Source organism: Leucopleurus acutus, assembly GCF_964270905.1.
Source record: "Leucopleurus acutus genome assembly, chromosome: 15".
NCBI classification, from domain to species: Eukaryota; Metazoa; Chordata; class Mammalia; order Artiodactyla; family Delphinidae; genus Leucopleurus; species Leucopleurus acutus.
Genome location: NC_139157.1, coordinates 47,774,527 through 47,846,419, shown reverse-complemented (window position 1 = coordinate 47,846,419; position 71,893 = coordinate 47,774,527). Strand labels below are relative to the sequence as shown.

The following is a 71,893-nucleotide window of genomic DNA, read 5'->3' as shown; positions in this document are numbered from 1 at the left end:
TGGAGGTCAGAATAATTCTGTTAGTTGAATTGCTCATTGCAATCATCTCAATTCTCTAAACATGTTGGTAAGAACATGTCTCAATAGAACTAAGTGCTTTGCCACTACCATATATAAAAGGATAACTAGTAAGAACCTACTGTACAGCACAGGGAACTCTAGTCAGTACTGTATAATGACCTATATGGAAAAGAATCTAAAAAGTAGTGGACATATGTATATGTATAATTGATTCACTTTGCTGTACCACAGAAACTAACAACATTGTAAATCAACTATACTCCAATAAATAAAAAAAGAACTAAGTGCTTTGCATTCAGTGGCATGTTTGTTATCCTTAAGGCTGCTCAGACTACAACATACACTGTGGACCGCTGGCCCATCAGATTTGTGTCGTGCCTAATTGAGCTGGGGGATCATGCACCTGTTAGCCGTAGGCCTCCATAGACTGAGGCCTGGCGGGAGGCCTTGGAGCAAACTCACGTGGTTTCTAAGTGCCCTGCTGGAGTTGGGAGGAGGGTGCCACTGCCCCGCAAAGGCATATAGCCTCAGAAATGACTTCAACTTTTTTGAATCAATGAAATACACATTCTCTGTCTGCATTTTATAACCCTTCAGAAGGGAGAGCTCTAGGGAGCTCTGGGACGCCCCACCCACTCACCGCCGCGCCATGCTGTCTTGTAGTAGAAAGTTTTAGAGTCTCACAGACCTTTGACTTCTGACCCTCCTGTGTGACGTTACACAAGTTTACTAAAGTTTTTGAGCCTGTTATATTTTTTAAATCTGTAAAACAGCCCAGTAACTATGCAGTTACTGTTCACTCTCTTCCTTTTTTGTGACTTCTCTCAGTTGCTGACATTTTTGAAGAACATCTTTTTCTAATCATAAATGCTCTCTGCTATCAAGGAGGCGAAAACCTTACCATTTAGGAGGCCTATGGCTCCTGAAGGAAATATGGGGGTGGGTAGAGTTGGCCTGCCCCTCCCCCCCTCCCCAATCATGTATTTATCTCCTCAGGCTAGGATTTCAAGTCAACCAGAGCCACTCCTCAGGATAGCACAGAGCTCAATAGGGTCCAGAGTTCTTGGAAATCATGTCAGAGTAGAGGGATCAACTACCCTTATTCGTATTGTGTTTAAAAGAAGAAAGAATGGCTTAAAGCCAGTATGTGGCCTAAAGCATATAAAAATTAAGGTTACATGTGACAAAGCATTTTACGAGTTCAGAAACAGTTGGGCAAGGCCATAAACTATCATATTACTAAATTGCTACCATTTCTAATGTTCAAGGCTCCAACTACAAGTTTGTCCTTAGAAATTGCAATGTGCTCTCAGTAACTTGGCGCAACCCAGTTGCGCTTCCAGCTAAGAAGCACATAGGGTTTGCTGGTTCGTATTTTGCCTATATTTGAATCCTAAAAATAACCACCTCATGAGAACAAGATGAGCTTTGTGAAGACTGTATTCCAGTTGGTTAGAAATGGAAGATACATTTTTCCCATGGCCTCTTGCCTTTCATTTCTAAACACATTTGTCTCTACTCTGAAGCAGAGGAGACTATTAGAGCAGCTGCAGTGAGCAGCTGTAGAATCTTCTGTCATCTGCTCTCTGGCTTTGCAGACTTTGTCCCATCCTCTGCTCCCAGTTGTCCTTTTCTTTCTCTTTAAAATCACCTGCCCTCCTCAGGTCCTGGCTCTGTCCCTGCAGTGATTTTAGGGGATTTTGCCTGGTGTCCCCCCCCACCCCGCACTTTTACCATTCTTTACAGTAAACAAACAAAAAATCAATAGGGAAAACATTTTTATCTTATGAGCAACAGCTGGAAGGGGGAAAAAGTCTATCAGCCAATATAGAGCTGCTTGCTGCTGCCCCTGCAAGTTCTGTTTGTCATTTTTGGTGGTGCTCTTTTCCATGTGCTGCCATTTCAGTACAACAGAATGCTCTACTTTTACATTTGCATGCAGAGGCCAGATGATTACGACTCTTTGAGGGGAAGCCCGCCACAGATTACCTTGAGAGAAATGATTTATTCATCCTGCGCACAGTCAACAGCTCTCCCAGAGGCCCTAACCCACAACTTCGCACCGAGTGCTTAGGGACTGTCTGAGCCGCTCCCAGCATCGCTCTCAGTGCACAATAAGCTGTTACGAACCAGCAGCTGTGGAACGCTTCTTTTTCCTAATGTGTAGTTGAGCATAAACCTCTCTCTAAGGCAGCTTATGGGAGCTAGTGCAGGACAAGTTCCTTTGCAGAGTATGTTAAAGTAATTTATGTTCCATGGCTTTTAGGGAAGAGCCAGCTCATTTTGACAGGTCCTTTTAATGTTGTTTGATTTTGAACACTTAGAAAATAAGCTTGCATTCTTTTTCTCCTTTTGAAAAGCTATTATGTGGTTTTGAAACACACATATTTTAGATCCCACATAATATATTATCCAAATACTAATTTAAAACAAGGTATTATTTAATATATCTGATTTATAACACATTACATGCACCAAGCATAGAAATCAGGTAAAAACATATTATAACTCTTATTCTACTATGTTGGCAACAGAGAATTCTGCCTTAAAAAACAATATAAGTCACCTTTTGCCACTGCTCTCTGAAAATAATTTGTGGTTAACAAAATCAAAATTGCACCTGCAAGAACTGCCAGTAATATCTTCAATTTTCACTGACTGCACTCTCCCTTCTCTCCCCCCGCATCTTTAGACTCAGGGAACAGCAGCACAGTGTCCACAATAAAAAACAAAAGTGAAAGAAAGGAAAGGAAGAGTTTGTAAAATTTCTTTGGGTGTGAAAGAGGATGGATCCTAGCATGAACAGCATATAAGTACACAGACAAAGCATACCTAAAATAAGGCAGTACACACACACCAGACTACATATGTGGTTATGTGTGCACGTGTGCGTGTGCCACTGCCCATTTTCTCACAGAAGTATAGCAGCTTCACTACCTAGAGGTAAATATCGATATATCAATGCTATATGTGAAAAAGAAAACCCAACACTAAATTGCCTTTTTAAATATTACAAAAAAACAATGAGTATCTTTGCTTAGAAATGTAAAAATAATGTGCTTGCAAATGCTAATTAATTAGAACTGAGAGTAAATACTTTGTGAAGAGTAGATAAGAAACTAGAACAGTTAGACCTCAGTTGGCCTGGGCCAAGTGTGAAAATATAGAATCACAGAAGCTTGGAGCCAGAAGGATTTGATTAGACTTCTATAAATCACATCTTAGAGGCATGAATCCCCTTGGTAACATCCGAGTCAAGTGGTCATTCTGCCCTGGTTTTAAATACTTCTGCTGTAAAGATACTCATTACTTCCAATGCAACCAGCCTCAAGTTCTTATTTAGGGAAGATAAACTTATCTGTACGTATGTACATCCATTTGGTTCTTCTTCCCCTTCAACCCACAAAGACTAGATCTAACCCCTCCTTCAACCCTTCAAATATTTGAAGACAACCATGATGCCTTATAACTGTCCTGTAACTGAGCTGTCACTAACCTGGATTGTCTCCTAAACCAGTCAGCCAGGCTCTTTATCCATCCACACCACTCAGCAGCTGAAAGATCTTCATTCCTGGAGTAGACTGGTTGTGGTGCTTCTCAGGTGATGGGCCTGTGATGTGACTGTACTGTGTTGATGAGTTACTGCTGAAGACACTGGAGCCAGAGAGGGGAGATCCTAAATGGAGAGAGACCAGGGAAGAGCTTGAGTCTTAATTAAGGTGATGGCAACAAAGGCAGGCACTGTGATGTTTCACCTGTGCCGAAAAAACAAAAACAAAAACTATTACTTCATGTCATTGACATTCAACCAAGCCTGTAACTTTGGAGTTAGCACCTTGAGCTCTAGTTGTACCACCAGTTCTGTCATTGGCCAGTTGCATGCCCTGGGGAAATATTCCCCACCTTTCCAGAGTTGCCTCTGTGATATTCAAAGGTATATGCTGCTTTTCTGCCTAGAAATGTGGCCCCTCTCCCGGTCGGTCTCAGTTTAGATGTCATCTCCAGGAACCCTTCCCTGACTCCCACCCCTACCTCACCTTGAGACTGGCCTCTGTCTTCCATTGCACCCTATGTTCACCTCTATTGTAGCCTCACTCCATTGTGTTTTAATCACCTGTTCACTTGTCTGTGTCCACTGTACTGGAAGTTCTTTAAGGCTAAGAACTCAGTTTTGGTCTCCAGCACTTAGCTCAGTGCCTGGTGTATACCAGAACTCAGAAAATATTTGTTGAAAAAAGAAGAAAGGAAAGAAAAGACTAAGAGGGAGAAGATAAGATGAGGAAGTTGGGGCATATTATGTATCTAGCTTCTTACAGCTAAAACTCTGCAATTCCTTGTTCTTAAGTTCCATCTTTAATGTCAACCACAGACTTTTAGAAATCCAGATTTTTCTCTAGTAAGAAGATAAGTTTCAAGTGGTTACACCAATTAGAAAAGCTATAAATATTTATACATGTAATACAATTTTAGGACTGAGATTTAGACTTCATTTAACAAGCTCGAAGTTTTATTTTATATATAAGGAAACTGAGGCAAAATGAGATTAAGTTATTTGCCCAAACCCACATGGTTAGCGGGAAAACCAGGTTTCAGACACTGATCTCTTTGTCCCTGTTGGGCTGTTCCCCCCAGCCCTTCAAGCTCTGCAGTTGCCCAGCCTCAGAGACTGAAGAGCCCAGAGATAGCAACAGAACCATCAATGGTTTATTGGATAGGGGGAGCTTACACAAAGGATCCTGGAGGGAAACCCCACTATGTGTGGCAGACAACGGGCAGGACGTGACAGCAGCCTTCACTACTGGGGCGGCGGAGAAGGAGGCTACCATTTACAGGGGGGAAGCCAGGTCAGGTGGGCTCATCAGTTACCAGGGACTAATTTAGCCCTATAATTAAGAGGATTGGATAGTCATGTGAGTGAAGCAGGCACTGGTCAAGCAGGGGATGTATAGAGAGCAAGGAAACAGCCATCTTGAATGGCCTAACCATACAGCCCCCAAACCAGGATAGCAGGCCTCTAGTCTTCCTTTTTGAAAGAGCTGCTACAAACACGGCTACAAATGAAAGTGACAGATGTTTCTCCTTTTATGTGATGGTTATATCAATCCACAAGTTACTGGCTGTAAATTAAACTTTGATAAACACCCTTCTCTGCTCCTAGAGAAACTAATGAAAATTACTTCTCTTTTCTCCCAGAAACGTGGGAGGGTGGTACCGTGCTTCACCAGGTGGCTTCCATAAGTTGTTTGCTAAAGAGTTGCAGTCATATGAATTGCTTTCAGCCAGGTTCGCTATCAACGCTCAGTGTTCTGGTATTAAGCCATAGGGTGGTGCTGCCATGAGACCAGCTTCTTGGCGAGTAGCCCTGAGGTGCAGCTGTAAGGTGACCCTGTGCAGGCTTGAGGCCAGAGCCCAGTGCTCAGTGCCAGAAACCTGAGCCAAACACTGGAACTAAGTCCCAGGGCACTGAATTGGTCTAAAGTAAAATTTTAGATGAAAAGATTTTTTTGTTTACTCTGAAGAACCACTTCATTTTTTTAAGCTCATAGGAAAGTTAGATGTTTTGCCATTATACTTGAAATATTTTCCAGAGGCCAAACCATTAAAAAAGAAGACGAGGAAGAAGAGGAGGATGAGAATAAGAGGCTTTAGATTATTTAAGAAGTCATGAAAATATTTCCTGAAAGCAACATCTTTCATAAGATATGCTAACTGGAGAACCTTTATTTCTCTGTCTTGGAATATGCTGTGAAAGTTGTAAGGTGGTATTGGGGTGGAAGTGGTAGAGTCCTGGTCAAGGTGATGGTAATGACTGAACCAAACTCTGAACCCACACAGATTTGAATTCAGCACACAGCCCCACCACTTCCTAGCAGCTGACCTTGGGTAGTATGCTTAAGCATGGAGACTATGTTATATATTGGGGTTTTCAACCTGGCTGTGGTAGAATCACCTGGATGCTTTCAAAAAGCATCCTTGCCTGGGCCCCAGCCCAGACCAATTAAGTCAGACTCTCCGGGGTGAGACCCAGACAAGATAGTTTTAGAATGCTCTCTGGTGATTCTAATGTTGCAGACCAATGGCATGGTGATCGTAACTTTGGTGCTTGGAGTCAAGTTGCTTGGGCTCACATGACAGATATGCCTTTTCATGATATTTGGCCTTGGCCAATTAACCTGTGTGACCCTCAATGTTCTCATCTGTAAAAATGGGTTAATAGGAGTTTAGAGTTGTTAGAGGATTAAGCTAAGTAACTCATGTAAAATCACAGTGTTGTGCTTGTGTAAAAGCATGTGTTGTAAGCACAGTGCTTACAACATAGTAAGTATTCAATCATAGCTGCTATTGTAATATTTATTAGCCATAATTTCTTTAATTCACATTGGGTGTAAAGCCCAGTTGGATCCTGTTCACAGTCCTGCAGAGAACACTGAAAAAAGAAAGATAGCTTATTAATGAACATGAAAATAAGTGGAAAATTTTTATAGGGATAAATATTTGTGTGCAACCTTCTTGTTAGATTTTGAGTGAAAGGATAAAGTTGAGTGAAAGGAGTCTGCACTGACGCAAGCGCCCATGGGAACTTCATTTTATCATTTCTCCACCTCATGGTCTCATTTTTAAAACCATGAAAATATGTAAACACAGAGGGAATCAAGGGGATACTTTTTGGAAGGAGGGAAATAGAGGCTGGAGGCCTCTAGGTAGGAAGATATTTCTTAGTTCAACAGTGCATCTCAGTAGTTCTCAAACTTTAATAAACATCAGAGAATCATCTGGGTGCTTGTGAAAACACAGATTGTTGGGCTGTGCCCCTCTCCAGAGAGTCGGTCTGGAATGGGACCTAAGAATTTGCATTTCTGACAAGTTCCCAGGTGATGCTGATACTGCTACTTTAGGAACCACACTTTGAGAAGCACTAGTGGCTAGACATGGAGCACTTGGTAATCTGGATGTTCTTAGACCCTGTTGGCTGTTCAGGTTGCTTTCCCATCTGTGTCCATACAGAGTTGGTAGGCACCCCCAAAATCTCTCTCTCTTCTGATGACTTAGGTACTGCCATCGAACAGTGTTGGTTTTCTATTCATTGGTCTTTTCTCAGCCTGGAGTCTCAAACTGCACTTGAAGTTTCCTTATTGTACAGTCTTAAGTTCCAACAGTAGAGTTTCATAGTTCATTCCAGAGAATGGTTGGGTATTCATTTTTGCCCACTGAACAACCATACACCACCTTATTCCCAATTCCGCCAGGTTTGTTGTATATCAAGACAGATCCCAGAACCAGCAGTGTCCTTCCACAGAGGCCTCATACTCCTACCTAGCATAGTTCAAACTCAAGAACCTGGGATTTTTGGTACAGTCTCAACCTCTTTGTTTAAAGGACATCAGGGCACATAGGCAAATCCAGACTACCGTTCCCCAAATGCAAGACCAAACTGTAACAATCCTGGGCCACATGTTATTAGAAACTTGGGATGATAAAGGACTATAACTCAATACACCCACACTGAATCTTACTTGAAGATCATCTTATCCTTCCAACTTCACAGTTTCTGTTAACATCACTTTTATCATAGCTACCCAGACTCAAAACTTAGGCATAATGATCCCTAATATTTGTTGAGTACTTAATCCTCACAACAGTATGAATGGATGTTATTCTTTCCACTTTATGCATGAGGATACTGAGACTTAGCAAGGTTAAGACATAGCTGGAACCCAGAATCTTTGTCAATTTTATTCTCTGATATAGCCCAAGTGCCTAGAACAATGTCTGTCCCATACTGGTGTTCAATATATATTCATTGAATGAAGGGAAGATACATACAACAAACACGTGGAAACTGGGATTTGAAACCAGCCCTGTGTTAACCACTATGCCACACTTGCTCTTGCTTCAGCTTTGGCTCTCCTTTTGTAATCCCATAAACTCATTCCCCCAAATCAGTTGTGAGTCCTAGCAAGTATATTATCATGGTATTTCTTGAATTTGGCCCTTCCCCTCCCCATTTCTGCTGCCACCAACCTCGTTAAAGTGCTTGCTATTTATTTCCTGAACTATTGCTAATTTTTTCCCAGCATGCAGTCTTTGCAGACCCCTGTGTTACCTGCACGACTTTTAGCAGATGGTTTTTCACAAAGCACATTCAATACGCATCATAACTCTCCTCAAAGACAAGGGAAGTCATGTGGTATAATGAAATATTAAGGAACTAAGGATAAGAAAACCAGGGTTCTGGTCTCAATTCTGTGACCTTGGACAAGTTGTGTGTCCTTCTTAGGCTTCAGTGGCCCATTAATAACATTAGGAAGTAGGACTGGGTGATCTCTTCCCACCCCAGCATTGTCTGGTGGTTAGATGCACCCTGCCTGTAGAATCCTACCTGGAATCCTACCTTGTGCCTCCAAGGGGTTTAGAATGAGATGAATACATACATTTTTATCAAACAAGGCAGAGCAGTGTAAGTGCCCTCAAAGAAGTAAAGTGAGGAGCTATGGCTGTTGGGGAAGGGAGAGATCTCATCTGGTCTCATCTGGTTACTAACGGGGAGTATGGATGGGGCACAGATGCTGCTCTTCCTCTCATGTCAGCCCATCCCTAGCGTGCAGGTCCTTACCTCACTGATGAGAAGAGGAGAAGCTGCTGAGATCCCAATAGTTTTAAGCCACCAGCTTTAAGCTGTGGCAGAAATCCATCATGAGCACTAACTCTCTAATTCAGAAGTTGTTGGCTCAAGACACACAAATTGGTCTAATGCTTAGGAAAGTGCTTATAGGGGCAAAGAGGAAAGAGAAAACAAAAGTGGTTGACATGTTCCTGATAACCGCTCCGTGTCTTGCTCTGCCACTTAATAGTCAGGCAGCCTTGGACAGGCCACTTATCCTCTCCGAGCCTTGGTCTCACCTCAGTTCCCCATCTAGAGATTGGGGATGATAATATCAACCATGCAGGTTGGTTGTGAGGAGATATAGTATGTGAAGCCACGCTGGGAACACAGTAGATGTTCAGGGACTTTTATCCTCCATGTTACCTCCTACCTCCTGTAACGTGTCTGTGTTTAGAAACGCCCTTTAAATAACCCCTGGGGGCAGAGAGAGAGAGAGAGAGAGAGAGAGAGAGAGAGAGAGAGAGAGAGAGAGAGATCCTCCCACATTGGTAACTCAATAGTATTCTATATACTCTGCCCTTGCATACATTCAGGTATTGGAAATCATGTGCCATATTTACTTAAGAAGCTTCCCTACCCCTTTGTAGGTATTAAAAGAACAGGGTAGCAAGGGAAAATCAGAAGTTGTCCCTGATTTATCTGTGGCTGAAGAAGGAACTAGGGAGGTGCAGCGAGCAGCATTATTTCTTCCTCCAGGTGAACTAATGAAGGCTTAGAAGAAACAGATGCATCACGGCCAGGGTGGCCTAACCTTGTCCTTTCACTTTCATTATATGCTTATCTGGCCTTCAAAGAGCTGTTGTTGCTGTATCAATGGTTGACAATCATCACTGCAACCAAGGAAAATGTATGTGACAAAAAAACTACATTTCATTAAACTTTGGATTGAGGAAGTATATGTATAGGATATAATTATTATTTTTTAGAAATTAAGGAAAATCATCCACTCATTCAGCCTTCAAATATTTATTGACAGCTACTGTTGTAACAAACACCATTCTGGGCACTGAGGATACAACAGCAACTAAAACAAAAATCCCTGCCTTTTGCAATTTCTATTCTAGTGGAAGATGTAGACAGTAAAAAAGATAAATTAGTAAGATATACAGTATGTTAGGAAGTAGTTAGTGCTAAGGGGAAAAATAAGGTAGAAAAGGGGACTGTAAAATATCAAGAGGTATATTAGATGGTGATCCAGGGAAAGTCTCATTGATAAGGTGCTTTTTTTTTTTTTTGATAAGGTGCTTTTGAAGTAAAGACCTGATGGAAGTGACAAGCCAGCCTTGAGGATGTCTGAGGGACAGCTTTCAAGACAAGGGGTCCTGAGATGAGAGGGTGCCTGGTGTGTCTGAGGAGCAGCCTGGAGGTCAGCGTGTGAGCTGAGCATGGAGGGAAAGCAGTCTGAGATCTGGTCAGAAAGAAAACAGGCCAGTTGTATGGGGCCTTGGAGGACATGATAAGGATGTCGGCTTTCACTGGTAGTAAGAGGAAAAGCTCCAGGGAGTTTGGGCAGAGGAAAGATATTACACAACCGTTTTTATTGAGTGCTTGCTCTGTTAGATTCTATTTTAAATGCTTTATTTGTAATCCTCACAATTACCTTATGAGGTAGGACCCACTATCTTCTCCATTTTACAGCCGAGGAAACAGAGGCCCAGAGAGGTTAAGTAATAACTTGCATGAGGTCACACAGCTGACAGGGACATGGTGAAAATTTAGACCCTGGCCAACACTTAACCACCTTGTTGTCCTGACCCCAAATGCTTAAGAGACGGAGAGGTTTTTTTTTCTTTCTTGATATCTGTATTTCCAGAGCACACTTACAATGACATCACTTCATACTCATTCATAAATACAGAACTTCTTTGCTTAAACTGATAAATATTCCAAGTATTCTGCTTTATGATTTCAAGTTTTTTTGTTTTTTTTTTTAAAAAGCCCTCAGGGACTTCCCTGGTGGTACAGTGGTTAAGAATCCACCTGTCAATGCAAGGGACATGGGTTCGATCCCTGTCCCAGGAAGATCTCACATGCCGCGGAGCAACTAAGCCTGTGCACCACAACTACTGAGCCCATGTGCTGCAACTACTGAAGCCCACATGCCTAGAGCCATTGCTCTGCAACGAGAAGCCACTGCAGTGAGAAGCCCACGCACTGCAACAAAGAGTAGCCCCTGCTCGCCACAACTAAAGAAAAGCCCTCGAGCAGCTGTGAAGACCCAGGCAGCCAAAAAAAAAAAAAAAGCCCTCAGATTAGCATATTAACAAGCATCTTGACATGTCTCGCTTTAATTATGCAGACAGCAATTTCTTTTTTGCTTCTAATATAGAGGTTGATTGGGAAATTTTTTATTTTATTGCTTACAATCTTACCCTAGCTACCTAAATCACTACTATAAGATTTGACATCTATAATTTATCATTTTCCTCTGCTATTAGATAAAATGCCCTTTAAAACATTCCACAGCAAGGTGAACACAAGTCAAGCTTGCAAAGTTCTAGAAAAAAGAATTGCAAAGAATCATTAAAGAATAATGAACATTGACTTATGTAGCATATGATATTAGGGCTGCCCAGTTTAACAAATATAATTATTCCAAGTCATTTTCAGAAGGCCTCTAAATTTCAGCACCTAATTTTCATCATCTTTCAAGGAATAACAACAAAAATACCTTACATTTATAAAGACTCTAAAAGCGAACTCTTTAATTCATTTCTCTGGCTTTCACTAAAGCGAAGCATGAAACAATAGACAACTTAAAATACAGGAAACCCAGATTCCTTTTACTATTGTGTGTGGCTTTAACATTTTACTGCTATAGCCAAGAGTCCTTGGTTTCTGCGGCCAACAGCCTTTTGCATGCTGATTTTGCAGAGAGAGTCTCTCAGGAGTTATTACTTTTGAGTACTATCTAGGATGACTCCAGTCTCTGCAGGAAGTGGGAGGTAGCAGAGTTTGGAAATGAAAACACTGAGGGAAAAATCTTTCCAGATAGAATTGTCAACTCAATCTAATTTTAGGTTTCGGGCAGAACACATAGCTGTACCTTCAGCTACCTGCAAACATTTGCCTCTCAGTTGCCCATCATTGAAGGACTACAACCAGGACAAACAAAAATAATGAAGTTTTCTATCATAATATTTTTTAGTAAAATAGGTGATGTGTCAGAGTATGTGTGTGTATGCATGCACACGGGCAAACCATGTGTGTGTACCCCTACGTTCAAGGTTTCATAGCGTTCAGAGTAAAGGAGATGGTCCAAAAGGGTTTCTTTCTATTTTTCATAAACTCTATTTAATTTTTCCTTCCAGTCCCTCACAACCAAAAGGACTAATAGTCCCAGGCGCAAGACCTCAGAAACATATTACTGAGTTATGTGAAACAGGAATAGGAGACATTTTTAGTAATACTTTCTGTGTGGTATATATTTTGGTATTGAAACAACTAAATCAAATCTAACAAAGGTCTTTTGAGAGGAAATGGTTAAAAGGGCATGTCTTTCCTTTTCTAAAAGGAAAACCACAGCAAAGTATTCCGATCAGGAATAAATTAAAGAGCACTGCACTTTTCTGCAAGGGTCAGGAAGTCAAGCTCTTGGCCTTGGGCTGCTTCTCAGCCCCACCCCAGCTGACCCTGGGAACAAGGCACTCTCCATCTCTGTGTGAACTCAACAGTTGCTGTCAAGTCCTGCGATTCCTCTGCAGAAAAGAGCCAGGGATTTTCTGGCTCTTGCCAGAAATCAGAGTCAGAAGGAGGTAGCTAAGGTGCCGGGGGCTTTCTATAGTGTCCCAGTGCCAGCTTTCTGTCGCCAAAGGAAAATTCCCTAAACTCACTAAAGCCAAATCTCACATTTTGAAAAGTCTCCAAAAGAAGTTTCATAAGCTGTTTTGCTGCTAGAAGATTAAGCTCTCATTTCCCAGATTACATTTTTTAAATGTAATTTCCTTAAATTCAGCAGCACTTTTAATCCATGACACTCGCTGGTAGACAAGAAAAACAACTCTGCTGTCTTCACAATCGATTTAAAGCTTACAGATGTGACATCTCAGTACTTCATGTTGTGGTTAATTGCCTTATACTAACATCTGATGAAAGAAAATATATATATATATATTTAATGTTCTTATATAACCTGTGCAGCTGACATGTGATTAGTTGGGAAATAGGGGCTGTGCGGTGTCCCAAACAGCTGAACTTGATCAAGATGTCATGCACTCTTGACCTCTTTAATAGACTATTTTGCTCTTTTGACAGCATTCAAAATCTACTTGTCTTTCAAGGTCTAGCTCAGTTCCTGCCTCCAGCCCAAATCTGTGCCTGACCATTTAAGTTCTCACTGAGATCTTCCCCCTGGCACCACCTTAAGGCCCTATTGCCTGTGCTATTATGGCATGTGGATATGTCAGCATACACCATATTTTATTCACTGACTTTCAAGGGCCGTGTGCTTTCTCTTTGGCTCCCCATAGTGCCTAGTCTGGTGCTGAGCACATGTGGATGCTCCGTGGTAGAAGTGAATCAAATTGACTTACCTCCTTTTTCATCATTTTCCCTATGATCATATCTAGGGCTAAAATTTGCATTATTGCTTTTTATTTCTCCAGTCATTGTTCCTTAGTGACCCAGGAGCATCTAGAATGAGCTGCAAGTTAGATCACTCCTGGAATAGGTTGGTCACCTGTGGTTTTTGGCTTGGATGTCACTGTCTGTACCACCCATGGAAATGGGAGACAAGTTACATCCCTTATGACTGTAGTCATTAGGGAATTACCAATGAATATAAAGAGAAAAAAATAAGCTAATGGAACAGAGAAAGAAAATAAAGAAAAGGATGAGGGGAAAAGAGAATGAAAGAGGCAAAAAAAAAAAAAGCTCCCACAATCCTACTTTCTGATGTACATACGTTTCCTTTTTAAATGACAATACATAAAGACTCCTCGCAGGTATATTTAATGGATGGTTACTTGCATATCTTAATAATGTTTGCTCTCTGGGGAATCATATACAGAAACAACTGCCTTTCCAGTTTGAATTAGGAATAAAGTGGAAAGGCAGTTACTTTGGGAGGAAGTAAAAGCAAAGCCTAGTAACACTGGTGCATTGTATGAGGCAGTGAGAAATGACAGTTCACAATGAGGCAGACTTCTCTCTTCAGTGATCAGCCTGCTCGGCCCTCAATGAGTCCGTGAGATTCCGCATTTTATAGGTTGAGCTTCCCACTGGCAGCAACTGAAGCAGTTTATTATGCACATCTGTCACGTGATCCACTTCATCAACCAAATGGAACTGGGAGAATAAGCCACCCTAACAAGGTCCTCAGTACACTCTTAAAAACTACTTACAGATGTACTCTTCCTCCTAGGGGATACAATGCGTTTCCTTGTACGGTGCCACATGATACAGGAAATGCATTATCCCCATCCAAATTCAGGCATACCAGGAGGAAGCCCATGAAAAGAAAGCAGCTCAGAAAAGCACACATGGCTTTTGCAAAAGTCCTGAGAGGGGCTCCTACACCAATTTGTGATAACGGCAGATAAAATCCCAGGCCTCTGAAGCTCAGTTCATTACAAATGCTAATGTCCACACAGGGGAAAGGAAACCACATCACCATCAGCATCGACAAATGTCGCCAATGCTTTTTATTTACGGTTGTCACTGAGTCCCCTCAGCAGTATGCCACATCTCCATTTGTGTTGTAACTTTAACTACGTTATGTGCTTTCACAGCTCGCTAGGTTATGTACCCATAGGTGATTTGTGCTTTCAGACTGTGTCTGGTGAGATGAGCGGCTGCACTTCTAATCTTGAATCTGGAACCATTTTGTTCTCATTCAGATAAGATCGAAGGAATGCTTTTGTAGATGCATCCAGGAACAGTAACACCTGCCATTGTTAAATCTTCCTGTTTCAGCTGGGGTGATCAATTTATCATTCAGTCAGTCAGCCAACAGCTATTTATTGAACACCTGCCACGTGCCAGACACTGTTCCAGGCATTGGAGATATAACAGTGAATAGCGTCCTACCATCAAAAAGATTACATTCTAGACAGGGGGAGGGGGAGACAGCAAACAAGTATGGAATATGGCAGAGTGTGTCAGTCAGGATAGGCTAGTCACTTTGTGGTAATAACAACCCAATCTCAGTGGATTAAAACAACCAGGTTTATCTCTGACTTACACTGGGTGTTCATTGCAGGTCAGCTGGGGGCTCAGCTCTGTGCAGCTTCACTCTGGGACCCAGGCTGCCCGGAGAATCCCCATCTGGAGCATGGCCAGTCTCTGTGGGAGAGGGAGAAGATAGAGTGGTGAACTGCGCACTGGCTTATGCCCGAAAGTGACACACGACCCTTCTCCTCACGTGGCACTGGACAAAGTCAGTCAGGTGGCTGCACCCAACTTCAAAAGGTGAGGAAGTGCAATCATATCATATGTTTAGGAAAATCAGACATACTTGGTGGGCAGAACTGTCCCAATGATGATGATTGCTATGAAGAAAAAAAGCAAGGTAAAGGAGATGGTGTCTGGGGAGCTGGTTTCCACTTACAGAGATGGTCAGGAAAGGTCTCTCTGATATGGTGACATCTGAGGAGAGATCCCAAGGAAGAGAGAGAGGGCCGTTTGGATGGGGTGGGGACAGCATCCTGCAGAGGATACAGCAAGGGCATAGTTTGCCTGGCATGTTTGAGGAACAGCAAGGAAGTCAAGATGGCTAGAGGGGAGCGAGCAAGGGGAGAGCTGTAGAAAAGTAGGTCAGAGACGTAAGAGAGAGTTGTGGGACCCAAGTGGGCACCTTATTATAAGGGCTATGGCCATTGCAGATGTTTGGGTGAAGACATGATCTGAGTTAGGTTTTAAAAGAATCCTGTAGCTGCTGTGAGGAAAATATACCAGGGGGCCAAGGGCTGAAGCAGGAAATAGTTGAGAGGCTCTTGCAATAATCCAAGTAAGATAAGAGAGTGGGTAGTAGTCAGACTCTGGAGAGAGTTTGAAGGTAGAACAAACAGAATTTGCCCATGTATTGCTGTAAGAGAAAGAAAGGATTCAAGGATGACCAGAAAGGTTTGTTTCTTCTAGTAATCCCTGGATACACATAAGGACTACTTCATGTGACTTTTGAGAATCTTCAAATTTGGCAAAATCACATAGCACATAACCTCCCTCCAAAATGAGTTGAGAGTTGAAGAGCCAAGTGGAGAGATGGATGCTGGGTGGTCAGCTTGATTCATGGACCATCTAAGGGACATCTCTCCCACACTGGCCTAATATCCAGTCTCTCTTAGGGTTTTGATCCATGTTACTTTATAAAACCAGAAAAATGAGCTTCATAATTACAAGCAAAACAGGAGCTTCTGACTGAGTCATCCCAACCTCATCCCACTCCTCTGTGAACCTCAGGTACCACTACCAAGAAACTTAGCTATACAACACAAGATCTGTCCTCAGTATATGCTGGTATAGTGGTGTGTCACCAGTTCTCCTAAAAGTAGGTTGAATAGAAATCTTAATAAATACAATAAAATAACATTATGGTGTTCTTCTGAATAGTTTCCCATCTTTCTGCTCACCCTGTCTTCCCATCACATGGTTCTCCCCATTCACCACCACCCATTAAATGGCCACTAGAGCGCCCTACTACACCTGGGCCTTCTCTTATGTCTTCTCCAGCTTAGGAAAGCACAGGTTGAATGCACAGTTTGTCAACTACCGTAATGGAATGAATAAATAAAGGTCATTGCTGTTTTTTGTTTTGTTTTTTTTTTTCCTTGGCCGCACTGCACAGCTTGCGGGATCTCAGTTCCCCGATCAGGGATTGGACCCGGCCCACTGCACTGAAAGCCCAGAATCCTAACCACCAGGCCACTGGGGAACTCCTTATTGCTGTTTTTAAAAACTGTATACTTTTGGTATTTGTAATCAAAAGCATTCGTTCATTCAAAACATCTTCTTGAACTCCTACCATGTGCCACTTCCTCTTCTAAGCACTGGAGACACAGCCATGAATAGAATGTGGAAGTAATACATATTGTTGAAAACTGGGAGAGCATAGAAAAGTATTAAGAAAAGATAAACTTTCCACTAACTCACCACTGAAACATAACTGCTAGTAACACCTTGGTGCCCTGTCTTTTTCCAAGCTTACATATTGTTCCTCCTTGCTCTTTTGAATAAAATTTACAACTCTGGACTTATACAGTACATTTTTTTCTTTAAAAATTATTTCTTCTTATAAAAATAAATCATAGCAGATGCTCAGTAAGTATTTGTTGAATGAATAAATTAATTATAGAAACAGTAAATTACAGAGAAGCAAAAAATTAAAAATGAAAGTCATCAATAATATCACGACTAAGAGATAGTATCACTAGTAATAGTTTGGGTTGTTCAGTATGGTTTTGAATAATCAACATATTTTTACAACATCGCTCCACAATGATTATTTTGTAAATGACAACTTTCTCTTTTTTCCTAATTACAAAAGTAGCATGCCATTGTAGATATTTTGGAAAATATTGAAAACTACAAAAGGAAAAACCAAAAGTTATTTGTGGTCCCACTGTCCTGAGACTACTGCTATTAATATTCTCCAATTGGACTTCCCTGGTGGTGCAGTGGTTGAGAGTCCGCCTGACGATGCAGGGGACATGGGTTCATGCCCCGATCTGGGAAGATCCTACATGCCACGGAATGGCTGGGCCCGTGAGCCATGGTCGCTGAGCCTGCGCGTCCGGAGCCTGTGCTCCGCAACGGGAGAGGCCCGCATACAACAACAACAACAACAACAACAACAAAAATCTCCAATCTTTTCGGAAATTTTTTTCCAATCTTTTTTTTCTTGAGCAGTACAGTAGGTTTGTTAAGAGCCTGGGCAAGTTACTCAGCCTCTCTGAGCCTCAGATTCTTCATCTGTAAAATGATACTAGTAGTACCCACTTTGTAAGATTGGTGTGAAATTTAAATAAGATAAGATACACAAACTGTTTAGTTTAACATCTGACTGACCCATTATAAGTGCTTAATATGGGAACCCTTACCACTTTGCAAGACATTTCTATATAGTTGGTCAGACTGTATACGTGAATTTTTTGTCCTCTTTTTTTAAAGAAAGAAACAACATTCCTCAATCTCATTAAATTTAAAATTCTGAGATGATCTCAAATTTTCAGAAAAATTGCAAGCAAAGTACAAAGATCTTTTCTCCCTTGAAATATTTGAAAGGAAGTTATCAATCCAATTCCTCCATTACCCCTGAATATCATAGCTCACATTCTACAACTCAAACAGAGACATAGCTCAAACAGAGACATTCCCCTACAACTCCAGTGCAAACAGCAAAATTGAGAAATTAACATTGGTACACTGGGGTCTAATCCTCAGACTCCAGTCAAATTTCTCCATACATACCTTATAACAAAAGGATTCCAGTTCCAAACCACACCATGTAATTATTCCCCATGTCTCTCCAGTCTCCTTCAATCTGAAATAGTTCCTCCATCTTTCCTAGACTTTAATATCCTTGACACTTTGAAAGAATATGGGCCAGTCATTTTGTAGAATGTCCCTCATATGATGTTTTCTCATGATTAAGTTATGCATATGTCTTTGTCAGGAATACCACAGAAGTGATGCTGTGTTCTTATTGTATCTTATTAGGTAACATACCTGTTTTGGCTATAACAACCTGTGCTGGACCACCTTCCTACACAGATACGCCTCTCACCCCACCTGGGCTCTGAAATATCCTCTTCATCCTGCCTCGACGCCAACATCTCGCACTAGGCTATGCCTTTGCAAGAACACTCCCTTCACCCCACGTGGGCTCTGAAACCTCCTGCCGGGCTGCCCCTCCCACCCTCAATCCTCAGCCCACCTGGGCCACCCTGCGCTGAGCCATCCTCTCAGCCTGCTTTGGCTCTGACACTGAGCTAAGCTGACCCTCTGCAGGGGTGGCTCTCTTGAGCTGCCTGGGCACTGGCACCAGCTATCCCACTCGTGGGATGCCCTCCTCACTCCACTTTTTGCTCTGACACTGAGCTAAGCTGACCCTCTGCAGGGGTGGCTCTCTTGAGCTGCCTGGGCACTGGCACCAGCTATCCCACTCGTGGGATGCCCTCCTCACTCCACTTTTGCAGTGTTCTAATTCTTTAAAGATTTCTATTATCTATGTATATAGTATCAGTTTTTCCTCAAACTAGAGGTCTGTGTATGTATTATTGATGATCCATCAGTAATAATGTGTTTTCATTTCAATGATGATCTAAAAAAAACTTACATTATAAAATATAAGCATATCTGGGATGTTCGTTTTATAACCACATACTTTTAGTGTTGGTGCTTTGTGTTTAAAATTGGGTTGGTACCACGTGATTGGTAATGTGTCAATATTTAACTTTTAAATTGGTGGTAGTTTTAGATTGGCATTCCTGGCATCAAAATACAAAAACCATCTTGATTTCTGTTCAGTAAAAATTATATTGCGTTTTCTTACCAACTATAAATCTAAAACTGCTCAGTGATGAGATTTATGTCTTTATTTAATAAATTAATTTTGACTTTCCATCATAAAAATAACCATGCTACTTTAATTGTCACAGGCTGATGAAAAAAGAACTGAGCTGGCTGACTTGATACACAAATGATGTACTCATGCAAAGTGAAGGCCAAGTGAATCATGGCACTGGTATAAGTGAAGCTTTACAATAGTTCAAATAGAGGAAAGTAGAGAGAAAACTGAGTCATTACAGGTCTCTTGGTATCATAGGTTGAACTCAAAAGAAGCTAGGCAAAGCAGTCACTTTTTTCAGATTATTGACAGATGTGTTTGTGTGTGTGTGTTTATATGGCATATCAGCTTGCAAATATTCTCCATGAAGGACTTTTGTTAGGAGCTTTTTTAAAAAATAATTATCAATATTATAGTTTGGAGAAAACCATTTTTAGATGAGTTGGACCAATTAAAATAATCAACTAATGGTTTCAAATGAGTAACCTGATGGAAGGAAAAATTATGGTAATGATTGCGAATCAAAGAACTGTCCATCATGCTCATAATCAAATATTTAGGTCAACAATTGAGACATAAAATGCATAAAAGCATCTTATTATGCTTTTATAATTACATGTATGCATTGTAATTAAATCCAACATTGGCTACTTAGTTTCAGCAAAACTTTACCACTTTTACACTAAATTAATGTTTCTTATTTGAATTTATCTGGTGATCTTGTTTTTATCTAGCTTGTTAAATTTGATTTCTTCTTATGGTTTGTTTTAATTGTGGTAAAGAAAACACATAACCTAAAACTTACTGTCTTAACCATTTTTAAGTGTACAGCTTGGTAGTATTGAGTATATTCACACTGTGTGCAACAGACGTCTAGAACTTTTTCATTTTGTGTACTTATAGTTTTTAATGAGCTATAAGTATAAAGCATTTATACCTAATTATACATTGGCACGTATTTAAGGAGCAAGATGATGAAAATTATTTAAGTCAACATAAAAGGTGGTCTCAAGAGAACTTTTTCCTTTTGGGAAAAAAGGAAGAGGTTTAAGAAACACTAATCAATATGGTAATTAACTTCCAATCTAAATGTTTGCTTAGGCCCACCCCTACTTTTCTCCCTGGCTGGACGGTTCACAGTGGACTGGGAGGAAAAGGCAGTGATGCCTCATTTCTTGGAAAATGCAGAGCCAGGGGAGAGCATAGCAGTTTTCCCAACCTGAATTCAAAACTTGCTTTTAAGTAATAGGTATAATATGAACACAATACTGCCTTTCAAATTACTTTTCAAAATAGTTTCAAATCCATTATCCTAATTTTGAGGCCCCGTTGTGAATCTCTAAAGTTAGTTTCCTTTAAAGTCAAACCTCATTGCCAAGTTTGATATGTTATAACTCTAATCGTCCAAGCCAGTGCTGCTTGAGTTTTGCTCCTTAGCAAGATGCTAGAGGGAAGAAGGCTGTCTCCAGATGCTGTGATTGTTCCGAGTCCGCTATGGCCTCTTGCAGGCCTTATTAAGAAAACAAACTGTGCTGATTAGTTTCTCTGAAAAACTAGACGGAAGTTTTCAGCTTAAAAGCTCATATGCTGACCTCTCCTAAGGCTTCATTTTTAAAATGAAAGTTTGTTGTTAGGATTTGCTATTTGACTTTTTAGAAATAAGAAAATATCCAAAGTTCCCATAAGTAATCATTAATTATGAGGTGGAAAGCAAGAAGGAAAGGGCAAGAAAGGAAGGAAAATTTATTATTTACTCTGTGCCAGGCACTATTCTAGAAGCTTTATATCACCCGTCTTACCTTGTCCCGACAACCTCCCTAGGAGTTGGTTCTGTTGTCCCCATTTCAATGGCTGAGACTCTGAGAGGTAAAGTAACTTGCCAAAGATCACGCAGCTTGTAAGCGAACAGGTTTGATTCAAACTCAGGGTTGTCTGATTACCGCTCACTCAAGTATGAAACACGTCAAGACACATCACAGATCAGCTTGGTCAGTTTTCTGCCACAGATTTTGTCTGGGGAAACTGGACCATGCCGATACTCATTCATGGAGAAAGTCTCTCTGCCCATTCCAGCACATTATCATTCTCTGCTCTCTCGCTCAGTTACTTGTATATTTAGCTGACAGACTCAACTTCGAACACTCCCCAGACCCTACCCAACAGAGTGCAGAAATCCCTTTGCTCTCTCGCAGCTGATCCCAGCACCGGCTAGGTTTCTGCTCCCCCAGTTGTGGAGGCTGCAGTGTAAAAAGCACTTCCTCAGCTTGCAACTACAGTACTGTCTGGCGCTTCTTGAGGCACGGGTCTAAGCTGCTGTCTAGAGAGGCCTGATGTATGCCCTGTGGGCTGCACTGTCATTTACTGGTTTAATATGCACACTCTGTGATGCATTTTTATACTTTAAATTCTGTCTCCTAACTCAGATCTCATTTACATGGTGATTTATAGGGCCTGAATATTATAATCTGAAAGGTGTATGTGGAGAGGAGGAGTGAGCACATCTTCTATTTATTAGGAAAAGTCTCCAATCATCTGCTTCTTTGAAAATCTGACCTTGAAACTGCAGAATGAGAGCTCAGTCCCCAATCATAGTGAGGAGCCGGGAAAAGGGACCAGCTGGTCCGTTTGCTTAGCGTCTACTGTACGCTGCCTTGGGTAATCTCTTTTCACATGACGGCCTCTCTCCCCAGTTAGATTTTAAATAATTGGAGGGCAAGAGCATGTATCACTGACCTTTGTGCCAAGCATAAGCCCCTTGCACATAGTAGGCATTTAGTAAATAACTGGATGTTGGTTGCTGATCTGTGACTGACTGCTGCTTAAACCTTCCCATTCCCCACCATACCCCTGACCTTTCTGGTTTAGCTTTTACGTGACAGTTTCATTAGAAATGGTAGCAGGATGGAACCAGAACTTTCATGCACACACTGGGATATCAGAGACTTCTGCTTCACGTGTCTTTTCAAAGAATAAGTATAGGCTAGTATCCAAAGACCTAGTTTAGAATCTTGAATTTTAAAAACTTGACTGTGGGAAAGCCCTGCCCACTCACTTTGGAATGCCCCCACCCCCTCTTAAGCATACTACACAGCATGGTTTAGTGCCTGGACTTGGTGATACCACTTTGCCTGGGAGGGCTAGTGCATGAAACCCTTTCCACACTGACACCACAGCTTAAATTCATTCTTCAGGCAGCCATTATTTTTTCTTATTAGGGTCAAAGATAAGGTGATGTGTGGAGGGGCAGCCGGGGCATCGTCTGGGGGGACAGGACTCTACCAGAGGAGCAGGAGCTGATGCTGGGCATCTCGTTGGAGGAAAGGAGGAGCCCATACAGAAGCAGGGGATGGGGTTTAGGTGCTGTGGAGCATTAGCTGCTGCCCTGACTGCACAGTTCTCCTCAGGCTGGCTGTTTTGCCCAAACCTAGTCTAGAATTGTCCATGTTCTAGGAGCCTCTTATGAATGAGCATCTTGCTTTGAAAATCAATTTGAAGCCAGAGTGGAAGTTTTCTTTTAGTCACAAAGTGAGAGCAATGAAAATAGGACTATCCTGCTGTATTATTTTTGGCCTTGTAACAGTGCAAAGTCAACTTTTCTTTCTGACTCAGGAGCGTTTTATAAAATCTCCACGTTTTGTGTGCATTTCAGACCCGAGAATCTGCCACCCCAGACCCCATTTGAGAGGGACGATTTAAAGTTCAGGGAAACAGCAGCTCTCTGCAAGTTTCTGAGTAACTGAACTTTGTTATAACAACAGATTGGAAGATAGAATCTGTTAATCTCTAAACTCAGGGAACCCTTGACCCCTATCCCGGATAACACAGGATGCTGAAAATTGGCCGGGTCCCTAACTCACCTTCTCACATTTCTCCTCTCCCTGGAAGAATGCAGCTTTTGACCACCGTGCCAGCTTGAGAGCAGGGCCTCCCTGTCACGCCTCCGTGAATGCGTGACCAGGTGGATTTCTGTGCCGGGCGTCGCCTGGAAGGTGGCAAAAGCCAGACGGGTACCTGTGGCCCAGCTGCTGCTCAGCTACGAGGCTGGCAGCCAAGCCGGGCGGCAGCTTCTCGAAAGCAGCCCTTTTGATAACACCGATTACATTTCCCTTGCTAGAGCCTTGGGCTGATTGAGCAACAGCCAGCTTCTCTGGGTAACAAAGAGGAGGGGAAAGTAATCCAAACACAGGTTTTATTATAAAAACCTGGGAGTGAGAGAAGTATATTTATTCTGTAAGATAACACACCTGCTCAGTGCCCAGGAGGCTCATTTCCATCAGTTGCCATGGCAAACTCGTTATACTTCAAGGCCATGTGGCTTTGTTTCCTTTTGAGATCTGGTCCTTGTCCTACCTTTCCTAACAACTGCAACACAATGACATGGAGGCCTGCGACAGCATAATTGATTTCTCCTTCCCTCTATCAACGGTTCACATGTGTTCGGCACAGGACTGAGCCTGCCTCTTCCTTTGAACTCCTGGCTAACCATGAAGGCATGCTTCAGAGAGCCGTCCTCATTAACATTCCAGGTCTCCCTTCCCCGTCAGCGATAAACAAGCCCCGCATCAACGGCCTCCTTCCTTCCAGCTTTACAAATGAGTGGCTCAGTTCCATGTTTCGCTGCCGATCCAGGTGCCCAGGCGCACAATGCGGGGCTAAGAAGCACGCTGGAGAGACTAAAAATAGAACAGCAGTTTTGGACGCATACCAGAGCAGCTACTTCATCTCAACTTGCTTTGCACACTAAGCCTAATGGGATCCATCAGGCATGAGTTCTCTCCCTCTCGCCCTCCCTCTCCCTCTCCCTCCCCGCCGCCGCCTCCCTCACCCCCCCATCTACCGTCAGCACCTTCCTGGTGAAGGGAGCAAAGGAGGTCAGGCCAGGGACAAGAAGCGTGTGCCCTCCTGGTCTTAGTTTACAAGTCCTGGGAGATCTGGGGGCTGCAATTACTCCTTCCGTACAAGCGTTTCTAGAAAAGAGCAGGCAGGTCCAGAACATGGTCACCTTTGCCCAGGTACACTTCGCTCCTCCAAGACTTTCATTGTTCAGCAAAGGCTCAACTATCACTTCCTACACACCCCAGTAAGCGGGACCTAACCCCAGACTCAGAAGCTTCTTGGGCAGTTAAATAGAGAACTACACTACAGTGTTCCTCTTACAGGTCCCACCTGCTTGGCTTGAGGCTAAAGATTTGGGAGCAAATGCACCATCACAGATGGAGGGGCTGTAGCTCACGTGGGTGGGTGGGCAGCACGTGACTGCCCAGGGTCTGCGAAAGCCTCCCACCAGTGATTCTATCTGAAAGCCTTTTGCAATAGAAAATGGAACAAATCAGTATGAAGTTAGGAACATGCTGTCCTGCCTGGGCACCAGGCCTCCCCAGTGCCAGCTGTATTGAATGAGCGAGGCTCCTCTGTGTTGTTGATGTGTCTCCCTTCTTGCAGCCTCCCTCCACCCAAAGGAGAGTTAGCCAGACCCACACATTTCTCATGAAGGGTAATGCAGGTGTTCCAAGCAGCTAAGTATTACTCCAACGAGTACCACTCGTGTAGAATTAGGAGCGGGAGGGAGAAAAAACAGAAAAGAAGAGAGAGGGAAAAATGACTATCGCAGTATTGAAAAATAAAAGCCTTTTCATGGTTGTTGTTTTGGAGATTGGCCAGATACAACGAAAAGAAATCGATCTACTGGCGGGTTTTGTCTGTAAGCTTCTGGAAGGTGTCAAGATCTTTTCAATTGTGCCTTGGTTTCATAGAATAGCAGGATAAAATAAACATGCCAAACTACTTCAAGAAAAGTCACCCTCCGTACAGCAATAATTAACCCCCCCAAAGAATTTCCCACAGAACAAGTTGCAACATGATCGTTTAATCCTCCAGCCACCAGAGGACAGAGGTGCATCTTCCCTCAGCCTTCTCCTATGTTCATAAAGCTCAGTTTACCTCCAGGAGATACTGGGTCATTTGTTGAATAAATCTACCATCAAAACCCAGAAAGTTTTCTAGGTTCACCGAATAAATGTCTGTAGACTGGAAGCCAGGGTGTTCTAGCCCAAGGGTGAGCTTAGCAGAGCCACGGGTGCTCTGCACCTCACTTTTCTCATGCCTAAAACAAAACTGCAGAGGTGCATGATTTCTAGGGTCCTTTCCAGACTGAAGATTCCCTGGCAGAAATAAATGATATGGGAATTAAATTTTCGTTGGTGATTTCATTCATCCTTTCTCGTTTTGGTGGTGGTTTATTTGGTTCGTGGGCCCTTATAGAACGATATACCTTGAAAAATATTGCATAATTCTTCAGGGGGAGAGGCATTTCTTCTTTGTGACATTTTCCCATACTCTAACTTTCCTTCTCTTTCATTTGCCACTAGGAGGTGGGTCTCACTGATTCTTCTTGGTTCATTAAGAAGAAACAGAAAGATCGTGTGTTTTGAGAGACTCTTTCTGGATCATTTCCCAGTGGTCATAGGACTTTGCAATTCATTTGGCAAAGGTGATGGTGACAATGGGGCATTTGGCAAAGTGGCTGAGGTGGCTGATGAAGTGACTGAGGTTAAGAAGGCTCCTGGCAAAACATCATGAAACAGGGTCTGGAATGTTCGAAACGGAGGGCCTGCCTCCCTCGCAGACACGGCTCCGAGAAGAGCTCAGTCTTTAAACAGGTGATTTGTTTAATAGGAAGCAAAGAAAAACGGTATCAACAACAATTCTGGGGGGCACTGAGCTGAGAAAGAGCTAGTCTAATACTGCGATTGTAGCCATGAACTGAGATGCCTTTGAATAATACAGAAATTGAACTAACCAGGCAGATATTCTGAAACCAGTCACTGAAATTAAAAATCACGTTGTAAGTTTTCAGTTAGTCACTAAATATCAGACAAGACTCTAGCCTTGCACTCTGCACACGTCACCCCTAACATCAGTTTAGGTCTGAATAAAGCTTTGAGGCTAAGAGGTTATTTTTACTGAGTCAGCCCTAGGCCACTTCCATCCCCTGCAAACCTGCAGATGAATGCATGAGGACCATTCCCTCATCATTCACCTCGGGGAGGAATAGTGGCTGAGGGCTCAGAACAGGCCTCCAAAGTGAGGAAGGCGTAATAACATCACATTATTAAACCTCCACAAACTAGAAACATTTCAGAGTAATCATTGCTGATGCCACTTTTGTACAACTCTGTGTAGAATCTTTAATGATGGTGTCACCTCCAAAAAAGACAATAAAAAGAGAGGAGGAAGCCTTGATGTTTGTGTCTGGGGTGTTTTCCAGGCACTTTGAGTTAACTAAACAAGCACGTCAGTTTTACCAGGTCCCAAATGCTATGACACTAAAGGTACTCGTCATAAAGTCTTACAAATGAGGACTTCGGGTATACTAGCTTTTCTTTTCTCTTCCTAGTTTTAAAAACAAAGACATTGGGCTTCCCTGGTGGCACAGTGGTTGAGAGTCTGCCTGCCGATGCAGGGGATGCGGGTTCGTGCCCCGGTCCAGGAAGATCCCACAAGCTGCAGAGCGGCTGGGCCCGTGAGCCATGGCCGCTGAGCCTGCGTGTCCGGAGCCTGTGCTCCGCAACGGGAGAGGCCACAACAGTGAGAGGCCCGCGTATCGCAAAAAAACAAAAATAAACAAAGACATTCACTGTACCCAGAAGACATCTAGGTTATAATGTAAAGAAAACTAGTGTTCTTTGCAATTCATCAGCAAGGTTTCTTATTTATAGTTGATAAGTACTCATCTTCCTAAGAACTATGATTTTATTTAGAATCATGGTTGTGTATGGTACAAAGTTGTTTTGTTCAAAAAATTCTACTGCAGGAATAAAGCTTTCAAGATTAAGTTAAAAGGGATTGTTTAACTCTCTAGCCTTAATCCTTTAATACAAAGTAGTCTGTTACATTTGTCTAATATTCTATTTAAGCAGCTTTATTGATGTCCCTGGAAGCACCTGCCTAGATAAATTAATATATATCTATGTCCTTTGAGATAAGTGAAACACAATTTTACAAAAGAGTAAATATTTTATTATTTGTACATGAATCAGTGTGGTCTAAAGACACACAGCATCTGGCTAACTCAGAAAAGTAGCCCAAATTGATGGGAGAGTGTGGTCGTTGACATTTATTGCAATGTCACTTGTACTGTCTACTTGCTAAGTGCTGAGAGCCCATTCTGGACACGTCACACTCTTAGGAGGAACGTGCAGTGGGCTTAAGAAGAAGGGAATGCAGAGCATCCGTGGCCTCTGTTTCAAAGACAAGGTCCTTTGAGGTCTGGGGTGGCTGGGAGGAAGAGACCCTGCAGAACAGGTTTTCTGGGGTGGGAGGGCCCCTCAGGGAGGGACTGAAAACAACAGCCCTGAACACTGCCACACAACCTCAGCCAGAAGAGTGCTCGTCAGAACAGGGGCCCAAACGTGGCATGGCCCCCAGATCTGGGGATGGAGGGAGTCACAAGGGAACCACCTGAAGTGTGGGCAGAGGCCCTCGGGGGGGAGCCACATACTCTTCCTCTCTGAGCAGCCGCAGAAGGATATTTTTTTTATTCTTCGGCCAGCTGTAGACGTGAGTGTTCTGAAGCCAGGTGGGCACATGCTCCTAGGGGAGAGAGAGTGACAGAAGCAAAAGCCATTAGAGAAAAACCTGGACTCTAGATCCCAGATTCAGTTCCCAATTTTTCCTTCATGGGCGTCTCCTACTAAATTCTTCTGGGAGTTGTACTGTTTTGCTTTCGGAAGGGGTTCGAGTGTGAAATGGCTCCGGGTGCAAGCTGTGTAGCTTGTTATGGAAAGCACATGTGTCCAGCATCTTCCTTCAGTCTCCCAGGCTACCTGCCCTTTGCATCTCAGTGTGCTTTTCACCATGATCCCATAAAAGGGGTAGGACGGAAGTCATGCAGAGTGGTGTGAACTCCTCTGTGGCTTCCGCAGAAGGGTGCCAAGGCTTTGGGCTTAATCTAATTCATTATCCTTTCACTCCAGCGACAGGGCTGGCTCACAGAGGAAGCCCACCAGATCCCAGTTATCAGGCAAAAGCAGAACCTGTAAGCCAGGGATTGTGAGGGTGCAGTTTCAGAGTGCCCTCGGGGAGTGGACATTCTGTTGGGGAAAGAAAGACAATGAATAAGTAAAATATATAGTGGGTTCAACGGTAATGCAGGCTGTGGAGAAAAATAAAACAGAGAAAAGGGGTAGCAAGTGCTGGGCAGGGATGAAAGATTTGCAGTTTTAAATAGGGTGTGAGGGAGAGGTCTTACTGAGAAAACAAGCAAAGACGTGACAGAGTCGTGAGTAAGCTTTGTGGATGTCTGGGTCCAGGCAGCTAGGAGAGCCAGTGCAAAGGCCCTGTGGTGGAAGCATGTTTGCCAGTGCGGCCAGAGAAGAATGAATGAAAGAGAGTAGGGGAGGGGTTTTGGAAGTAGAGGGGGCTGTCTCAGATAGGGCCTCAGAGATTTTTCACTGAGTAGATAGGACTCCTTTGGGGATTGCAGGATGAGCTTAGACAGGAGCACCTGCTGTAGGTCAGGCACCATGCTGGGTATTGATGATGCCCAAATGAAAAAGACACAATTACTGCCTTGAGGAGTTCATAGTCTTATGATGGAGTCAAAATGTAACTATTTTCTAGGCCATAACATGCCAAGTGGCCGGGGCAGCGGGGGGGGGGGGGGGGGGGTGCAGTCTGCCCTGAGAGCGGGTAAACAAGGGGACTGTTTGAGGAAGTTTAAAAAACAATAACAAAACCAACTAAAAGCTGGTCTGCTTTTTTCTATCACCATAACGCTCCAGTAATTCTAAACAATTACTCCCAACAGCCCCAGCCACGCACCACTGACTCCAGGTACTATAATTAAGAGCTCTCAAGAGAGGGACTATTCAGTACATCGGCACGGGGGAGGAGAGGCTAGAGGGATTGGGTGCTATGGGGATAAGCAAGAGTTCGCCGGACACACAACCAAGGAAGGGCACGGCAGAGCAGTGGGAGCACAAGTACAAAGGCACAGAAACATGAAAGAGTGGGGCGTGTGTGAGGGCAAGCTGAAACAGACCACCGTGCCCAGGGCGTAGTGTCATCTGTGCGCACGGTGGCGAGAGGGAAGGCCAGGCAGGCAGCACAGCCCTCTTCTGACGGGCCAAGCACGCCATACTAAGGAAGACCGATGTGATCTTGTAGTCAGTAGGAAACCACCACAAAATTTCTAAGCTGGACAGAGACAGAACAGATCTACATTTCGGATGTTCTTCTTTGATGGCAGCACAGGGGATGGCTTGTACAGGGTCAAAGCGGACACAGGGAGACCAGGAAGGACATGTTGCAGTGAGAGCAGTCAGAGCCTGGGCGAGGGATGGAAAGCACACTGTTGGCAGGCTGTGAACTGCGAAACCCCAGGGGTCCCGTTCCCATAAATGGAACCCTCCTTCACCCAGGGCAGAAGTCTCAGTGCAGTCCTGACATCTAGGGATCCTCCAGGGTGGGGCTGGGCCTGAGCTCAGGGTGCCGTGGTGTGGCTCCCAAGATGTTTACTACACTGCTGCCTTCGCTTCTCCAAGCCTGGCGTGGGACCTCAGATGTTTTTGCCCCTGTTCTCCAAATCTGGTGGCCTGCCCTTCAAGTGAAAAAAACCCTCATATGACCCACAGCAAAGTTCCCTTCGGTAACTGTATAGGTTTAATTCCCATATTCTACAGCTTTGAGAGCTGAACTATGTGTAACCAAACATTTCCGTGGAACAGCCTGCAAAAAATGCACACATCTCGACTTTTATGTGCAAGAGATAAGAAGTATCAGATGAACAGTCTCTTTTCGTCTCTTGAGTTACAACACAAACTACTTCTCTGTGTGTGATGGCTGCTTGAACAATTAGGATGGTCTATCAGGTAAAGCTCTGAAACCTTCCTGATTCATGCTGCTCAACTGAGTGCTACAACCTGTTGATCTTTCTGGCAACACTGCTATCTCGAAGGATGGATAAAAGGCTGACAAGCTTTTCCATTTAAAATCCCAGATAACAAACAAACCGTTTGTTTGTTTACCTTCTTAGCATTTGGGAAGAGCACAGGGATGAATCTGAAGTTCATACTTCCTTGTTTTATGAACTCAATCTGCATCTGGAAGAGAACACACTTGAAGGATTAATTTCAGGAATGAGGATGAATCAATGGTACTCACGATCATGCAAGCCCGCACGGGATTTTTATTCTGATTTCCTTCAGTGCCACACACTCATAACTTTAAACTGTCCATCACACGTGTATGCCATCTGCTCATTCATCGGTCATGTATCGAAGGCCTATTGAAAGTCATGCTCTGTGGTCAGGGGGCCCGGTCGGCACCACCACCTTCTCCCCCATGCTGTGAAGGCAGGCCCCGCACCCCAGTGCCCGGGTCGTGCTCACACTGGACTCTCCATCTTGTGCATATCTTTAACAATAGCTTCTGTCTCTCCCCAGTCTTCTAAAGACACTCACTTTACCTTCTCATGCCATGGGTCCCTTTGACAGTCTGGTAAGGACCCCTTCTCCAAATAAAATACGTAAGAAAATAAAACACCTAAGAGAACGAGAAAATCTAGGAAAATAAAGGAACTATTGTTACTGTTATTGAAAACCACTTGTCAAATATTTTTAAACTATGTAAAAAATAAAAGACCTATTTGAGATTTAAAAAAAAAAAAAAGTCATGCTCTGTGCTGGACTTGGGGTTTCAAGGACTAGAATACTTTACAGGGTGTGCTGAGTTGCCTCATAGCAGTTCACAGAAGCCACTCATGTGCATCTCTTCCCAATTCTGTGTTCAGTGACTTCACATTGGTAGGTTGAAATCGGCCATGTGAGAGTATTTGTACCATGGAAATGGGCAAATGCTACAAATCAGGATCTTTTTTTTTTTTTTTTTTTGAGAACCAGTTTACCAGACACCATGGATATAATTCCTATCCTCACAAAACCAGCGATTTAATGAGCAGGCAGGAAGGAAAACTACCGACCACAGTGCAGTGTGAAAGGTATGAACAAATCGCTGTGGAAGCCCAGTGGGGGCCATCCTTTTCTACACCAGTGGTTTGAAGGAGTTACAAGGGAGTTGTCATTTGGATACTAAAAGAAAATTGGAATTTGGTCAGACAGGGAAAATGGGGGGAGGGGAAGAACATTCTCAGCGGAGGAAACAGCATGAGCAAATGTCTGGAGGTGTGAAGAAATGTTTGTGGGGTTGGGACCAGCTAGTAATGCGTTGAGGCCAGAGCACAGGAGGGCAAGGGAGGCTGAGGGAGGCCGAGGGAGGCGAGGCTAGGAGGTCAATGAGGAAAGCTCCATCTGCCAAGCTTTAGGTTTCCCACACCACTTCCAATTTGCTCTGACACTGTGGTGGCCCTGCAAGATTTAGCTGCCAAGAACTCTATCAAAACCAGAATTTTCAACGTGAGAGGAGTTAGAGCCTTTCAAATCCTGTAACCAGCACAAAGCTTTCAATCATCTGATGACAAAGGATATGAGGAATTACGTGTTCCCAACTATCTCATCTTCCAACTGATTTTTATAACTGAGAAGTCTTCACCACGCATGGGAATAAAAACAGAACAGAGAAGAAAGTGACAGTGGTGATGACTGAAATCACCATAGAAACAGCCTCATAAACACTCACTCTTACACTCACACACACACACACACACACACACACACACACAGAGTCACAACACACACAAATCTTCCATGAGGTGTTTTCTCAGTGCCATCTCACATTAAAATGCAGAAGACGACACCAAAGGCATATTTTAAAATGACCCGAGTGAGGTGCAACTAAAAGCACCAACCACACGAACACAAACAAGTGAGAGGAAGGGTGTAGGGCCTGTAAGTTAAAAGTGAAGAACTGGATTTAGTCCCTGACTTCCAGGACACTGCATACTGTACAATTTTGCTTGTCCACTAGGCTACCCCGGCGGTGGTGTGTTTTCATCATCTCTTATGTTTCCAGAGATGGGCCTTCTGGGAGCCATTGGCTCTATGATGCAGTTACTCATGGGTACCTCCTCGCTCCCTCTGTCCTGGAGTTTCCTGCTACTTGGAGGGGACCAGGAAGCCAGCCAGGTGGGCAGGAAGGCACTTCTGCAGCTGGCCTCTTCGACCCCTCCAGTGATGAGGAAGGGCCCGAGACATCGTTGCCCCAAGAAACCAAGTTTGGGGACAATCTGGTTCATGGTTGGGCACCGTCAGAAAAGCCCTGAGGTCCAGCTGCCTATTACTGCCTGGCGTCACCACACACCAGCAGAGCTTGACAGGACCTGGAGCCCTTCACACACAAGCGCTGTCGGCTCCAGGACTGGCAGTTCCTAGACATGAGTGCTTCGGGGCCATGCAGACAGCCGAGGGGTAGCAGCACCCAGAGCCAGCCATGACCTTTTAGGGCAGAAAGGGTGGCTTTCCTGGGCCTTACCAGGGTCTGTCAGGCTGGGTAAGAATGGAATAGGAGGGATACTTATCTCCTGACTCCTTGGCCTCACTCTCTGACCTCCCTACCTTGCCTCGGCTTTTGCTTTGCGTTGGTTCTGAGCTCAAGTAAGTGGTCGGCACTTGGTAGAAGAGGAGCCAGAGACTCTGAAGACCCAGATGGGGAACACCCACCCAGCCAGCCTGCCTTTTTCCGGTACTCCCGACCCACAGGACAGACCTGGATTTCAGTCGGCCTCCCCTGAGGTGAAGCTGCATGTCCCTGACCGCCTGACTGCCTCCTGCCTGGTCCTGCTTACTTATTCCATCTGGGCCATGTCTGCTTCCTGCCCCATCTTCCTGTCTTAATCAGTGACCTTTTATGCCCATTCCAGGTGCCTTCCCCCCTTGTGGAATGCTCGAGCTGAAATGGAGCTTACAAGTTCTAGACCAGTGAGTTTCAAGCCTTTTTAAGTCTCAGAATCCTTGGTAAACCAGCCTGAGAAATGCAGACAGCTCTGGGTGGGGTGGGAGGCCCAGGGCCCCCAGCACATATGGGCACCTAAAGGGACTCTACAGGAGAGTGTGACAGTCACAAGTCTAGCCCGGCATCCTAGTCAAACAGGCACCATCTCCACAGGCTCTATACGGTCATGAAAAGCAGGGAGGCTGCTTGCCCATAACACAGCCAGTTCCAAAGCTGGTGATACTTTCAGCCAGAATGTTCTGTCAGATGCTAAGTCGAACTTCCTATAAATGTCTCCCCCGGGTTTTAGTTTGACCAGGCCCCCATAGTTCAGGTGTTGCTCATATATCATGAGCTAGAACCATCCCTTCCCTTGACCGAGCATCTGATCTGTGTCGTATGCTCCACAGATATTATTTCATCCAATCTTCACAACAACACGGTGTTAGTGACCCATTTTCTGAATAGGGACATGGAGGCACAAAGAGGTTTAAGCCTTTGGCTGGTGGTCACACAGCCTGTGCAGGAGGAAACTAGATTTGAACAGTCTCTTTGACACAACAGGCGGTGTCCTTTTGGCTGCGCTACTCTGGCTCTCTGAAAAGGCAGGGGACAGAACAGGACACAGATGCAGGAGCCCACTCCCCTCACGGCCCTGTCTCCTGCCACCCCACCGCACCCCCCAGGTTTCACATTTGTTGATAAACAACCAAGCCAGCGAAGCACTGCTTTCTAGAATCTTGGAACTTAGCGATCACACATTAATCTCCCTGTTACTGAGAGGTACACTGAGTCCCAGAGGTGTGGGGACTTGCCCCAGGTCCCCAAGGTAGGCGGAGCGAGAACCAACACCCGCCTCTCCTGCGGGGGTTCTTCACCCATCAGCCGGCTGGTCTCTGGTGAAGGACAGGCCTTCACAGAAGAAAGTGCCCGACTCCGAGGGCCCAGGGCCGGCGAGGTGCTGGTTTCCTCACTCACCATTCGATGAATGTACTTAGTATGTAAGCCATGCTCATCCTCGTCCAGCTGCGACTCAGCACCTTCCACATCCTGTTTGTATTTGGGGCTGATTGCTACAATTATCATCACTGTCTTCTGTTAATGAGAGGGAGAAAGCATGTTTATGGAAGTGTGGTCCATTTGGTGAAGGCAGGCTGGAAACCGGCCAGCAGGACTCTGAGCCTTCTCTGATACACTGCAGGATGGAGGGCCGGCCCCAGCCCAGGCAGACTCCTGCCTCCCCTCCTCCCCTGTCTCCCTCCCCAGCTCCCTTCAAACACCAAGAGCGAATGGCTCCGGCTCTCCTAGATGGACACGGTTCTGCCCACCGATGTCTACAACCATCGCTAATAAACGTCTAATGAAAACCGGAATCACTAAGTGACTCTGCATTGTGGCAAAATGGCTCTGCAACGACAACGATGAAAACCCCCTCCCTCGGGCAGCAGGATCTAAGCTGTCAGTTACTGCACCCTTGACTGCCCTGCTTGCCGAGGAGCAGACCCTTCAGCACAAAGCAAACATCAGGCTGCAGACAAAAGGAAAAGCCTCAAAACCCCAGCCTGCTGAGACTCTGTCCCCCACCGCTCCCTCCGAAAGAGGCGGCCGACACGGACAGGCTGGCAGCAATCAATTTCTATCTTGTTAAAGCACAAAGTGTCCCAGTGGTCGGTATAGATTCTGTCAGTGGAAAACAAATCACAAGGCTGTGAGGGGGCGCCGGGGGCTGGGGGGCTGTGGGCAATGTGCTGCACGGCCTGTGAGGCTGCCCTGGAAACCCCTTCAGCCTGATCCCACAAAACATTTGGGGTGGCCTCAGATTCAATTGAATTCTGCCGCTCCCTCCCCACTCCCCGCCTTCAGTTCCTCCTTTCCTATTCTGGTCAAAAAATTGTTTGCTCCGATTGTTATCAACCACCTGTGTCTGGTTCGACAGTTACTTCCTGCCTGTGCATGTCCAGGAGGGTGACCCCATCCTTCCTTTCCAAGTCTTTGCACGGCTGCCAACAAGGGAAGCTTTGTTGGGACTTTGTCTGCTTTGCCCTTGGTGGGTGTGCCAGTGCTTCTTTGATAAAATAACTCCTCAAGCTAATTGTCTTACTCACAAGAAAAAAGTTCAGAATTTTGGAATGTACTTACATCCCTAAGGTAGCGTTCCATCCACTTAATGATATCAATGCCTCGGATTCTATCCTCAAATATGTCAATCTACAAGAAAAAGATGTGGAAAGTGACTCTTAATGAGAAGCTCTGTCTAGATGCAAAGCAAGAGAAAGCACAAGAGGCTATATATATTTAAGACTGAAAAAGTCACTAATGCTTTTTGCAAGGAGGAGCCGGTAAATGTAAAAATCAAGATACCATTTTCTTAAAATGTTTCCTATTTCAAGATTAGTAGGCATTTGAGTATTTAGTATTTGTAATTATGTTTTAAAAACCTGAGAGACATAGTAGACCACCAGGTGCATGTAAGCCAGCAACATACGCATATATATATATATGTCTGTAATTTGGAAGGCAAACATGATTCTGGAGCATTTTAATGGATGCGTAGTATGCATGTACTGAGATACGATATGGTACTTTGCTTGCATTAGCCAGGTCATTATTATGGTATTATGTCCAGTTTCGATCTATATATTTAGAAAGGATTGCATGAAACTTGAAACAAGTCCAAGAAACAGTCACAAAAACAATTACTGAGATGGTGGGGAAAAGGTTTATGATGAAAGTCAAGAAGTAGAACTCCTGGGCCTTGAAAAAACTGGTATTAAACATCAAGCCTTCAAAGGGGAGAAAAACCAGTTATTTTCTGTTTTACAGACGACTAACTAAGAAGGCCTTTCTTGGGCTCAGCCTTGCTCTGCAGCCAGAGAGCAGTGTGTTTGTCCACAAGGTGCTCACGATTGGAAGAGGGATTATATACGGAAATGGGTAATACAAGGAGAGTGTCCTTGAAGAGGGGTCATTTGATTCAGCCACACTGCTCCCAGATCAATGGTCCTACATGTTATGCCACCATTTAGGGCCCATCAAGTCAAGTCCCAGCCATGCAGCAAGCTTCTGTGCCACCCATGATCCAGGCTTACCTCTCTTTTCCACGCGTGTCCTGTCTACTTTACTCCCCACACTGGTGTCCCCTGCACCCTAAAGCACAGTGCAAGCCCCCCTGCTCTGTGAATCCTCACACACTGACTTCCTTCTCCTCACCTTAATGAACTCTACCCCTTTGTGACCACTGGTGGTGCTAGACGATGAACACATTATGATAGCATTCTTTCATTTACTGAATGTCTTATTGATGTCTGCCTTATCTCTTCAACGTGGTTCTAAGCTTCCTATGGAACAAGATCCTGCCTTGTGTACACCAAACTCAGATACATATAGTACAAATATGAGTTCAGAATGTCCTTCTTTTTAACTGATGGAACATCAAAAATGGAATGGCTTTCCTTTTGGTTTGGACGATTCCTGCTTTAAAATGTCCAACGGCCAGTGACTACACCAGGTAATCTTGAGAGAGCTTCTGCAGCTCTCCGAGGTTGTACCAATTATCCATTTCTGTTCTACGAGAGAGAAGCAATGTGATGTCAGGGCTGGGAAGAGACAGGCAGCTTGGCTTTCCTCTTGGCTCCTGCCCTTCCCACTTGCATGACTTGGGAAACATTCCCGAAACTCTCTAAGTCTTAATATTTTCATTTGTAATATGTGGTTAATAAACCTGCTTCCTAGGGTGGTTGTGAGGATTAAAATGAGTTAGTGTGGAAAAGGCATATCAAAATGCCAGACATGAAGTAAGTACTCAATAAATGGTCATTCTCATTATTACCCCAGCACCTAAATCCTTCCTCGCTATGGAGGTGGACATTCTGGGCGGCACAATGTGCTGGAGATCTTCCATTAGTCTCTCCAGAACTCTACTAAAATCCACAGCTCCTGTCAGGCCAACTCTTCCACCAAGCCACTATTATGAGCTGAATCGCGTCCCTCCAAATTCATATGTCTCAACATATGTCTTAACCCCCAGTGCCTCAGACTGTGACTGTATTTGGAGATAGGGCCTTTGAAAAGGTGATTAAAGTAAAATGGGGTCTTATGGGTGGGCCCTGATCCAATATGACTGGTGTCCTTATAAGAGGAGATTATAAAGAAAGACCAGAGGAAAGACCAGGTGAAGACACAGGGAGAAGATGGCCATCTACAAGCCAAGGAAAACACCTCAGAATGAAAGCAACCCTGCTGACACCTTGATCTTACACTACTAGCCTCCACAACTGTGGGGAAATAAACGTCTGTTGTTTAAGCTCCCCCACCTGTGGTATTCTGTGGCAGCCCTGGCAAGCCAATATAGCACCCCCTTTAGGTTGCAGGCATCACTGTTCCCTTGCCTCTTTAGACCTCCTGCTTTTGCTAGTCCTGGGATATTGAACTATTTATTCCCTGTGGATTCCCTAAAACTCACCTAGAACTTTGAAAATTGTCCCTTTATTAAATTACCCATTAAGTTTATTTTTCTCCACTAAGGGGACCTTGATGTATCAATATAGCAACTTAGCTGTCCAGGATGGGGCTATGGGATTCTACCACAGGCTTCAGAGTGATAAGGATCAAGGACAAATTTAAACTTGGCCTAAGCAGCCCCTGATTGTTAAGGTCACAAAAACCTGTCCTCTTCTCCAGAGACAATCAGTATGCTTATTTGGAAAGGACCCAAAGTAAGATCTTTTCTGAAATGTTGACCTTATGTCTTGTAATTTGATTTTATATCATGGTTGCCACAGTGTTTCTTATCCCAGAAATGAGAAACTGAAATGTTGGTCTCTATACAGTCGTGTATTTATATAGTCATGAAGTTGGAGTGTATAAAGTATATACTTTTAACAACTTTCATGTACTTCCACTTAAAAATAATTATAGACTGAAGAAAAAATTTGAATGAAACTCGTGTCAGAAATGCTAAATAATCTTTAAAATTGACATTTAGCTACTAAATGTCAACATTTATCCTTTATCCTTCAACATTCCTATTTGTAGATATTTCCCTTAATCTTTCACCACTCTTTAGAATTGACCGTCTCTAAATACCCAGAGGAGGTCTCTGGGAAGGAAGAGAAGCGATCTCAGCGTTTGAGGAATGCCAGTCCTCCGAGTAGCCTCCTGTGGTTCTCTATTTATCCTAAGGAAAACTTACATGGGTTTAAGCTGAGCTTTTTCAAAGCACTGCAGGGGACTTGAAGAGCATGTGCTTCCTGAGATTTCTTAGGCTAAGATCACAGTGAACAGCAGGGCTGGGGCGTCTACCTTCCTGAACTAGCCTAGACCAGCCGAGAACCTGGCCAGGTACCTCCCTGTCCAGAAGCATTGCTGCTGCAGCAAAGTGCGGATGGACCAGCAGCTTCGCACAGCGGGGCCCCCAGGCTTCAGGGGCCTCCACTGCAGACCTCACGACCCAGTGCAGAACGAAAGGACCTTGTAAGATGAGTAGGTGACCTGGTGAAGCCTGCAGCCTCCTGTACCACAGGAAGCATAACCAAAGCAGGCATGATTGGTGAGGATGGGCAAAGATGCCAAGTACAGCGAGAGCCTGGCGTTTTCCTCAGGCCGGGCACCAGCTGCATACGTGCTCAGCGTTTACGCCGTTCTGGCTGTACGGAGGCACTCAGGGTCGCTCAAAAGGCATGCAGGAAAAACATGCTGGAGACTTTGGAGAGTTTAAACTCTAGAAAATAATTACCTAAATCCATAAGCATTTAGTTCATAATCACGTAAATCAAATAACATAGCTTAAAACATCAACAGCTCTTTATAATTTTTCTTGTTTTTCTTTTCATTATACTCACTTTAACAGTTCAGTCTTCTCTTTGGATAAAATACTTACTGCAGTTTGGAAGCCATTTACCAACAAAAAGTTCACAAATTTCACCACCTCCATGGCCGTGTCCATAGAATAAGTGATAAAGACTTTCCCTAAGAGAGATTTTTCACATTTATTAGAAAATAGTCAAATTATTCTATTCTAAACCACACTTGAAAAGTATATGCAATGTCTTTTGTCCTTCTAGAATAATGAAGGGAAGCCTCAGGATGGGAGTGGTCTAAGGGCTATGGCCACAGCAGGGTGAACTGCTGTCCTCAGGACATAGATCTGCAGGCCCAAAGGGGCAGGGGGTTCTGTCCAAGGGAATGCAGACTGCTCAGGGTGCACGGAAAGGAGAGAGGGTTCTGGCAGGCTGAGACAAGCAGAGGAGGTCTTCTGAAAAACCACATGATGCGTTAACAAAAAAATCCATCACCCAGAACCTGCGGGGCCTTAAGATCAGGCCACCCCTGGTATATTAGAGACACTTGGCTCTGTGCCCAAAAAATACTCTCACAGCGGGCCAGGAAGTTGAGCCCTGCTAAGGGGCCACCCAGCAGTGTCCTCTTTTGATCTCATGATGCTCTCCGCTGCCCTGAACTTGACAAGAGCAAGAGAGGAGAGGGAGAAAATGGTTCTCCTCCCCCTTCTCCCCTCACTGGTGGGGGAAAGGCCAGGAAGTTGGAGTAGACTAAAGCGCAGCTCAGAAATGTTACTAAGAACTTCAGCAGCTTGAAGGAGAGAGCCCGCCTCTGGCAGGTCCAGCATCATTGACTCCCTTGCTTCTCCCTGAGTCAGCCTAGAGCAGCAGATGGGATTGTGCCCATAAGCCTAACCCAGTCAGGGTGAGAACCAGTGTTTTCCCAGGCTAAAGTCTTGGGTAATTATCTGGCTAGCGTGTTAATGTGGTAGATGAATAATCTCTCTGTATTGGCTTTTAGTCTGGAATCAACTGGCTACATCTCAGGAAGCCCTGGGGCAGAGGGTGGAGAAGAAAGCGGGGATTGGAGAGAACCTACTTATCTACGCTTAGGCTCTTGTTTTTTGAAGCACAGCTCTCAAATGGAAGTATGTTCAACGGTCACGTTGACTCATTTAAGCAGCCAGGCATATTGATAGCACTCTATTTTCTTCTCGACACCTAATATTCAACCAATTCCTCTGTAAGAATTTTAGGACTCCCTTTATAGGTTATGGTAAGATAAATATGGTCTATAAACGGACACCCAGACTATATCCTAACATCTTCCATTCTCCAGAAATGCTCGAAATTTAAATGTCTAAGATTTTAAGAAGATTAAAACAAATTTTTTTTTAAAAAAAAACAACAATGGATTATTGTCACAGAAATCTTTCAGAGCCTTAAATGACCAAAGAGCATCGATTCCCCCAGTTGGAATTAACAAATGCAAAGGGCTTAATTTTAAGTTGGTTCAAAGCAGTGCCTAGATTTGGAAAGGGCTTATTAGAATTCCAGCAAGCACAACAGAATATAACAATTTCACAAGTAGTGCCTGTTTTCTTAAGATTTCTGGAACTTACTGTCCTGACAGACCTTAATATGAGAACATTTTGGTGATATTTCAAAGTGGTTCTGGCTTCAAAATGTGGAAAAAGCATCATCACCTGACACTTAGTCGAATGTTTCTTTAAAGAAGAGGCTTAGTTTGCATTTGGTTGTAAAGCAGTATGGAGAATGTGAGACTGCTTTTTCCAAACAAGATTGCTTATTCCTACAGGAAATGACCTCGTTCTTGAAGGCTGCTGCTAATTTATGGTGAGACGCTAGATCCCTGGCCAATACCACATGGACATCTAATCAATCTATCCAGGGACAAGTCCACTTAAGAGCATCATTTAGAAGAGGGAAAAAGCGTGGGGGTCATTTGTTGTTGGAGTACATGTTGAAGAAAAAGCTAGTCGTTAAGCACTTTGCGAGTATTGCAGGTAGTGTCAGAATCACTACAAACAGTCCTACAAAATGCTGGTTACTTTTTTAACAAAAAGGAAAAAAGGAAATTTCATTTCACTGTGTAGTATGTGAGAGATATCCAAGATTATGGATGAATAATCATCAAGTACTCTTAAAGTATAAGACCCGACAAGAAGAAGGAAAAAACAACATCGCAAACAACTTACGCAGTTCTTCTGGCAAATTGCTTGTTTTCAGAGTTCCTCTGGCTGGAGGGTTACTTGGGGGTCTAGGGATAGCAGCTGGGGATGGAGTCTGGGGACCGTCCGGTCTCAACTCTGCAGGACGCTCCAAGGACCCCTCAGGAGCACCAGCTCTATGAGGTGGCTGGTTATAAAGCCGGCCCCTGGAAAGGAATACATCCACAGTAAATGTTCATGTTTTATAAACACAAACCTAGGGGGACAGAAAGCCTTTAATGACTATGGGAAATACCAGTGAGCTATCTCTCTCCTCTGCCTCCATTTCTTTCCTGACCCAGAAGGACAGAGTTTTTTTCTGCAGAGATTTTGGTCAATGAGCAATTTGGCTGGCTGCCATTTATAAGGGCCTGTGCTAGGGGTCAAAGAGGGAAGCAGGATCTGATTTCTCAATTTAAGGACTGTCTAATGGGGAAGATAAGTCTCAGGTACAGTTCAGACAAGATCACCAAGAAAACAAAGTAATACAATAGGTGACATACAAGGTTTGGTGTTTAGGCATTCTGATAAAAAGACAACTTTTAGCTCACAATAGATAACATTTAATTATATCTCAAAAGATAGAAAAGACCATGTAGGTTTAAAAGTATCTATGTTAATATACGAATGAAAATCTGATTTTGAAGACCCTTTAAAGAGGTTTGTGCCATATTATTATATGGCATCTTTATTATTATTTTGGTCACCAAAATATTCCCATGAACAGTCTGCTGAGAGGAACAACCAGATGCACTCGTGTGAGATTTGGAAGGTAGATGGAAATGGAGGCCATGCTTCTGCCACTTCTGTGGTTTCTGTTGTTCAGGGCTGTCTGTCATGAGGTGCCGAGTTCATCAGGAGGCATCCCAGTGTCCCGTTACAGCTTCACAGTGTCAAGGGCAGGGCATGGGCATCCGTGTTTTTGCCAGTGAAGACCTAGCAGGAACAAAATGTTTCCAGTAGCTGAGGTGGTGGCAACTTCCGGATTCTGGAGTGTGCTGTGGCAGCATGGCCTAGAATGGAGGGCTCCGCGGTGGCTTTCTGACCCTCCGCCTCTCTGATCATGCCAGAGGAAGCAGCCTCTCTGGTCTCCTGTTCTGTGACTTTGCTCTGGGATCATTCCTGGAAGCCCAGCCTAAAACTCGCTCCTCCAACCTCCAACAATGTCGTAAGTACCCAATTCCCTATATTAAATCCCTTCTGTTTATAACAGCTAGAGTTGTTTCTGTTTTCTGTAACTGAATTCTAACTGATATGGAGACTAAACTGATATGGTGACTAAAACTGTGTCTGTAATGTTTTATTTCTTCAAAAAAACATGAAGTAAATGTGGCATTGTTAACATTTTAAAAAACGTAGGTAGTGGGAACAGGAATGTTTGTTATTTGTTATGTTTGAAATTGTTTTATATTCTAAATTTTACAAAAGTTTTGAATATAAAATCTGTGTGTATATGCCTAGATTGTTGCTTATGATTTCATATTTTTACCCAAGAGTATTAAAAAAATTCTGAAAGTCCTATGTAACAAGATTTAAAATAAAATTATACAGAATCTCAACTATATTATATTTCTAATTGTGAATGCTTGAGGAAGTTATTTTTATTTTATATTAATGTAGAAAAAAATTTTTTACGAAATATGCCTTCATCTAATGGGGATCCAGTTCCATATTCTTTTTGCATTAAATGCCTTTGTACCCAAAGTTGCTTAGTTGTTATAAAAGACGGTTGCTCACTTGACAAAGCAAAGGCCTTGATAATATTCAAAAACTTTCATATAAAACAATATTCATGGAGAGTAATGACAGAGTAAATTTTCTGTATTAAGGTTCTCTTTCAAAAGACCAGTAAGAGGAGAATTAGCTTCATTACCTGTACTTATTTTTCATTATCTTAAAATGATAAAATAAATCCAAGGAGACCATAGCAGGCTTAAATTGATGTTACAAAAGCAGTTACTCTGTACTACATTTGCTATTCTTCTGCATATCTAAAATTATTTCAAAATAAAAGTTTAATTTAAAAATTACTATTGCCTCTCCTATCCAACAGTAAACATAAAGATGCTTAAATTTTGTTTGTTTTCTTGGAATTTTAGATATTTTTTCTGCAAGAGTGCTTATCTGGCTGTAAATCATTACTTAATTCCATTATATAAATTCCATGCAATTTTGTTTTTAAAAAAATAAGGCATCTGTCTGCAAAGAAAATCTGAGGGCTTGTCGGCTTTTGAGTGAAGAGGAAAGGCAGATGTGCCTTATCTGCCATTGTAAATAGAGTGGGCTTTTTTCTTTCAATAAACTTTTTGATCTGATTACCGATTTCTCTATTTCTGAAAAAAACTGCTTTAATAGGACCTTCATATCTCATTCCGTTCTCAAAACAGAATATAGATTTACTCTGAGTGGTATATAAAAGTCATGCTTGAGCAAGAGCAAACATTTTATCTACTCTCTTTCCAATTTTGTCATCAATTAGGAAGCTCCATTTACACGAGTTGTCCCTGTATGTTTTAGATCTATAAATTAACAGAAAAGGAAAACTTGAAGAGTCAAAAGAAAACAATGGGGCTTCCCTGGTGGTGCAGTGGTTAAGAATCTGCCTGCCAACGCAGGGGACACGGGTTTGAGCCCTGGTTGGGAAGATCCCACATCCCGCGGAGCAACTAAGCCCAGTGCCACAACTACTGAGCCTGCGCTCTAGAACCCACGAGCCACAACTACTGAGCCTGCACGCCTAGAGCCCTTCTCCACAACAAGAGAAGTCACTGCAATGAGAAGCCCGAGCACCGCAACGAAGAGTAAGCCCCCGCTCGCCGCAACTAGAGAAAGCCCGCACGCAGCAACGAAGACCCATCACAGCCAAAAACAAATAAATAAATAAATTTACAAAAAAAAAAGAACAATGAAGAGAAATATGATTAAAGGATTAGACAATTAAACAATTAAAGTCAAGAAAAACCAAAATTGTTTTTCTGGAAGAAGTATCGGAAAGACCTAATAATGGTGTTCAACATGTGTGAATTCTTTTATTACAAAAGAAAATAACAGGTTATTTTAAATTTCTATTAAGAACGAATTGAATTTAAAATTTCAAAGTAAGAAATGGTCTTAAACAGGTGTAGAAACTAAGGATATAAAAAAGAACTTCATAGCTTTGGAAGTCAGCCATAGTAAAAATAAAAAACTATTTCGTGGGCTAAAAGGCCAGGGGATCTGAAAGTAAAAGAAGCAGGTGTGACTTAGCATCTTAAGAGCCTTTCCTTCAAGAGCATTTTGACTAGTCACCAGTGGCTTTATGTGTCTGGTAAAGAGATTCTTATCAACCGGTTTCCCTTTCCTCCTGACCTGAAAAGTCTAGGTGGGGTGTTCCAGTGTGGGACTTGGTAAGCAGCCTGGGTAGCAAACCAACAGAGAGTTTAGATACATTTTGATTGCATTGGCATCATTCTTTTTCATGTTAGAACTGTTTGAAATTTGGCCCCATCGTACTTACTGATACCTCAGGAGCCCTAGGGAGGAGCAGTCTCTTTGTGGAGGCCTCTCCTCTTGGTCCCAGGGGCTGGGATAGTTCAGGACGACCTTCTGCACAGGGTGCAGGCCTCTCACACTGGCTCCAGGTGGGGCCTGCCCAGGTAGAGCCGGCTGGATCACTTGCTGGTAGGCTGTTCGAGGGTAGTCGTGGCCATCTGCAGGTAAAGACAGCAAAGAAAACAGGGAAGGCTGACCCTAGCTCCTTTGTGTGAAAGGAGAGGTAAGCTCAGTGCAAATTTTTGTCTTGATACCAACTGAGGGGTCCAGATAACGTTTACCACCTCTAAGATGTTTGCCATATTTCTGTACTATTATTTACTTGATTGCTTTCATGAAATTGAGTCATTGTTTTTATTTTTTTCCTAAATAAAAACATCTGTGAAATCATGAGTTTGGTGTTCTAATTGGAAAGTACAAAGCTCCACATAGGCCCCTATTTAAATAAGATGCTTAAAATAATCCAAACTGAGCCTGTTCCAGCTGCCTGGCTGATAAAGACCAGGACTTGGAGGGCATCTCTAAGAATGGGGAGGTAGGACCACAGAGACCCCTTTGGTCTAGGACAAGATATACTGCCCAGGTTTTGCTGTTACAGCTTTCCTGGGGCAGGTGAGATACATCCCAAGGGACCCAGATCACCACTATTCCTACCATAACTCCCCAAGTTTTTAGAACCCAAGGCTAGGAGAAATTATCCTCAGGATAGATACAGAATCACTACTTGCTCTTTTCCTTCCCTGGACACACACCACACACACACACACACACACACACACACACACACACACACACACACACACACACCAATCCCTCAAGAAGAAGTAAATGAATGAAAACTTGGCTCATACCTCTGGGAAGTAACCAACCAGTTGGCAACACCTCCCAACTTTCTCAGTCCTCTGTTGCTAAAGGCTATGTGCACCTGGGGCCAGGGCAGTTAGAAGAGGGCAGTCTCAGAGCAAAGCCAGGCCTGGCAGTGATTTATATGCATTTGTAACCTAGGAGAAAGTTGGTCCCAGCCAGGCCCAGGAGTAGCAGAGTCCCAAAGGAAGAAGGGCAACCTGCCTGACCAGGTGAGAGAAGAGAAGTGAAGGTCAGAGGAGGGATGCAAGGGAACCCAGGAAGGGTGGGAGAGGAAGGCTCTGGGGGAACTGTCCGGGCCCAAAGGGGCTCAGGTGTGGGAAATCTGAGAGCTCTGATATATCTTAGGGGTGGGCCTAGCTTGGACAGGGACTGGAGAGAGCCAAGTGGATAACCCTGCAAAATGAACCATGAGCACATCCTGGTAATCCAAGCATTGCCACCTCTGCCCAAGTAAGAACTTGGAGGATGGAGGAGGCATAGCTAGTTAGGGCAAGAAAGAACCTTGGTTTTCAAAAGATATTTATTGGTCTTTGTTCTTTTTCTGATTATATAAATAATAACCAATTTGCCTACTGTGTAGGTAGGATACATGCCGGGATGTAAAGTGAAATAAAACTAGGACGTGAGCAAGAAAGTAACAGATAAAGAAGGTTGGAACCAGAATGTGGAGAGCGAGAATGTGGTTAAGAACTTTATGCCTAGTTTGGCAAGTAGTCAGGAACCACTGAAGTTTTCATGGGAACATCTAGGGGACTACTGGCCTCAAGTACAGAAGACAAATAATATGTGTATTCACTTCACTAGTGTGGCCCCACTGTCTGGACTCAGGAAACTTGGCTGAGTGACCCTGGAAATGTGCCCAAGCCAGTCTCTCAAGCATGGTCAGAATCCCTGGATTTAGTCTATTGTCTGCTCTGACCTGTGACATCAGCTAGGTCCTTCCTGTCCTGCTTCCTTTGGCAAAACTGACCACACCCCTCTTAACCCAGGTTGTCTCCTGGCCCTGACCGTGACCCTCGCCCTGCTATTGCTTAGGCCTGGTTATGATATTAGGGGCTTAAGGAAAGGGAGGAGGATAAAAGGATCTGACTGGGTCTATCCCAGCCCCTTGGCTGATAAAGACCTGGACATGGAAGGCATCTCTAAGAATGGGGAGACAGGACCACAGAGCCCCCTGTGGTCTAGAACAAGATAGACCACTGAGGTTTTGTCTTTACAGCCTTCCCGGGGCTGGTCAGACACATTGCAAGGGGTCCAGCTCACCAGCTGGAGTTCCAGGGCTACCGGGCTGGTCTCTCCTGCTGCTCTTTTCCCTAGCTGGAACAGGGTTAAAAAGTGCCACTGCTATCAGGTCACTAGGCCAGCCATGTTTTTAGGTGAGTCTTGTATGAGTGGACCATTCACAAAACCAGCTATAGGTGCAACCGTCCAGAGATTTCCCACTGCATTTAAAATCCACCCTGCAGGGTCGGGTCTCTGCCCGTCCTGATTTTACCTCCTACTATGCTCTGCTCGCCAAGCCCCAGCTGTCCTGGCTGTCTTTCTTCTTCTTGAACGCCCCAAGCTAGTACCCCACCTCTGGGACCCTGAGTCTGCCATCCGCTCTGCCCAGACCGTTTTGCCCTGTGTCTTTACAGATCAACATCTCGACATTCAGGGTTCAGCTCAGATATCACCTGTTCACCAGTGAATTCACCTGTTCAAATCCCATCTCCCTATTTTATTTTCTTCCTAATGCTCATCATGTTTGTATAAGTAAGCATGACCCTTACTTGTCAACTTCTTACCTGCCTTCCCTACGAGACCCTAAGCTCTGTGAAAGCATGAACTGTGTCTGTTTGCCACCACATCTCCAGGCACAGTGCCGACACCCAGGGGATGCTCAATAAATGAATGAATGAAGACTGAAGAGTTACAAAGCCAACTTCACACACGCACACAAGCGAAGCCATGGAGCACTGCACAGTCTGCCTGCTAGGTCTTGGGTCTTCTAGACTGTCTATGTCTCATCTGCTCTCCATCTGCGGTATTTTTCAGTGTCTCCTCTGGAAGTAGGAAGAAGGAAGACAAGGAGAAGAGGAGCAACGTTGCCAGTGGCCTTGAAAGTTTTTAATGCTTAGAGCCATTCTTGTTTCCCATATCCATTAAAAAGTGGCTAATAAGGTTTTATTTGCTTTAAAAGGACTACCAAGCTCTAATCATAGGGTTTATTTCTTTTCCAGAAGGTGGATGTTAGTGCTGTTAATCAAAAGCCTTTGAATCAAGGACATATGATTTCTAACAGATTATTCCTCACACAACAGGTTTTTGTCTCATAGCAACTAATCATATCATTAAAATCACTAAGGCATGTGGGCTAAGTGTTTGATTAGCTGTAACTCTCATTTCTGAAATGGCCACCTGTGATAAAAACTTACACTGCTTTGTGTGAGCAGATGAAAATGATCCACCTCATCTATTTTTGAAATTAGGGTACTGACAATAGAGTTCTCTATGCTGTCCTTTGATTGTTAAAGCAAAGAAATATTGAATATCAGAGGGTCAATCAAAAATAAGATTTCCTTTTTTTTTAAATAAATTTATTTTATTTATTTACTTTTGGCTGCATTGGATCTTCGTTGCTGTGCGTGGGCTTTCTCTAGTTGCAGCGAGTGGGACTACTCTTCGATGCGGTGCGTGGGCTTCTCATTGCGGTGGCTTCTCTTGTTGTGGAGCACGGGCTCTAGGCTTGCGGGCCTCTGTAGTTGTGGCACGAGGGCTCAGTAGTTGTGGTGCACGGGCTTAGTTGCTCCACGGGATGTGGGATCTTCCTGGACCAGGGCTTGAACCCGTGGTTCTTAACCACTGTGCCACCGGGGAAACCCAAGGTTTCCTTTTTGTAAGTGGAACTTGACTGGTTTTGTCTGGAATTTGGCTGGTTGTGTGGAAAAGTTGTGAAATAAAATCTGTAGTTGTTGGGTAAATGAATGTCTTTTCATTGCTCAAATTTTGATAGTTTTGTTCCACTATTTTGACCAAGGCTTGCTAGTTTAGCGGGGTACTATATATATAATGGCTAACATTTATCGAGTACTTGTTACATGCCAAGTACTGTTCTAAGTTCCTTATTCAGGATTACAGAGTTCAATTTTTTGTTTTCCTAAAGAAGTTTAACTTAGAAAAAAATCCAAATTCCTTACCACAGTCCTTGCCTCCTTCATTTTCTAGCATATCATTCTCTCCCTGCTCACCCTGCTCCAGCCCCACTCACTTGCTTTTGGTACATTAACTACACCAAACTCCTTGCTTCCTGGACCTTCTTTTCCTTTGGATTTCAGCTCACATGTGTCCTACTCAAAGAGGCCTCCTCTCACCATCCTGTCTATTAATGTCTGTTCTAACACCTGGCTATTTCCTTTATAACACATACACTTTGTTATTTTGTTTGCCCATTTCTTCTTATCTATAGACTTATCTCCAGTAGACTGTGAACTCCACAAAGGCAGGACCATGTGTGTTGTATTCACCCCTGCACACCCAGTGCCTAGCAGAGAACTGGGCAAATATTTGTTGAATAAGTTGATAAATGAATGAACAAGGTCTGTTTCCAAATCTCATTGACCTCCTTTCTTTCCTCTGCTCTCCCATTAGACAAGTAAAGATGGCCTTTCCAAGGCTTGATATCACAAAGTGTCTACTCACGATTAGGGAATCACTCCTTTTCCCAGGAAGTAGGGAACAGATTTCTTTTTGTTCATTCAACAAATATTATTGAACCTTTATGGCTAGGCAGGCGGTGAATAGAAATAAATAGGTTATAGTTCTCCTTAGTAGCTCAAAATAAATGGAGAGAGAAAGAGGAAATCTGTGTGTCTATGGATGTTTGTTTGGAAACACAAACCCACACTCAGTGCGTAAGAGAGGTGTGCAAGCCAGCAGCCAGCTACGTGGTAGACTTAAGAATCACTGCCTAAAATATCTCCCCCAATGACTTGTCCTCATGCCTAAAATTCCATCAAGAGAGTGCATTCTGTAGAATGTGATAGACAAGTGATTTGTTAGCACAGTAACTCCTAGATTCCGACGCAGTGTGAATCACAAAACAAAAATACAAATCTTGCACATCATGAATAGGTGCCCAGAACCGTATGTTACTTGTCAATCTTATGATCCTCCTGGCCTGGGTACACATGGTCTTCGTGTTACTGGGCTTTGACCACTTGGAATTTGTAAACCAAATCCTAAACGAGGCTTTCCACTTCTCAGTCAAAACATTCAACATTTTTCTTCCTTATTAAGAATGGTATTAAAAGAATTTATGAGAGAGAAAATAAAACCTGATTTTCAAGTTGTCAAAAGACATGATGATATAACGCAATCACTTTAGCCAGGAAAACAAAAGGGCCTGCATAAACTGTTACAGGAACTCTCACAGCTGAAAGCAACGCCTTTCTCTCTCATCTCTCCCACTTGGTTTGTTTTTTCCTTACTTTTAATTGTGCATGCATTCTAGCATACAAATAATCACTCTTTGGGGTCCATATGAGCAATAGTAGGCATGTGCCCACAGGTTTATTTTATTCAGTCCCCTTGGCAGAGAAAGCAAGAATTTTACAGTAAAATGAGTCTTTTAGACTTAATACATTCTTTTCTCCCAATTTATTTGCGTCATGGGTTTTATTTGATTGCATAGCCGTGATCTCCAGTCTGGTGACCTTCAGTGGAAGGATTTTGAGGCAGTAAGAGGCTGACTTCTCCCGGGGGTCGGGGGGAGGAAAGAAACAGTCTTTTCCCACTTCTTGTTTTCACCTGCTTTGATAACTTTTTTTTTTTTTTGACATGAAAGGGGTGACCAGTAACCATTTTTGCTTTAACTTGCAAAGGCTAAGGTATGCCATTTGCATGGTGATCATCATTTATTTATATTTTCATTAACGGATGAGGAAGTAATACTCTTCTAAAGCCGAGTAGAACCACGTAGCCATGGTTTCCAACTGCACGAGCATCACTTAGATGAACAGCTCTTTTGAAGTGGTTTTGTTGGCAATTAAATGCAGTTACAGCCCTGACATGAAACTAAGCATTTATACACCTGCTTTGAATGCTTAAAATCTGTGCCAGCGAGAGGGATCTAGAAGTAGAGGGGTACTTTACAGGATCCATTTAGATAATAACAATAATAACTAAGAGCTGCTAGTTATTGAGGGCTTACTACAAGCCAGCCACTTTCCTAGTGTCTTTAATACATTATCTCATTTAATCCTCACAGCAACCTTCCTGGGAGCCATTGCTATTGGAGGCTTCATAAATATTTTGGGCTTGCACTGCCCTGAAGAGAAACTGTAAGCACTGAATTTCCCTGACAAACACAGCCCGACCCTGACCCTCTTCCCTGTGATTAAATGCCCCTGGGAACTAGGACCAAGGCACATGCAGGGTGGATTAGGCTGAGCCCACCTGTACACTCTCATTTCCCCTTACTTTTCTTTTTAACTTTTACTTATTTTTTAAAATTACTTATTTATTTATTTATGGCTGTGTTGGGTCTTCGTTGTTGCGCACTGGCTTTCTCTAGTTGCAGCTAGCGGGGCTACTCTTCGTAGCGGTGTGTGGGCTTCTCATTGCGGTGGCTTCTCTTGTTGTGGAGCACGGGCTCTAGGCTTGCGGGCTTCAGTAGTTGTGGCTCGTGGGCTCAGTAGTTGTGGCACACGGCCTCAGTAGTTGTGGCTCACGGGCTCTAGAGCGCAGGCTCAGTAGTTGTGGCGCACGGGCTTAGCTGCTCTGCGGCATGTGGGATCTTCCCGGACCAGGGCTCAAACCCGTGTCCCCTGCACTGGCAGGCAGATTCTTTTTTTTTTTTTTTTAGCAGGCAGACTCTTAACCACTGTACCACCAGGGAAGTCCCTTTACTTATTTTTTAAATTATAAAAGTAATGCCTGTCTGCTCTAACAAATTCAACAAAAATATGTAGAGTTAGAAGAAAACTCTCCCTGTCTCTTCCTAATTCCTTGTTCCCCTTTCCCCATGATCACAGTTAACAGTTGGGGCCATCTTACACACTTTTTAATGGAGTCTTTAACATATATAATTAAAAAAAATAACATGTATGGGATCAACACTTCATGCTTCTCCCTTAACCTTTTTTATGTCAGAGTGTGTATTTTAGTCTATGTAACAGGGACCTAGTAGTCTATGGTATAAATAAATCACAACTTATTTACAATAATGTATATTCTTTATAACATAATTTGATAATTATTTATAATTTACTAATTTATAATTATTTACTATAATCTGTCCCCTTATTGATAGGCATTTTACTGTTTTTATTCTTACTCTAATACAATGCTTTAATAAACATCCTCATTCAGGTATTTCTATATGTTCATTTAATGTGTCTATAGGACACATTCCTACAAGTGAGACTGCTGGACCAAAGAGGACACGTTTAAAATTTTGATAGTGAAATTGTCTCTTGGAAGACTGTGCCAGTTTATAATCCTATCAAGAGGAGATGGGGAAGTTCATTTCCCCATAAACCCACTAACACTAGATGTTGTCCCAGGGTTTTTTTGTTTTTGTGCACCTGACTGGGAAAAATACATCTTTAAAAATTTTGCATTTCTCATATTCAGTAATATTAAGCTTGGTTTCATATGCTTATTGGCTGCTTATACGTGTTCTGTGAATTATTCCCTTCTCCTGTCCAAGTTCTCTCCTCTCTGCCTTTCATCACTTATCTTCACTCCCAGGATCCTAGGCTCCCCTTCCTCCCCGACTTCAAGAGAAGGAAATAATATAGAGAGCAAGGGGAGGGGATCTGATGAGAGAAAGCAAGTGTTAAGAGACTAAAAGTATTCCCAGTGGGAGTGTTTGCATTTTAACAGAGCCTGCCCAAAGAGGGCAATGCTTACCTCCAAAGACTAGATTGCTAACGATGCCATTTCAGGGTTCAACAGGAAAAATATTTTCAAGTGAGAGGATCTTCCTGGAACTCTCCAATCGTGAGTCCATGTTTTCTCTGTCTATCACAATGGGGCTTTCTCCTGTTAGTGGTTAAAGGCAACTGCTTGGGACTTAGTATCACAAAGCCCTTGATGAAGTATTCACACTTCTACATATTAATCTAAGAAACTAATCAGAAATGCAGGTAAAAACTTAGGTACATGATATATCATATCAGTGCTTTTTGGATCAGAAATTGGAAACTACTTAAAATGTCCAACAACAGAAAATAACTTAAAAACAACTTGATAGATCCATCTGATGAAATAATATGCAGCATTTTTAGGTGATGCTGGAAGAATTACACTGAAATTATTTTAGTTTTATATTAAATATATATGCAAAGAAAAAACCCAGTAAATATGTCAAACCCCAATAAGGAATTATTTTTGGGTGATGGAAACATGGCTTTTGAGCATATTTCAACTTTGAGAGTGAACAAACATTAGTATTATGATCAGAAAAATTATCTTTAAATGCAGATAGTAGAATGTTAAAAAGAAGTATCTTGTGGTATTATTCCCACAAAATTATTCCTTTTTAACCTAGAAATCGTTGAGAAAAAAATGCAAATCCTGACCCTGCCAAGGTTCAGTTTTCAGTGAGTGATTCATGCTCAAGGAACTCTGCCACCACACCCATCCTATCCCTGGGTGCTCCAAGTACAAGTGAGGTCCTTGCTTCCCAATCAGCTGACTTCCCAGCATCCCACACCAACACCAGAGCCCCAGTTGTAGACCTCAGGGGCTCTTTCTCCCGAAGCTCCGCTGCTTCCTCATCTCTTAGCCTCACTCTTTTTTTTGTTTTTAACAAATACTTATTGAGCACTTGGCACATGCAGATATATATATATATTTACTTTTGGCTGCGTTGGGTCTTCGTTGCTGGGTGCGGGCTTTCTCTAGTTGTGGCGAGCGGGGACTACTCTTTGTTGTGGTGTGCAGGTTTCTCATTGCAGTGGCTTCTCTTGTTGTGGAGCACGGGCTCTAGGCATGTGGGCTTCAGTAGTTGTGGCTCTCGGGCTCTAGAGCGCAGGCTCAGTAGTTGTGGCGCACGGGCTTAGTTGCTCTGCGGCATGTGGGATCTTCCCGGACCAGAGCTTGAATCTGTGTCCCCTGCATTGGCAGGCGGATTCTTAACCACTGTGCCACCAGGGAAGCCCCTCTTAGCCTCACTCTTAACTCACATTCATTATTGCCTGCTTTCTTCCAAGCATCTTCTAAGTTAAATTCCTTTACCTCACTTTTTTTTTTTAAATTATGAATTACTCTGTTGCTCCATTCGCTTTAGGAAGCTTTATTAAGCTTCCTAAAGCTATATTAAAGCTATATTAAATGCACATGTATAAATACATAAATTGTGATTGATTATAGGATGTGTAATTATTTCTATAATTTATTTTAAAGCTAGGCACCAGATTTGGTCAGACTCTTTGGTCAGACCATTTGAACTGCTTTCGATACGGTGTTTTATTTTGCTAAGAAAAATATTGTACCTCCCAGCCCCATGTTTCATCTGTAAAGCCCTATTGTTATTTTCCAGCAGCGTCTTAGAGAGCTGACATCAAGAATTGTGATGAACCTTTTATCTCAGTCTAAGACTTTATCACTTTCAGAGATGCTTACTGTACTGATACATATTATTTATTCATTCATTCATTCATTCATTCAGAAATAATTTATTGAGGATCTAGTATATGCGGGTCACTATGCTAAATACTGGAGAATTATGGATTGAAAATACACCTTTTGGGCTTCCCTGGTGGCGCAGTTGTTGAGAGTCCGCCTGCCAATGCAGGGGACATGGGTTCGTGTCCCGGTCTGGGAAGATCCCACGTGCTGCGGAGTGGCTAGGCCCGTGAGTCATGGCCGCTGAGCCTGCGCGTCTGGAGCCTGTGCTCCGCAATGGGAGAGGCCGCAACAGAGAGAGGCCCGCGTACCGCAAAAAAAAAAAAAAAAAGAAAAAAGAAAATACACCTTTGCTGAATGTGCAAAAACTTACAGTCTGGAAGGAGAAGTAAACAAGTCCATAAGTAAATGCCATACTGGCATTAGGTGCCCCAACAGGCAGAGTATAAGGAAACAGAGAGCCCAAAGGAGGGACTGATCTGGGGAGACTGCCAGAGGGACACTTGAGCTAAGTCTTAAAAGAGGTATATAGTGATGGTTGTATAACTCTAAATTGAATTGTACACCTAAATGGGGGCAGGGTGAATTTCATAGTGTATAAATTAGATCTCAAAAAAGCAGTTAAAGAGAAAAAGGTATAGAACTGGTTCAAATGTACACAAAGGGGGAAAACATCTTGGGGAGAGAGAAGAGTGTGGGCAAATGCAGGGGGATGTGAAACAGCTCGACAAGTTAGGGGGACTGCCAGTCCTCAAGTGTGGCTAGATGGTAGGGTAGATGTTGATGGTTCAACCTCCAAAGGCCTTTTAGCAATGTAATCACAGGAGCAACTGGATCTTCATGTAATGCATGAATTCAGTCTCAATGACATTCTGGGCACCTTCTGATTTTTTTGACAGAAGGCCCCTTTCTCTGAAAAATCTAAGGTGGAGAAGAAGCATGTAAAGAAGGAAAAACCCAGATGCCCAAGAATTTGGATAACAAACAAGTTTTCTAGAAGTTATTTGAGTCGTCTCCCTGCCTCTCAGCAAGTTTCACTTAAAACTACCCTAGAGAGGAATCTGTTTTATACTTAAAGTTTCCTAGAGAAGCAGGTTCCAAGCGGAACGGGCTTTGGGCCAAGATAAAGCATTATTCTAAAGCCCCTTGCAAATCCAATCATATGCGGAAGGCCCCATAGGAAGCAAAATGTCCTCCCTGCCCTCTGATCTGTCTGTGCTGGTCTAACGATGCAAGACATTGACGTGAGATTCCCATCTACTCGGTTACCCAGCCCAGAATGTCCAGAGGAGGTAAAGCTCACTTACATGGCACCAGGTGATCGGGGCCTCCAGGACAATAGTAGCGATAGTTCCACTGAGCCTGTGGGGAAGGGTTGGGAGGCAGCATCTGTGCACATGCTGGGTATCTCTGAGGTTCAAGCTGATGGAACTCCCTGGATCTGAGAGGCCTGGGGAGGTCCTGGGGGTAACACACGGAGGTGAGGGGCAGGGGCCTTTCCAGTTGCCTGATGCCCAGGACGTCCTGGGGCTGTGAATCATAGCCCGTGTCGATCGTACGCAGGTCTGGGGCCGCTCGGTTCCTGTGGATCCGGGCCCGTGGCACCATCTCCTGGCTACTGCCCGGGGGGTCTGCTGAGGCATTAGGTAAACTTTGGTCTGATTTGTCTGAGTCATGGCCAGTGTCAGGAGAAGCTGCTGAAAGCTGAGATCCCAGCCATTGATTGCGTTTTTCCATAAGTGAAAACTGATGCTCCGGGGTGAGGGCTCCAACCACAGACTCGGCCTCAGGCTCGCTGGCTGCAGAGCAGCCCAAGGGAGAATCTTTGCTGGGGTCTGGGTGTCTCCTCCAGAAGCTGTCTTCACTCTCTGCCAGGACTTCAGTGCGCAGGCAGGTGATCTGCTGGGACCCAGGCTGCCGGCTTGAAAGCTTCAGGATTGGGTGAGCGTGAGAAAAGTCTCCTGAGGAAGAGCGAAGGGTCTGAGGTGCAGACAAGCTGTTGGGGGCCATGGCCCTTGTATCTGGAGCAGGGAGCTCGGATTCTTCTTCCAGGGAATATTCTGAGAGAGGTTTCAGCAACTGACTTGGGTATGGTTCTGATTCATCAACCTCCACAGGAATGCTTCGGATCATCCTAGTTTCTGGAACAAGAGAAAACATGCCACAGCGTCAGAAGTCAGATCATTTCTTGGAGTCCCCCGCTTTAGGACCTTAAGGGACCTCATTCAAGATGTGGTTTAAATTAACAGTAGAGTGACACCAATGCACTGGCAGAGCCCTGATCACGTAAAAATTGTTCACTTATCCTCCAGGCAGAGGCACTAAGGCTTATTAAGATATTTTTATCTGGAAGGCGATTCAAAGAATGTGACTGGACCCTTATGTGGTAGAAGTCATACACCAGCAAGGGAAAGACACGGATGAAAATCAACAGCCAAGTTGTGAGGAAGGAGAAATAATCGGAATGTGGGTTGTTTCATCTGTATTTGGAATCCATGATGAAAGAAATCTCAGTAACGAATGTGGAATGATCTCTGAAATATACTGTTAAGTGATTAAAGAAAAGCAAGGTGCAGACCAATGTGGATACGATGCTGCTATTTGGTGTGAAAAAATAAAGAGAGGGGAATGTGTGTGTGTGTGAGCACAACTGCTTGCACACGTATAAAACGTGGATGGAGGACACACAAGACATTGGTGCACTGGTTGCCTTTGAGAATGGAGCTAAGCTGGGGGGGGGGAGGGGGAGAGTTTTTACCTTCTGAAGTTTTAAACTTTTGCCCCCTGTGACTATTGCCCAATTTAAGAAAAAGATTTTTAAAGCCTGAGTTTCAAAAGCACTGGAAAAAAGGTCATAGTGACATTTTCCACTTACAACTATAGGTCATTTGGAGGGCTTAATTCCCTCTTGCATGATGCCTGCATGACCATCTGGCCTGTGATGTAGTAGCTGCACGGACAAGGCTCGCTCAACTAGCCTTTAGCCCACAGAGCAGTCAGCCCACGGTCCAGGTAATATTGGTTTTACCTATAAAAACAGAACTCTCAATCAACATAAGGGAATGAGAAAGAAAATTCGCCTCCCCTTATCAGAAGATTGGTTGAGATGATGTCCCAGGATGCTTCGGCTCCAGGGGAAGGAAGGAGGCAGGTCACGGAAAAAGATGTCACAGGGTGATGACGGGAGGCCTGCAGAAGGCTCCAGAGCAGGGAGAGTGGGAGCGAGGAAGTGAAAAGAAAAATCCTGGCCGCCTGTTCCGTGCAGGCCTCGTACATAGCACACCTCAAGTGCCATACAGGGAGAAGGGGTGGTGCGGGGCGGGGGTGTGTGGATTTTTAAATTCCTATTTTATCCATGTAGGATTTCAACCACGAACACTCACTGAGGGCTTACTGTGCCCAAAGGCACGATGCCCATCAGTTATTGTGCTAAGACAAATTGGAAAATTATGAATTCCCCTTCTCTTGTGTCCAGTACCCAACCCAATGGCAAGAAGACAGCACACATTTTAAAATGCTGCCCCAGGGCTTCCCTGGTGGTGCAGTGGTTGAGGGTCCGCCTGCCGATGCAGGGGATGTGGGTTCGTGCCCCGGTCCGGGAAGATCCCACATGCCGCGGAGCGGCTGGGCCCGTGAGCCATGGCTGCTGAGCCTGTGCGTCCGGAGCCTGTGCTCCGCAACGGGAGAGGCCACAACAGTGAGAGGCCCGCGTACCACAAAAAAAAAAAAAAAAAGCTTCCCCAAAGAGCAGAAGTGGGATCAGTAGTTTCCCACCAAATTTATCTTCCTGGCCTATAGAAAGAGACCTCAATCTGCCCTGCACTCCCTGCCAAATGAATGCCCTCTAACACTTCTCTGACTCTCACTGGGTATCAGACTTACCCATCTGCTGCAAACAACCTTTGTACCATTTTCTGGCACAACAGAAAATTCCCTCAGGCTCCAAGTCCCTGCGGGCCCTCCCTCCTTGCCTTGGTGTCCCCTGCCCCGGGCTGGCTCTTTTCTAGGCTGCTGTCTAGGCTGGGTGTACTTCCTGCCCCTTGACTCTGCAGAGGATAGACCTCATCACCTAAATTGCTTAGACCCTGTAAAAACACACAAATTTCAACTGATTTCAATTGATGAGACCTACCCAAAACACACATATTTCAACTACTGAGTAGTTTAAAATGTTCACCATTGTTTTCCTTTCTTTCTTACAATTTTTCTATGAAATTGGATATGCCATACAACATGCTCTTCAGCCGGTCAGGAAACAGAAGTATTTTCCGAAGGGCTGGCTGAGTGTTGCGTAATCTCCTGCAAGCATCTGTGGGCCCACAGCTGAATGCAGGGGGGGGATCGGGGTGGGGGGTCGGGGTAAGAGTGGCAGCCAGTGAGCCAGCCAGCAAGAGAACTAAATGCTGTTAGCTAGTTCTTGGTATGCAATTCATATTCATTTTCCACACTTCAGGTACAATTGTTTATATTCTCCCTGGGTCTTCAAATGTGAATACCTTAGAAGTGCTTCCCTAAAAAACTTAAATTAAATTTAAAAAGTTGCAAATTCTCTTCTAGCTGAGGAACCTTCAAGGACTTGGAGGAAGCTAATAAAAAGGGTGACAAATGTGGTCATCTCCGGAGTGCGGTCAGTGACTGGGAATCTGAGGTCCATCCTAGGGTGGGAATTCTAGCGTTGACATTGGTCTGAAAATGAACAGACGGTTCCTCGGATGATAGTGAATAAACCCGGTATGGCAGTGAACAACCTTTCAGGAAAGCTATGGGATTAGTAATCTTTAAAAAACAAAATGAACTCTGATGTTTCAAATTTGTACAAATATTCAAACAGCAAATGATTACTGAACCTTACTATGTGTCCAACTCTGTGCTGTGTACCCCCTCTTCTGAGGCATAAGCTCAGTTAAAATTTTTTTACAAATGGTAATACCTACAAGTGACACAAAACTCAAAAGGTACAAGAGGGTATATTGTGAAAGGTAAACAAAATTATTTCTTAAGACATAAAACATTATTCCTACCTTCAAGTTGCTTGTGATCCAGCTCAAGGAAGACAACTAATACAGGAAATCAAAGGCCCTACCTCAGGGCCTTTGCACTTGCTGTGCCTTCTTGGAACACTCTTCCCCTACATATCTGCATGGCTTGATTCCTTTCTTTTTTAGGTCTTTACTCAGCTCTTGCTTTCTCAGTGAGGGCTCCCTGGTCACCCTCTAAAATTTTTACATGCTTCTTGCATTCTCTGTCTCCCTTCCCTGCTTTATCATTCTCTGTAGCAGTTATCACCACTATATATACTATAAAATGTATGTTATAAATACAAATATCTAGTACATTCCTTGTTTATTGTCTCCCCCCTTCCCCAGAATGTAAATTTCATGAGGGCATGGTTTTTGACTCTTCTGTTCACAGCTGTATACCCAGCATCTAGAACTATACCTGGTACATAGTAGGTGCTCAATAAATATTTGTTGAATGAATGAATGATTGATGCCTGTTTCAGAGAGGAGACAGATCCATGTAGCTGGAAGGATCCCTGACAGTGAGGATCTCAGGCTCATGAAAGGTGGCAGGGAGGATTTCAGAGTTCTTGAAATTATACCCTTCCCTCTTCCTCTCTTCCTCTCAAATATGTATTAAGTTCCACTAAGTGTCAGGCCCCGAGGCGGGCCTGGGCCATGCCTGAAGAGGTCCCACCCCCCCACGGCAGGGTTGACCTGAACCCTCACTGGCAGAATAACAGTGAGTCCACCACCCAGTGTGCTGGGACATCTGTTCTGCTTCAGACAGGAAAGCGGCTGGTCTCCTCCTGCATCCTCAGAGCTTCGCGAAGAACAGCAGAGGGTGGGGCAGGCCTGCAGTCACCACGAGGGCCCCTCCAGCCCTAGACCCCGGCCAGAACTGACAGAAAAACCCTGCCACCCTCCTGAGGGTGTCACAGAGAAAAACTACACACTGATGCCACATCAGAGGGCCTTGGGCAGATCAGTGGCTTGGGTCGGAAATGACAGTTTTACTTTTTGGTCTTTTTTTTTTTTTTTGCGGTACACGGGCCTCTCACTGTTGTGGCCTCTCCCGTTGCGGAGCACAGGCTCCGGATGCGCAGGTTCAGCGGCCATGGCTCACAGGCCCAGCCGCTCCACGGCATGTGGGATCTTCCCGGACCAGGGCACGAACCCGTGTCCCCTGCATCGGCAGGCAGACTCTCAGCCACTGTGCCACCAGGGAAGCCCTACTTTTTGGTCTTTAATGTCAATATTGTAAAAAAAATAATAATGCACGTTGAAAAAAATTAACTCAGTATCTCATCGCTCCTAACCATTTCTAATTTCCCTGTTTTATTCCAGACCCTTCTCTATATGATGTCCAGGCGCAGTTGTAACCCTGGCACAGCCTGTGCTCCCATCCTTAACAGCGGGTGGCAATTGGATTTAAGTGGAAAAGCCCTGTTTTCTAGCCATGACCTAGAGGGGAAGTCTATGACCCCTGAGGGGGACAGAAGACCTGCCAGCCAGGTCCTGGTGAGCCCCAGGGCTGGCGGTGCTCTAGACAGTCTCAGCTTATCAGGATGAAGCTGGAAGGAATCAAGCCATGCAGATATGAAGGGAAGAGTGTTCCAAGCCGGAAGCCGGGGAGAGGCTGGAGCACGACAGCCATGTCTAGCTCATCGCTTCAAACCCCTGGGGGAAGGGAGAGGCTGGCTGGCCAGGGACTACAGGAGAGTTTCTGCTTCAGAAGCGCTTTCTGAGGCTCACAATACAGATGTCCAGGCCTCACACCTAGAGATTCTGAGGCGGGGCCAGGGCTCCCTTTTTTTGCTGTTTAAGTCCCACAGGTAAATAGGTTCTCTCATATTTTGCCAAGGGGAGTATAATCTGTACAATTTGGCCATAACTATCAGAATTTTAAGATCTTATGTCCTTTGACCTAGTAATTTCATTTCCAAGAATTTCCTCTACAGAGATATGCACGTATTATTTAAAACGAAGAGGCTATGAGGATAGGCAACGCAGCAATGTTTGTAACAGCAAAGACTACAAACAACCCACGCGTCCAAAAGGGTTCTGCTTTTTCAAACTATGGTCCAGCCTTACAATGAGCACTCTGCATCTTTTTGAAAAGACTGAGGAAGTGCTGTGTGAACTGATGTGGAACCATCTCCAAGATTTACTGTGAAGTTAAAAAAGGAAAGAGCAGAACAGCGTGTAGAGTACACTACCCTTTGTACGATCTGAGATTGCATGTGCCCACACCATCACAGCCGAAAGCTGGAACAGAGGATGCCTCTGGGAAGGGAGCTGGGTGACTGGGAACAGGGGCAGGAGAGGGACTTGCTTTTCAGAGCATTTTTTACCTTTTAAGTTTTGTACCAAGTGCCTGTGTATCTACTTAAAAGATAAAAAAGGAAAAGGAGAAGCTCCCCCAGTGATTCTGATGTTCACAAAGATTAAGAATCAATGTGAGCGAGGCACTGCTGAGACCACCCAGGAGAGAGTGAACCGTCCCATAAAATACTAAAGACCGTTCAGCAGAGGATGGGGACGTTTGTCCACGGTAGGAGTGGGTGGGACTGGGTTGGCACAAGCTAGGAATGGAGGGCTAGTCCCAGGGCCACACAACCAGGTGAAACCGTGGTGTATGTGAGCCTGGTTCTTGCTCTGATCTGACCCAAGAGACAGCAGTTTTCTTTCTCTGGAATCTCACTGCCCTTTGGACTGCGAGCTGTGGTTCCAGCTCCTAGATTCTGACCAGCATCTTTCTTCAAATCTGTCAGTTTTTCTGTCCCAGCCTCTCTCGCTTCCTTTCTGCCCCCTACCCTTCCTGCGTAGCCTGGCTTTGCAGATAAGACCTTATCCAGACATCAGTAGTTTTGACATCCCCTGTGACAATGCTCCCTGGTGTCCCATTCACAGAATTTCCCATTCATTCTCTTTCTCTCTCTTTTGCTGCCTCCAAGTCTTTGCTCATGTCTGTTCCCAGCAACCTTTCTCTCCTCCAGCACATTCTGCCTTAAATTATTAGTTTCTCGAAACAGAGCCTATCAGTCTTCGCAGCACTACCTTTCTTATCTCATCGCTCATCCCAAAGCTTCTTTTCCTCCCACCACGCCCGCCTCGCTTTCTGCAGGTCTCTTAGACCCCATCCTGGTGTGCATAGGGCACAAGTCTCTCTCAGGGCACATATTCACAGATATGATGTCCACGTTCACAGTTAACTGTGGCTTCTGCCATCCAGACGGGCTTACCCTGAATAAATACATATTTCTAGGATGTGGAAAATATGCAGGACTTAAATGCACAGGCTCTAGATTCAATCTCCCCATGATTAAATTCTTTCTCTGCTAGCTGCACGATTAGACGTGTGACCTTGAGAAAATTACTTAACTTCTCTGGGCCTCATTATTCTCACCTGTAAAGTGGGGAAAATGACAGCATTTGCCCCATAGGAGGGTAAAAGAAGAAGGTGTAAATAAAGTGCTGACTGTAGGGCCTGGCCCATATCAAGCTCTCCCAAAACAATGGCTATTTTGTTATTTTTACAACAACAAGTGATTTGGCTTTAGAACTGTTTTCTAAACAATGTTCACTTGTTTTATACCTGGACGCTAAACCTATTATATGAACCTAATGTATGGAGACCATATCTTTTTAACCAACATGTGTATTTCTGGCAGATTCGATATACATCATCTCATCTGGTCCTTAAAACAGCTGGGTCCCAGGTGAGGTACGTGGTTTCACTTCACCATTCCTATTGTACAGAGCTGTGGGCACATTAAATAGCTTCTCCAAAGTCATCGCCAATTCTAGCCTATAGATCTCCTACCTCTTTCCATTAAACCACATAGATCAGGCACTGGCAAACATTTTCTGTAAAGAACCGGACAGTAAATAGTTCACATTTGTGGACCACATACCATCTCTGTCTCATACCCTGCTTTTCAGCTAGTTTGTTTGTTCTTAAACAACCCTTTAAAAATATAAATTCTTAGCAATAGGCAGGTACAGAAACGGACCATAGGCTACCTTTGGCTCGACAGTTGTAGTTTATCAAGCTCTGGTATAGTTTATGCTGATAAATCAATATAAACCTAATGAAAGGGATATACTTAAGAAACCTTACCCTTTGTTAACAATAATTGTTAATATTTGTTAAATGTTTACTATGTGTCAAATACTGTTCCAAGTGTTTTACATGTATTAACTTATCCTCTCAGCCACCCTATTTGTAGGTACTGTCGTCAGCCCCGTTTTAGGAATGGGGACACTGAACACAGGGAGGGTAAGTAACTTTCCCAACGCCACAGGGCCAGTAAGTAGCCTAGCTAGTGTTCAAATCCAAGCAGTTCAGCACCAGAGCCTGGGCACTGAACCCACTTGATTGTCAGTTGGGGGCACTGACTTGTACAGCGATGTGGGGGAGGGGAGAAAGGGGATGGCAGGAGCTGAGTAAACCCTAGAAGCTCCTGGAATAGATAGGTTTCAGAACCATTCACCCTGAAGCTAAGGAGGCGTGCCACCTGTGTTTTATGAAGAATGGCCAGGCTGGAAACCTGTGATGGCTTTCCTTCATGCCACAACAATAGAGGATGTGGATGAGACTGCAGAGGCATCTTGATTTGAGAAAAGCACTTGATTGGATCTCATTAAATTTTAATCATAAACTGAACTCAAAGTAAATTGAAAACTTGTTGACAGAGCACAAACAAAGGGTGAGGATAACTGGCGATGCATCTAGAGAGGGGATATCTTCCAGGGGACGCCTCTGAGGCAAGGATGGATGGGATTTAATGAAGGTGTTATGTCCCTGGAAGAAGACAAATAGCAGAGCAAGAAACAGAGGAAGGGCAGGAGTGAGCAGCCTGAGTAATTAATAAACCACATTACCAGCTCCTAAATGATCAAGGCTTGCTGTTATCAACTGCTTGGATTTTTTTAAAAAAAGCATTCTTTGGGTCAACAATAGGGTTGAAGGGTCCTAGAGACACACAGCATGAATATTTCAGGTGGACATATTAATAAATATATAAATTTACAGCTAGGAAGATCCTCAGATGCACTTTGGACCAGATCCTTGCAGTCACAGATTCTCAAGGTCTTACTTCATTCTCCAGGGAGTAATTTTTTTCATAACTGTCCAAAAATTTGGGATTTAAAAAAAATCTTTAAACTCATTAATGTTCTTTGTTTACTGCCCCAACGCATGCAAACTCTCCCAACATTGGTTTGCTTAGTGGAAGTTGGTTTTGAGTGAACTGTGTGGCTCAGGTTCAAATTCCAGTGAGGAAATATTTCCAAGTTTACTTGCAGAATTTCCCAGACAGAGAAGTTCTTCCATTTGGTTTGCCAGAGGATTGGAAGCAGTGGTGAGCCCTGGAGACAAGGGAACATTTACTGGCCCTTGTTCATACCCTGCACAGTACAGCTCACAGCAGGCTGAAGGCGGTGCAGCGTGACCCGACCTGATGTGCGGAAGTTTGCTCTGCAACTCCTCTGAGCTGCTCAACTCAATGACGGGGCTAATGGGAAAGGACTGACTCCACCACGCTGGAAGCTGGTAAAAACCGTTTAGAGAACAACCTCAAACCAGCCCATGGGTTCTCTTGTTTGTTTGTTTTGTTTCAGATAAGGTTTCTCTAAACACACGTTTGTGATTCTTAATTCAGTCCAGACCCCAGAGTGAGGAAAAGAAGGGGCAGAAAGGAAAAAAAATCGGCAGAGGGAGGAGAAGGGATAGAAAGGAAGAAAGGAAAATGGAAGAGAAGCAAGGAGAGTGGGAAACCTTGAAGGAAAAGTTTAAAAAACTCATCCTTTATTGGTGGAGGAGAGAGGCTTGCTTAAACTGTGATTTTTACGTATTACAGTTGGAAGGGAAGGGAAAGAATGAATGCAGGCAAAAGGCAAGAATGTTACAGGTAAGCTGCTGAGCTGGGAAGAATCTGGGCAGACAGCACAGAGGAGGAGGAAGGGAAATCGGAGGTGGGAGGGAGACCTGGGACCCCGCCTGGGAGAGGAAGGAGGAAAAACACTGGAACCATGAGCGCAGGAAAACAGTGAGGTGGGGAAGGGCCAGGTTTCTGTCATCGCTCAGGGAGCTGCCCAGACCCCAGCCAGCCTGCGTCTTCAGGATGAAAGAAGGGGGTCAAGCAGGCCGGGGGCTCCAGTCAGTCCTGAATAGCTTGATCTCAGCTGCTTTACCAGGGAACCACGCCAAACTGGCTCAGCTCTGCGAATCACGAGGGGATGAAAGCCCACCTTCCTCCCTCAGCCAATTTACAACTTCTGGTCCCCAGGAAGGTTTGTGTACACATCTGTACACATGCACACACACACACAGAGGCACAGGGTGAGCTTAACACTCAGGCATCGAAGCACATGTGGGCGAGTAGGAGGCCTGCTGGGCAAGAGACGCAAAGAATGTCAAATGTCCGAGGGAGAAGGACAGCCTGGGTTTCAGGAACTAAAAATATCTCGGTGACAATGCACTAGGAAGAAACAGGAGAGGCCCAAGGGGAGAGCTTCTTGATTCTAATCCTCAGATGCTTTCTCACGGAAGGCCTGCAGGGTTGTTTTGATAAGGAACTGTGATCAAACATTAGGGGTCATTTCGTTGGATCTGAAAGGAACTTAAAGTTTAATATGGCTCGTCTGTGCTCTTTTTTGTTTTCCCTGCAGCAGTTGCCCGCAATGCATATGTGTTTTGAAAGGCTAATCTAAATTTTCCTGTAGCAGAAAAATGATTAGAATTCAGGATATTTCCGAGATTTCGATTCTTCTAAACGTAGATTTAATTTAGACAAACTACCCGCCTAATCGATCTTTCTGAGTGCCTGCAACTATGATTCTGAATTCGTGCAACTATGACTGCCTTCTTCTCTTATTTTCAGAGCATTTGAAAATCACTAACACCTTAATCTTGAGAGAAGCAGGCTTACATATTTTCCATCTTTGCACCCTCCCAAAGTGAGTACCCCCGAGTTAAAAGTCTGCTCCCCAACATGCTTTCACTCCTAGTCAGCCCACCCCAGGCACGGAGCAGAGCAGGGGCTTCTGTCAAGTGCCACCTCATCACAAATGACACCAGATGAGGAATGACTGTGGGTGGCCTTTCTGGATCAAAGCTAGGCTGGCAGCAAATAACAGCCTGATTTCAGATAGTGGTGCATGTTATTTGAAAAGAAAAAAAAAATCAGTAACTCATCACAGGTGAAACATCTTGAAATTCCTGTCCTCCCAACCCAGGGTGATAGAGAGAGCCATCTAAAAACATGACAGGGGCCATACCAGGGCCTTGATATTCCACAGAAACAGCTGAGCAATACCGAAAGCCGTGAGTCAGTCCATCCCACACAGTCAGGGCCTGTTTGAACTGTATGGAGGGAGAGTAACAGCTCAAAAGAAACAATCAGGATTTTTTTTGAAAAGCTTAAGGATTCTGTGTGTCGGTCATCAAATAACACGTCTGATCCTAGTCATCACCCTTACGTGGTATCTAGACGTGCTTCACAGCTTCCCTTCACCCCCCATTAAAGGCCCCACACACAGTGACTGGTCTAGCCAAGGAGTGGTTTCCAGCTCCTGCTAAGTCAGTAACGTAGCCTTCTGGAGCCAGGCTCGTCTGCCAGCTCTCGGGCCTGCCCTGACTTTGTGGGCAAGTGCACGGACTGGTTCTTCCTGGGTAACCCAAATGGGACGTAAATTAATTCAAGAAACCCCCTGCTTTCTCCTATTTAACTAGAGCCAAGAATAACACCTAAATTCCAGGCAGCCTCCTGCAGGGCCACGTGGCAGCCCAGCGTACCACGCCGCCGCTGCTCTCAGCCTCTTACCCAGGCTATGGCTTCGCCTTTTGCCTCGAGAGCAGGTAAGTGAAACAAATCAGAGCAGCTTATATGGAAGAAACCTGAGCGCCTACAAGGTGCTTGATAGTATACTGAGTGCTAGAGGGTACAGAAGGATTAAGAAAGGAGTCCTTTTCCTCCAGGGACTAACTATCTCTTAGTAGCAAGAGGTGAGATGAATGTATTTGAGTAATCAGTAAACAAAACACACTCTTCTAAGACCACCCGTTATGGCTACCCCTCTGGGATTCCCATCACCCCAGCCTTATTTCGTTAGAATTTCGACATAATCTTGTTAGTTCACCACCCCACACACATTTTATTGATGAAGAAATCCAGGCCTAGGGAAACCAAAGTAAATTGCATAAGTCACAGAGCCAGCAAGGAGTGGAGTGAGAACTTGAAACCAAGTTTCTTGTCCTCTGCTTTTATTATTTATTTGGTCTCTTTTTTCCCTCGTTCATTAAAAAATATCCCCCTATGCTAAGAAATCATCTTGAACTTGAAAGTCATAGGACGCTCGATTAGCTTCTAAGATCAAATAATAGCACTTCTGCCCTGGTTTTCCCTAAAGGCTCAGGCCTACTGTCCGTGCCAGCAGATGTCTGGGCCATTTGGGAGGGTGGAGGGCTGTGGGAGAGGAGCTGACAGGGCGCCACAGCCAGCACAGAGCGGAGATGAACTTCCTGGCCCAAGAACGTGGTGTTCATTTTTCTTCCCCCGAGTGAAAAAGGGATCAAGAGAACTTGGGAGTTCTCCCTCCATCTCTGCCACTGACGTGTCTGAGGCTGGAAGCCAATTCCTTAATCTGTGCCATCCCCGGCTCCCTCCCTGGAGAATGGGGCTTGTCTTCTTAATCGAAACTTGTGGGGACACTAAGTGCTCAAACACAGGCGTGTGTGTGTCTCCACTCGTCAAAGAGTTAATCTTCGCTCGCCCATCTGAAATACTAAACCACCAGCATTTTCTCACAGCAGAAATGTAGCTGTCATCTTCCCAGCCCAAGCTGGTCTCTCTGTACACAAACAAACGAAAGGTGGGGAGAGCCGGGTGGAGGAAAGGCAGGCAGCACATTTCAGTAAAGGAGAAAACTGTTTTGGGAAACAGGTCAAAAAGAAGTAAGGCGAGGCAGGTGACAACTCTGAACAACTTACCTTAGAGCCACCACGGGTGATCGCGCTCTCTCCTTCTTGGGTCACTCCACCTTGGGTCGCTCCGGGCCTCCCTCCACCCTCTCCCGGCCCAGGTAAAGCCGGAACAGGCTCCGAAGCAGGAAGTGGAAGTTGTATGCAAATTTCTACCGAGGCTAGGAAGCCTGGGCTCAAAAATCTCCCTGTGGGCAGTGAATCAACAGCCGCTGAGAAGTCACTTTATTTCTTAAAACAGAAACCTCCTTCATTCACTAGAAAAGGCCACTGGCCAATTAGGCTGCATTTTTCTTTTTTAACCACCCAGCTAAGTAACTGCTGAGGAATGTTCCCACTGCCCTGGACCTCAGCGTTGTCGTCGTCCTGGTACCCAGGCCTGAGACGGTGCCTGGGGAGGGGATTGAACTTGGGTGTTAAGATCGGTTATTCATTAGCAGCTCCAGAGGAGGAAACTGGGGGCAGATCGTGGGGAGGAGTATGAAGCAGAAACTTCTTACTGTCTCTAACTGCATTTGCTGCTCTTAATCACAAAGGGAGGACTCACTGTCCATCCCCCTACACACACAAACACGCACACACGCGCGCACACACACGCACACACGCCCCTCCCCCCGCACCCTGCCCCATCCACAGGCATGGAAAAGTGACTAGTTTTGAGAACCACCCCCCGCCCCTGACACACACACACAGCCCTCCTCTGGCTGCATTTTTCACGTACTCAAGTTTATTTCCTTGCCTTTCCTTCTCCTTGCTTAATCAGTGCCTACAGAGTTTATTGCCAAAGGAGATGCTAGAAACAGGATGACCAGGACGGCAGACTGTAATGGGAGCTGTGTTGGCCGCAGCTCTGGAGTCAGAGGGACCCGGGTGTGAACTCAGTTACCCACTGGCCAGCTGGGTGCTGGGCAGGCGCACTGTGTTCTTGGATGCTCTGCCTGCCTGCTGAGTCCTGAGGGTCAGCCCACTCGGCTGGCCACCCCTCTACCCTCGAGCAGGGGACGGGCCCCAGAGGGTCCCTATCCAGACCACCAAGTTCTGTTCAAGTGAGCCACGTGGAGCAGGTTGCTCTATGTTCTGCAAGCAGAGGGAATGCTGCTTGTTTTTAAAACGACATGTACAGGGTGTATACATTTTGGTGTATCCTTACAGTGGAATACTACACAGCTGTTAAAAACCATAAATATTTATTTATGTATATATTTATTTCCACATACAAGGAAAAGTGGCTCTGAGATATTATTCATTGAGAAACATAATCTCATTTTTGCCAATAGATATAACAAATACATGTGTGTGTGTGTGTATGTGTGTGTATATATATATATATATATATATATATTTATTTATGTATGTATGTTTATTCACCATTGGTTCCAACACCTATCACTCTGCCCAGAACATAGTTGGCAAGTACTACATATCTGCTAAACGACCAAAAATGACAGAAATGTCTGGAAGAATGCATACCAGACTGTTAAGTGGTGATCACCTCTGGGGAAAAGGATTGAGGGGAATGGGTCAGAACAGAGGGCTTTTATCCTATTTATAGTATTGATATAAAATATGTATACTGTACATATGTGTATGTATAGTATACATATGTTGGATTCCTTTCCCAACAAGTGTGTAGTACTTCATTCATTAAAAAAAATATTTAAAAATTGTACTTATTATCTTGGCCTTGAGCTTTCTGCCTCAAAACTATTATTATAATAATCTTTTTTTAGTTTGGGGAAAATAGCATTTTTTTGCATGTGGAGCAGTTGGTACCAGGATACTTTGAAAAAGCTATCAGTATTAGGAGATGAGAATAGAAAAGACAAGAAGAATGACAAGAGGAGGAAAAAAGAGGGAGATCAAAGAAAGGGCAGGGTGAAGATACTTTTCATTTCTCTTAGATGCCCTTAAATGGATTGGGAAAAGCCTGAAAGATGCTTCTGTCAAGTACTGCCTTTGGCATACAACCCACCAGGAAGAACAAGAGGAATCTTTTTTTCCAATTCTCCCACCAACTGTTTCCCCAGATGTGAGCCTAAGGGCTCTGTGGGGAGATACCAAGTGTTGCAGTGCTGCTTTTAGTTGCTGGTAGCTGGGCCTTCCTCCCATCTCAGTTTATCCCGAGCAGAAAGGCAGCACTTAGGGGAAGGAGTTAATGGTTCCTACCTAGGAGCCCTTGCTGGGGCCCCACTGAAAAGCGGCCTGAGGATGTAAACTGTTTAGAGAGGGTGTCCTGAACACAAGAAACTTCCATCTGAACATGCCTGAGGCAGTTACAGTGAAATATGGATGACAGGAAAAGTGTCAGAGAGCCTAGGAAATGAACACCTCCGGCCCCCAGCAGTACCCCCTGGTGTTCTCAGGCTAATACACACACCCTTTTAGCTGGCATCACAGGAGACGAACCCTTATTTAAAAAAATATTTCTTATTTATTTATGTATTCATTTAGTTTGGTTGCACCGGGTCTTAGTCACGGCACGTGGGATCTTCAGTTGCGGCGTGCGTGCAGGATCTGGTTCCCCGACCAGGGATCGAACCCGGGCCCCCTGCATTGGGAGCATGCAGTCTCACCCACTGGACCACCAGGAAGTCCCAGGAGAGGAACTCTTCACTGAGGACCTACCATATACTACGTGCTAGTGCATTTAATCCTGCAAACAGTCCTGTGAGATGCACTTACTACTGTCATTCCCACTTTACCTTTGAAGAATCTGAGGCTCAAGACTCAGAGTAACCTCTCCAGGGTCAGCCAGATAGTCTGTGGAGAAGGATTCCTGAACTGTCTCATTTCTAGGTGGGGATGTTTCCTCCCGTTCCTTTGTTGCCCTGCTGTAGTCTGTCCTTCCTTATGTGCTTGGATGGAGCCCACATAACTTGTTTTCTTTGCACAATTCTTGACAACAACGCTTAATGTGGGTGGGGAAAGGTGTAGGCAATAAAAGGGTGGGGCTGAGACTGTGCCGGTTCCCAAAGTGCAGTGTTTACATATGGGGAAGGCTGCTGTGTGCATAATAGGGCAGTCAAGAGCTGGGCCAGCCCTCTCCCTCTAGTTAAAAGTCTAGGAGGGGAGGATTTGTGTTTGCCAGATTCTAGAGTGGCTCAGGATTCTTGCAAAAGGCATAATTCCATAAAGGTCAGCTTTCCCCACATCTGTAAACAAAACCGTTTGGACCTAATGCTCAGAACTTGTCATTCTACAGCTTTAATAGATGGAAAGAAAGGAAAAAAGAAAAAAGGAAAAGATTCATTCCTTGGACAAGCCTTGAGTTTCCATTTTTAAATGCTATGATTCTAAGTGCTGAAATGGCAGAGTGAAACTATGACACCCCATGAGGAAGAGAAGAAAACTCCTGCCCTGCATTTCCTGGAGGATGGTCTTCACCCAAAGGGTCCCTGGTGTTGGCTAACTCTCCCCATAACTCAGTTCTGGCGTCACTGCTGGAACCTAGGCAGGAAGAGAAGAAACGCCCAGGCTCCCAGTGCCTGGTCCTGCCCTTCTGGCTAACTCCAGTCCCACAGCCTTTAGTGAGCCTTGCCTTATTCCAGACGTGCACTGGGTGCTAGGCACGCAAATTGTAAGATTCTCAACATGTTCTTGTGTCTCTTTCAGAAGCAAAAACTGTGGAGATACAGGCGGTTCGAAATAAACTAGCCACTAGACAAAGCCGTAGAGCCACTGGTTACTTTTCCACTGCTTTGGTGGGCTGCTTCTAGTCCAGAGGGTCAGCCAGACACAGGCAGAAGCCAGAACCCATCACCACCCTTCTCACCGCCCCCCCCCCGCCACCCGCTGAGCCCCGGGATGCTGC

General features: G+C 44.2%; 1 protein-coding gene across 3 annotated transcripts; it reads right to left on the bottom strand.

Annotated features, from left to right (window-relative positions):
• Positions 1-27,186: 27,186 nt before the first annotated feature.
• Positions 27,187-68,535, bottom strand: TRAF3IP2 (TRAF3 interacting protein 2). 3 transcript variants are annotated; one of them, XM_082855635.1, is made up of 10 exons: positions 68,092-68,535; positions 55,404-56,237; positions 44,582-44,774; positions 41,074-41,252; positions 38,956-39,044; positions 35,217-35,285; positions 34,056-34,172; positions 30,218-30,292; positions 28,226-28,282; positions 27,666-27,782 (listed from the first exon to the last, which is right to left on the bottom strand). In XM_082855635.1, exons 2-9 carry the CDS (start codon positions 56,227-56,229, stop codon positions 28,256-28,258), a joined length of 1,575 nt encoding a protein of 524 aa, XP_082711761.1. In that variant the 5' UTR covers positions 56,230-56,237; positions 68,092-68,535; the 3' UTR covers positions 27,666-27,782; positions 28,226-28,255. The 3 variants fall into 3 exon arrangements, with proteins under 3 accessions (XP_082711759.1, XP_082711760.1, XP_082711761.1); XM_082855633.1 differs by lacking the exon at positions 28,226-28,282 and having other exon boundaries at positions 27,187-27,782; XM_082855634.1 differs by lacking the exon at positions 28,226-28,282 and having other exon boundaries at positions 27,187-27,782; positions 44,588-44,774.
• Between the last annotated feature and the right edge of the window lie 3,358 nt (positions 68,536-71,893).

Bases quoted from the DNA above. Each gene is read 5' to 3' on its own strand.
- TRAF3IP2 (XM_082855633.1), bottom strand. From the start codon at position 56,229: ATGATCCGAAGCATTCCTGTGGAGGTTGATGAATCAGAACCATACCCA. The intron at 30,293-34,055 runs GTGAGTGAGGAA...GTTCTCTTCCAG, and splicing joins CTAAGTACATTCATCGAATG to ATGCAGATTGAGTTCATAAA. The intron at 27,783-30,217 runs GTAAACAAACAA...TCTCTCCCCTAG, and splicing joins TCTTCCCAAATGCTAAGAAG to GAGCATGTGCCCACCTGGCT.